This window comes from Rhinolophus sinicus, linkage group LG11 (assembly GCF_036562045.2).
Source record: "Rhinolophus sinicus isolate RSC01 linkage group LG11, ASM3656204v1, whole genome shotgun sequence".
In the NCBI taxonomy this organism is placed as follows: Eukaryota; Metazoa; Chordata; class Mammalia; order Chiroptera; family Rhinolophidae; genus Rhinolophus; species Rhinolophus sinicus.
This window is the reverse complement of record NC_133760.1, coordinates 18,819,982-18,892,070: the sequence shown is the minus strand read 5'-3', so window position 1 is coordinate 18,892,070 and position 72,089 is coordinate 18,819,982.

Genomic DNA, 72,089 nt, shown 5'->3' with positions numbered 1-72,089 from the left:
ACACTCTCCACTTCCTGATAGATTCTCACACTTTCCATCGGTCTTCCTGATATAAAAGAAAAATAAAGAAATCCCTACTTGTCTCTGTGTGCGAAAGTGGGGCCCACCACCAGACAGACAGGTGTAAATCTTGGGAGCCAGGTGGGCAAAGAGGAGGTGTGGCTTTGATGCTGTGGGGCAGGACCATGACAGCTGTCCTAGAGTCTGAAGCCATGACAGCTACTTCCTGATGTGAAGTCTTCCAGTCCTAGAGGAGGCAGCAGTTGCCTTACTGGTCAGCAAGGTGGTGCAGGGAGTCATTCCTAGAAGCTCAGCCTGGAATCCATTTTTCAGCTACAAAGATTCTGTGAGCGATGTGCAAACCCTTTCTGTGTAAATGACCCAGAGTTTGCAGTAAAAACTTAAGCAGGTAAAAGAGTGATAGGATCTAGGAGTGGCTAATAATCATTTTAACATTTGCTGAGTACTTGGTCTCTGCTGCGGACTGTTCTAAGTATTTTGCCTGTATTATTTCTCATTTACTTTCCCAGAGTCCCTGTGAGTGAGGGACTAGAGCTTTCCCTCACATACAGGTGAGGAAGCAGATGTCACGACCTTAGTCACTTTCCAAGGTCTTGTAAGTGTTTCTTTCTAGTTTTTTGTTTTGTTTTTGTTTTTTCTTTTCTGTGTGGCTACTACAAACTGTTAACTCACTCTTTTTTGACTCCCTGGTCTAGAAGATGAAAAAAGGCACCTGTGATGAAGAGGCATTCTGTGGCTCTTTATCTTGAATCCCAGAGAGATGAGAGGATAGAAATGTGGCTTATGCCATTAGCTCTATGTTTGGGGTTGAGATCTCACAAGAAGGGATCACACAGGGTTTCTTAGATTTGGGGAAGTGACTAAGCCACATAGTAGGCATCCAAAAACTGTTTGCTACAAGATGACATTTTCCTTGACGCCTGACTCTTGCTAGACGAACTTCCCTCAGCTTATATAAATAAGAGCTTGGTGCATAATAGACAATATTTGTAGACCGGACAAGCAATCTTGTGAAAGCACTTTCCCCCACTCCTCATGTTTTCTTCCATATAGGGTTGCTCTCCACCCCATCCTCATTCAGCCTGGGGGTGGGGGGCAAGCAGTGGGGCTTATCAGATGGGGAAACATAGGTAGAATTAACTGAGCATGTGGGGACCCAGCCTGGCTCTTTTTCCCCTGCGAGTGAGCTACCCCCAGGAGGCACACATTCTAATTTGCTCTCAAGGGTCTGCCCACTCCCCACTCCACCTATGGGGGTGGGGGCTGCGGTGGTCCAGAGCTGCCATTGTCTTTTGCTCACCACGGATATAACCCACAGTCTCCAACTGAGCTTTTAAAATAAATGTTTTGACTTCTCTCTGCCCACTCCTGTCATTTCCCAAATGGTGCAGAATTCAGGCAATCTCCTAGTTTTACTGGCAAGAACCACACCGAGGGGCAGGGAGAAATAAACTCCCCAAGGCATGAAATGAAATAGCGAAGGGTCGCATGGGGGCTCCCAGCTCCCAGTCTGGAGTGCAGGGGGCTTAGGCTGCAGCTCATGAGAAAAATGCTAACCGGAACAGGGTTTTGAGACTCTGGACCGCCTCCGTAGGCAAGGACCTCCCTGAAGAATCAAAGAAAAGGGCTGTCTTTACATGACTGTGGACGAGACCCAGGGGTTCCATTTTTAATCTCCGAGACTTCCCGGAGGGGCCAGGGAGAACTTCAAACTGCAGACCGGACCTCTGGATTTATAGGTTTCGAGTGGTTGTAGCCCCATCCCCTCCCGAGCGAGAAGGATGCTCCCTGGAAGCTGGAGCTGTGAAGATGGGGGAGGGGGTAGGAACAAGGAGGCGGGGTGGCAGCTGGGGACTGTGAGAAACAGGAAAAGTCGTTCGAGCTCCATTAAGGGCAAGCGGTTGTCTTTCCCAGCAACAAAAATTCTCCATGGGCCCCATAATTCATACCGCAGAGCTGAGCTTGAAATCGGCTCAGGGAAGCTGCCCTCAATATAACCACACGATGATGACGTGTGTGTGTGTGTGTGTGTGTGTGTGTGTGTGTGTGTGTGTGAAAGTGGAGAGGCAGAAAGAGACTTCTGGGGGAATCAAGAACCTCCATCAATGGCTCTCCATCTATCCCCAGATCGAGGGGGATCCTGCCAGTATCCAGTATTTGCGTCTCCTCCTGGTTTCATAAGTTCCCCTTAGTGTCTCAGAGGGCTGCCCACGGCTTTGTTTTCATTAGCGAAGCAATATGTAATAATAGTTGTTAAAATAATTGTATTTCTGTTTTTACATCTGTAAAGATTAAGTTAAACAGTATGAAGCCCATTAAACTATTTCATGACACGCTGCCGTAAATTGCCCTTCGTTCCCACTGCTACTATTATTCCAGAATAAACTTCAGAGATCGGGGCGGCTGCCACGAAAGGTTATTTATAGCGGCTCATTCATCAATAAAAAAACTTCAAAAGGAATCTGTTACTCTTCTATTGGGAAGCCAAAGAAAACTCACATAAAGACAGCCCTGTTAAGACACAAAGCGGAGGCGACTGCAGGACATTTAGTAAAAATCCTGATTTCTAACGAGTACCATGTCGGTAAAAGAGATTGCTGGCAACGTGAATCCATCTAAGGGACTCGGTTCCCATTGGATAGTTAAAATAAGCTGTTAAACAGTTGTATTTACGTTGGCTTCAAAGGGCCCGGGCCTCCTCTTTGGGTTTTAAAAGTGTAATAGGTTTGTGATCTTGACATAGCGAAGCAAGTCTTTTCATCTTCAATGAGCCCAGGGGACGAGCTCATCACTTTGCCTGCTGCTTATGGGTTGACCCACGGTGTTCTTAGCTTTTAGTGTGAAGCTGGATTGGGGAAGGAAGTAGGGCCTCTAGTGGTGGGAACACCATTTATGCAACACTTACTAGGTCCTTGGTACCATCCTGTAGAAGCAGGTATTATTGGCTCCATTTCGCAGATGAGAGAACTGAGGTTGAGGGATGTTCAGCCTGTATCCATGATGCTGAGCTGAAAACACGACCCATCTACCTGACCCCGTTTTTTGGTGACATCTTAGAATTGTAGTGATTCATTTGGTATCAGATCTTGAGGCGTGACTAGAGGCAGCCATTTGCATGTTCATGGACAAAACAACTGCCCTACACCTGGCTCGCCCATGAAGGCAAACCCCAGAATGTCAGTGGAATATGAAGACAATGGGAGCCCTGGCATTTCTTTGCATTTCTGTGCCTCAAGCCTGGGCAGGCTCCGGTAGGCACAATGCTGGGTGCCCAGGTATGCCATGGAGGTGAGTTTTAGACAGGAAACAGCCTCGAAGGACTCTGTGTTATGAAGACATTTGTACTTCTGGAGGTGGAGGCTGGGGCATCTGTTGGCAGTGACAACATAGTCATGAGTGGTTTACAATTATCGGGCAATTAGCATGTGCCGGGATCCCTGCCAAGTGAGAGCATTACAAGTCTCTGTCATTTATTTTTCCCAGTCCTGTGATGTAGGTGCTAACATCAGGCCCATTTTACAGTTGAGGGGATGGAGCTCAGGCAGTGAACTTACTGGGAGGTGGCAGGGCTGGGCCTGGAGCTCAGAACAGGGCTCTGGATACTGTGCTGGAGTGGAGTCTCCTCTCCTTTGTCTCTCTATCTCTTCAGGGCCATGACCATTGGTTGTGAAGCTTGTTCACTGTGCTGAACTGGCCAAGAGGCCAAGCTGAGGCAGAAAGCCAACCTCTCCTCTGCTTGCCATGCTGTGCGCCTTGGAGAAGAGGTGCCTTCTGGGTTCCAGGTGGCCTAGGAGCCAGCCCTATCTGGACTGGAGATCTGGCTTTGCTACTTGTTAGCAAGTTATTCAGCCTCTTGGAGCCTCAGATTTCTCATCCCTCAAATGGGGTAATAGCATCAAGGCAGTGGTGAGGATTAAATGGGGTGAGGTCATTTATGTGCAGTGACTGGCACCCCATAATAATCATCGTGGTGAGCACTGACTAAGCACTCCCTCTGGGCCAGACCAATGCCAACAGCCTTACATGCAGAAACTCATGCAATCCTTCCAACGACACTGAGACGGGAGCTATTACTATCCTCACTTTACAGATGAGCCCCATGGGTACACAGAGAGGTTAGGTAGCTTGCCCAACATCACGCAGCTCTAAGTGGTAGAGCTGAAAGACAAACCCAGCTAGTTGGGCTCCAGAGTCCATGCTCTTACCTCCATTCTCATCCATCTCCTTGCCAGGTTCTCAGTGAATATGGATGAAATGGGTGCTTCCCTTTAGATAGCACTGACGTGGCAAAGACAGGTGGTGCTTATTCTGGAATTGTGTTGGCTACCAATGCATTCTTTGCACCACTCTAGGCACACCCTCCACAAGGATTCTCAGAGTTAGGCTCCAGAGTGTTTTCCTGCAGTTGTGTAATACCTGATCTTGAGATAGAGCCTATGTGTGGCCTAGGAATCAGGAAGCTTGGTCCCACCACTGGCATCACTGCTGTGTATCTATCTGTACAGGTGACCCCCAGCAGGGCCCGTGCTCTCTGAATACAGTTTCCTCACAAGTATGAAAAGGGAGTTGACTTCAGTGATGGTTGAGGACTGTTCAGTCTGTCATTTGAGCTCAGAGGGGCCCCTGCTATATATGCCTGACCACGGAAACTCCTGCTGCAGTCCAGACTTTGATTCTTAAGAAACAGGTACTTTGCTTTTGTTCAGAGCCCAAGACAGGGGTCCCGTCTCAGGCACATAGAGCTGTACTCATATTACTTTCTTCTGGTGGGAGCCATTTTGGTTTCCCATAGAATGGCTGCAATGGGATTTTTGGAGGGTGTCTCCAATTTGGGTTAGGGACCAGAACAAAATGGAAATGCTGCCTTTTGCAATTTCCTTTAATGCAGTTATCAAGAAGAACAGGGAAATTGCAAAGATCAGAACCATTTAGCTAGAGTTTTCAGCTCCCAGCTTTCTGGCTTGACGGGTGTGTGTGTGTGGGGGAGGGTGCGGGGGTGGGGAGTGGGGAACCTGTGCTTGTTGGATGGAGGGAAAGATAATACCCATCCTGGTATGGCATCCCAACTAATTCAGTGGGATCCTTTCATTAGACCTGCTATTAGCATTGGACAAATTCAGCTACATTTTGGATTTGCCGACTATCTCACACTGTTTTTGAAATACTTGGGGTTTGATAAAACCGAAAAGATATTTGCCAAGCCCCTTTCTCCTTCATTTCTAAGCCCATGTGGATTTTAAGGGGAATTTAATCCATATGTTTCTGATTCGTTTGCTCTTAACTCATCAAAACCTTGTTTCAAAAAAGCTATTCGATGTCCAAGGAGCTTTCGGAGTTGGATTTTAAATCTTTTCAAGTCTTCCCTTCCTAGCTTTGAAATGAGATGTTGCCTTTTGCCAAGCATAAATGAGCTCCCAAACCCAAAGAATGTTCATGTTTGGTTCACAATTAGAGAACTGTGAATTTTCAGTGGGCTGTGAAATGGGCAAAACCTGCCTCTTTTGAAGACCTGTTAGGATCCCACGCCCCAATCCAGGACCAGTGCCCCACAACCTTTGCATCCAGGAGCCTTGCAATCGGCCCAGTGAGCAACCAGAATAATGGACCCCATTTACTTTACCACCTTGATTCTGCCCAGAGAAGGGTGGCCTGGAAGATATTGTGGGGATCGGTGTCCCACATTTTAGGGGAACACAACTTAGAGGGACTTCTAATTTTTTTGCAAAGTCTGAATTATTTTAAACTTTTTATGATGAAAAGTTTAAGACATATTCAAGAGTAGAGAACGCTCTCATGTACTACTTGCCAAGCTTCAGCAATTGTCAGCGCAGTACCGCTCTGGGTTTTGAAATGAATCCCGGACTTCATATCATTTCATTCTCTAATATTTCATAGATCTCTCTAAACTATAAGGAAAGACTCTTTAAAAATCCACAATGTCCTGATCACAAATTGACAGTAAATTCTTAAATGTCATATAATATCCTGTCAGTGATTCATTTCCCTCTATTTTCTCATAAATGTTTTTTTTTTTTTTTTTTAAATTGGGTTATTTGAATCAGCATCTAAACAAGGGCCACCCATATATTGCATTTGGTTGTTGTAGCTTTTAAGTTGCTTTTAATCCTTTGGTTACTCTCCTTTCTTTCTTTTGGCAATTTATTTGTTGAAGAAATAGGTCATTTATGATGTGGCATTGCCCATATTTTGGATTTTTCTGATTACATCCTTGCATGTAACAAGTTTCTCTTCCCTTAGGAAAAGATGAATTTTTAAGGTTTATGTATAAAAATGCTTTATAAAGTCAATCCTATTAGAACAATTTATTTTACATTTTGATAGGCTTAATATTTCCTTTTACCTACCCAGAAATATACCCTTTTGGCCCTGCATTTAACTCCATTGACTGAGTCTCTGTCTCTCTGTCTCTCTCTCTTTCTCTCTCTCTCTCTCTCACACACACTTTTTTTTTTTTTAATTTATTTGGACCCACAGTTATAAGACATCCAGTGTTGCAATGTTGCAGGGGCAGGAAGGACCCTGTTCCGTCATGTACTAAGACCTGACAGGAATGAAGGGCAGGAAAAAGCAGAGATATCCTGAAAATGAACATACAGCTAAAATAAACATGCTTTTCCATATTTCATTCTTAGGTGGTGCTCAGATGCGCATTACTTATCATTGAGTCACCCAGTGAGAAAGCTATTCTCTTTTCCATTCTCTTCCACACCATCTGATTACATGAAGGAGAGTCTCCGTCGGTGTTCACTTCTAGCACCTGCTCATCTTCTCCCGTAAGGAAGACAGATCAGGGCCTCAGCAATGGAGCCTTGGGCAGGTAACAATGTCCAGCTAGATTTGAACAACATTGCTTCCCTTTCATTGTACCAACTTTTAGTTATTCTATTATCAAGAGATACTGATTTTCCATTGCTGGCAATCCTATAAGCTTTAGTTTTGAAAGTTATTAAAACACAAATTGTGAGTCGACTTAAAGGAAAACATTCACTAAATAGTGGAACAGTGTTCTGTACCGTGGTGAGCCCCACACTCCGGGGAGGGGCTGATGTCTGCGGGAAGCAGTGCAGGGGCGGGGGTAGAGCTGGGGAGGCAGTGAGCACGCTTGGCTCTTGTTCCTTCTTCATCTTGGTAATCTAGCTAACAAGTGAGCGCAGGCAGAGTCATTTCACCTCTCTGCAATCTGTTTGTCTCACTGGGAGAGTGGGGAGGGTAATCACTGCCCTGAACCCCTGCCTCACCTCCCAGGGTTTCGGTTGAGGACCAAAAGATGAGGAATGTGAAAGTGCCTGTAAACAATAATTATTATGCATAATTTAATGTCTCCTCTAGCCACCATTTCTTCTCTCTTTTCCTCCCTCTTCTTCCATATAGTCTTGACACTCTCTTCTTCCTCTTCTTTTTATTAGTTTCAGGTGTACAAAACAATGTACTAGTTAGACATTTACACTCTCTTCTTGATCCCTCCACTCACTCAACATCTTTCCAGAACTATAAAAAGACGTAATGCAGGCAGTTGAGCACAAACTAAAAAGAAAACCACAAATCTTTGTTTGAGGTACCAGAAACAATGTCAGTGGGTAGCCCAGAGAATCCTCCATGAGTTACGTCTGTATCAGACTCCACCCCAGGCCACTGCGATTGGCCCAGCTTCAGACATGTGACCCCTGTGGGCCAATCAGAGTTCAGGGCATGGTTTTTCCGCTGGCGCCGGTAGGCAAATGCTCTCTCCGAGAAAGAATGGAGACGAGGTGCTTGCGACTGTGGTTCCAGCCTGTGGTGGGTGGATGGAGCTGACCTGAAAGTCACCCAGTGAGGTTTTCCCTTTTTTGGTTCACTTCCACACCATCTGATTATGACAAGGAGGAGAGTGTCAACTTGGTGGTTTCTTTTTTTCTTGGGAGACAAAAGAGCAGAAGATGGAGAGAGAGAGAGAGAGAGAGAGCATTTGAGTGTCTGACGCTCACTCTGCTCTTTGTATTTGATTAGACGAGCCAGTTTACTTAAGCTAGATTGTGTTGTACTTTTGTCTCCTTCAACCAAGAGTCTTGATGAACTGCATCTGTTAAAATATTTAAAAGCACACATTGGACAGTTTGGTGTCTAGAAAACAGAATGTTTGCAAACAGATATTAGACCAGTCTCACTGCTCTGTGATGGCTGACCTGAAGTACTTTGGGGAGAGAAGCTGTATTCCTAGTTCAAGTATGTGAACCTGAGGTTTCCTCAGCTTTGTCATTGCTAACAGTTGGCTTCCTGTGACAGATGGTTCCAGCTAGCACGTTGCATTTGGATAACCTTACTAAGTGCTTTTGTATTTACCATTTTTTTCCCCTCAGAGCATCCCTTTGATATAATCAAGAAGGATCCATTGATTAATTAATTTGACCGAGCAACATTTGCCGAGTACCTACCATGAATGGGGCACCCTGGGCGGATGGCAAAGATGTAAGTTGGAGTTTCCATATTCTTAAGAATCATTATCCATTTGATGAAGAAACTGAGGCACCGAGCAAGGTTAAGTGACTTACCCCAAGAGTCTTAGGACTTTCAGATGGAGCCAGAAGTAAGGCCATATCTTTCTACTTCCTAGTCCAAGTTTTCCCACTGTAGCCTGCTGCCCATTTGTCAGGGTTTGAAAAAAGCTCACTCTAAGGATATTTCTCTTAGTCTACTTTCTATCACTTAGCTGTGCCAGCTTGGGCAGGTCCCTCTGTATCTCCAAACTGTGAAATGAAGGGTTGTAGACAGAAGGCACAGACTTGCAGCCTGTGGCCTGGGGAATGCAAGCTTTGGCTGTTTTCTTTGGTTTAACAATATTTTAAAACACACTCATAGCAATCTGAGCAGCCTGGTGTCTACTGCCTTACAGATGGTTCATGTCAGCCACCTCTACTGTCTTCCTGGCCCCTGTAGACTTGAGTTTGCAATCCCTGGATCACAAAGTGACCTTTGAGATACTTTTTAGTCTTGACATTTCTATGACTATATCTTACTCTTTTTCAAAACATATAGGTACAACATAAAATTTTACTCGTGTGTGCATTTTTTGATCACCTCTCAGATTATTCTGTGGACTATTTCCAGCACCCCAGAAAGTTTCCTTGTGCCCTTTCCCAGCCAAAACTCCCCGCCCTAGAAGTAACCACTATTTTGACCTCTATTAGCATAGATTAGTTTTATCTCCTCTTGACTGTAATAGAAATGGAATCACACAGCGTGTGCTCTTTTGTGTCTGCCCTCCTTTCCTCAGCATTATGATGTGAGACTCATCCATGGGGTTGTGTGTAGCGGTGGTTTGTTCCTTTCTCATCACAGTGTCATATTCCCCCACATGAATAGACTATTCTGCAATCTGTTCATTCTGTAGACGCTTGGGATGTTTTTTGCAGTTCTTGACTATGAAGAGTAAAGCTGCTATGAGCGTTCTTGCACATGCTTTCTTGAAGAACATAAACCCCCATTTCCATGGGGTAGATAGTCAGAAAAGGAGTTGCTTACTATAGAGTGTACACGTTTTTAGCTTTGGTAGATCCTGCAAGACAGGAGCTCAGTGAGAAAGAGCTCTTGTCCCTCCATTCCTTCCTCTTTTCGGAGGGGCTGTGTTTACGCATGCTTCTTTCCCCTCCTTCCTCCACACATGGTAAACATCTGGCACATGGTAGGTATTCAGTTAATGCCGTTCATTTTTAGATCACGAATCCGGAACAAATCCTCCTTCCTATCACACCATCATCAGTCACCGCTGGCCTCCTTCTCACCATCACAGATGACGACGCTTGGGCACTGCTCATTATGTACCTCATCTCCTCTCATCTTCACAAAGCCCCGCAAGGCTGGCATCTGCATCCCCCACTTCACAGATGATGAAGCTGACGCTCAGTGGAGTGAGTCACTTTACACATGTGCACATGGTTCCTAAGTGGAGCTGGGCTACAGCTCTGCCCAAGACCTGTGTGCTCTGTCATTATCCTGTCCACCTCTGAGCACCTCCTCTGCCCTGGGCTCTCCCCAGTGACCCATTTCCCAGACAGCCCTCAGCAGCTCATCTGTTCCCCTGCCATTGTTTTCAGGGACAGCGGCATTCCTAAATAGTTCGCCTTCCCCGGGATGTCTCTAGGGCTGTCATCTGTTTATAAATGGCCCCTGGGCCTTTCCCTTTATTGGCCTCTATTGACAAATAAATGGCTGACTCACAGAGTAAAAATATACTTCTGGTTCAGAGTTGTGGAAAGTCATTAAAAGTTTGTTGTGTCTGCTCAGATGGTATAGCCACAGCCCTAGGACAAGGCAGCTGACTGGTCTGTAGGACAAATATAGATAAACTTTTCTTCTCCTGACTCAGTCGCTGCCTTCGGTCGTAGGTCATGGTGACAAGGCTGACGAGGTTTCAGGGGTTGTTTCGCTCTCATGTTTTGGCAAAGCAGCAGAGGGGCTGGATTTGGAATCGGGAGACTCAGGTTGGTACTACAGGTCTGTCATTTCCCAGCTGTGTGACCCTGGGCCAGTCACCCAACCTCGTTGAGCCTTTTCCTCTCCGTTGAAAATTGGGAATCATAAACCTTGCCTCCCAGCGTTGTTAGGAGGAATGAGCTACACAATTTCAAACAAGTAGACAGAGTGGCCATTTTGAGAGAGGAAAAGTTGGTTTGCTATGAGGTTGGACGGGAGGGCTGGGTCAGATCACAGAAGCCTGGGAAACCTGGTGAGGAGTTGGGACATTATGGTTTGGGGATGCCAAGTAGATGGCACATGTTCTGCTTCCAGGCTCTGTTTGAGGGACGGACTTTTGCAACTGTGGTGAGACAATATTTAACATTTCAGAAATGGCTATCCGAAAAGGCTGAAATGATATGTTTTGGCCCCGTCTCTAACCTTTGGAATGACGCCCAGCTTCCAATCGTCTCTGATGCTGTTTTGGGGGAGGAAACCTTATGTTGAAGAAAAGCACATTGCTTTCCTTCAATGTTCTATTCGCTCTTTCATTTCAGAGACCACAGACACTATATTGCATGCTCATCTTCACTGCCTCTGAGTGGGACATCCCCTGGACACGCAGGTGGTCAGAGCCTGGACAGTCTTTCCGAGAAGCCATAAAGAGGAAAATGTTTTTAGGAAATAATTACTCCTACCTCCAAAACATTCATGGGTCTTTGCAAGAAAATGTATTCCCGCAGTGATTTGAGAAATCTTCTCAGTAATGTCCTTTTATTGGAAGGGATCTTATCCGCCAGTGACCAGCTCGTGGAAAGCAGACATGTTCTGTGATTCACAGAATGAGCCTTGGCTTGATGACTCGGCTTTTAGAGAACATGTCACCACAGATCACATTTCAAGTTCTACTTAGAATCTTGGAATCTGAATCAGATGCAAAATACGGTTTATTTGTGGAATAAAACAAGATGAAACAAAACAACACAACAAAACACCCCCCCCCATATTATTTAAAAAGCAGTTAGTTGAATCCATTGACAAATCAACGCTAATGGGTCATTTATAAAAGTAATTACTTGCTTGCTTTTCTTTTCTCTTACCATTCTTTTTAAGATTAGTGTTCTATTTGACATGAATATATACAGTTTTGATTTGAACTACTAGATGACTCAAATTAGTGGCGAGTTGGCCTCATTAGGCCATTGGGTAATTTTGAATCACTATTTGACTGGGTCTCAGTTTCCCTATTTGCAACACAAAAGATTTGGATAAGTCATCCTTCTAGTGCTACTATTGGTAAGAAGATTAATGTCAAAAGGGACAGAGATTTATACTATGATTGCTTAGAAGAGCACTGTCCAATAGCATGTTCTGTGACGATGGAAATGTTCTAAAATACGACACATGGTCTCTCAGAGGGTAGTCACTGGCCACAGGTGGCACCAAGCACTTGCTATATAGTGAGAACAATTGAGGAACTAAATTTTAAATTTGATATAGTTTTAGTTCATTTAAATTTAAGTAACCATAAGTGGCTGGTGATTATGGTATCAGCAGTGTAGGCTTAGGGAAAAATTCTGCAAACTGGTGAACATGGCAGATTGTTTTCCCCCCGGGCGTCTGTTTTCTCATCAGAAAAAGACAAGTCTGGATCAAGTAGAGCTCCTTAAAATTTTCCACCAAAGTACAATATTACAGTCAGAGTCCAGTTAGAAAAATAAACCACACTCGATATTTCAAAGGAAAAGGAATTATGTGTTTACAAAGCCTTCAGAAAACCTGTGGGAGTGAAGTCAGGAGAGGCTGTATCCAGCTTTCAGGTTTGTCACTGTAAGTGTAATTCAAAGACTCAAGGAGTCAGACCTATGACCAATAGGTCAGAAAACTGTGGGAAACCACTGCCTTGCCATCCGGAGCTGGATGGCTGGCAAGGAAACACAGAGGTGGCTACAAGAACTTACACTTGCCAAAGCCCACACATCCTCTGTGGCTGCCAGAGAAACAAGAGTGGCTTCTGCCTTCCAAACCTTACACGAGAGTTTCTCATCGATGGAACGTATGCTGCCTATGGAAGTTTGAAAGCCAGGGGTCTGGGAGAAATGTAGTTCTCTGTCTTCTAGTCCTGGGATACATGAGGTGGAAATAAATGTTGATCGTCCCAAACAATATCCAGCCAATGCTTCTCACACATAGGAAGGTGAGGAAGCTCCTACCTCCACACACTCAGAGACCTGAGGGAGTGCAGGGTGGTGTGGTCCTGTCTCAAGGACATGATTGACAGCTGGTGTTTTGCTTGTTTAGCATCATTTTCCTGTCTTCTGACAATAGCACTGTCAGTCCATTTTATTTGGGAGGGGCTACTTACTGTCTGTGTCCAGAGTGGCCTGGAGATTCAGGTTGGCCAACCACATCCCCCCACTGCCACAGTGCTTGGGTCATGGACAGATATGGGACCCATATAAGTCAAAGTGACACAGTGGTCACAGACCATTGGGAAAGGAATGTCTCTGTTTGGCTGGGGAACTCATGGAGATAGAATGCAAGCCTTGTGCTCCGGCAGCCATCCTGCTTCCATGTGGGCAAGTCCTGCCTGAGAGTAGAGGGAATAGAGAGGAAAGCAGAGTTAAAAGACAGGGTTGTGGTCTGAATGTTGTGTACCCCCAAAATTCATATGTTGAAATCCTGACCCCCAATGTGGAGTGGGACTTTTAGGAGGTGGGACCTTTGGGAGGTGATTACAGCATGAGGACAGAGCCCCTATGAATGGGATTAGTGATGAAAGAAAGCCCAGAGAAATCCCTGGCCCCTTCCAACCTGTGAGGACACAATGAAAAGGTGGCCGTCTGTAACCTGGAAGGGTCCTGCCAGAACCGGCTCAATTATTTTTCATAAAAGTAATTAGAAAGCAAAATAGCACATATGTTATCAACTCTGATAATATTTGGTGCACTTCTTTACTTAAATTAGACTCAAAGCACTTAGAGAGGGCATCTGGAATGTTCTTTTTGTTCTCTCCAGAGTGAAGAGAATGCAAATATTTACCATGTCTTATTGTTAGCAGAGAGAGAAACTGCATCCAGGAGAATAATAATAAAATAAACTCCTCCAAAGGTTTACAAAGTACTAGCAGCTGAGTTTCAAAAAAATGTTTTTGGTAGTTTACTTTATTTAAAGAACTATCCCCCACCCCCAAAGAAAAATTTACACGTATTTGTAAAAACTTCAGGCATCACAGATGTATAGCAGATTTTACTTTTAAAATTTTTTCCTCAACTCTCTGGGATGTTCAACTGTGATTTTATACTAATTATTTTTGTCTACTTATATTTTATGTAAACATGTGACATACAGTTATTTTTTTTTAAATTCAAATAACATTCAAGTGACCATGCAGGGTTTTCAGTTCCCACTTTCAAGAGAGCCACACTTAGATACTGTGGAACACATTTGCATGTCCATCCAGCGTCTATTGTTTTTATTTCCTTTTGGTAAAAAGTGGGAATGAACCCTACTTCCGGTTTTATGACTTTTCTTTCACTTAATGCTGGACTTTGGGCATTCCCCATGCTTATCCACATTGCTCTTTTACTCTCGAATGTCTGGATGTTTTTCTGTTGGATTGTAGTTTATTTAACCAGTCCCTTATTTGAGAAAGTTTGGGTTTTTTTCTAATGATTTGCTATGACAAATGGTGCTACAGTGAAAAATCCTTGTACAATTATTTTGGCACATTTATGAGCATGTTTCTCGGGATAAATTTGTTGAAGAAGAATTTTAAGTCAAAAGATAGGTACTTCAAAAAAAAATAATTTACTAAATGTAACCATGAGATCTTTCCCAAGTTGCTTCCACCAGTTGGCGCCCCCAAATGGATTTCTGTATTCTATAGCCTGTCTACCATCCTAGGCTTTTATAGGAACTTAGCCTCATAGTTAGTACTTTTAAAACAGGATTCTGGGCTGTGTGTAGTTAACTTTAGCTGCTATTGTCATTATTAAACAAATACAGCAGCCCTTTTACTATGTGCTGCTAGTTCAGAGCTTGCTGTAAGATATGTTACATAAAATACCTCCTTCAGCGTCTCTGGATTGCACCATTCATCTCAAGCTTTTACCCAGAGTGCAATGCTGATGTGGCTCAGCCTGGCCAAATCTTCCCATGCTAGCAGTATAACCAAAGGGCTCCACGATACCTCTGATTTGCATGGCCACTGAATCTCAGTCATCGCTTTTCCTGTTTAACGATTGGGACAAACGCAGTCTCTTTTTAAAATAATGGAACAATAAGACCGTTGAGAAGCACCTTCTTCTCCTGGACAGTGAGGCGAGTGTGTGGTGGGATTTACGAGGATGCTTCACTTTCTTCTCTGATGTTCTAGAATGTCTCAATTTTCCAAATTCTGTGATCAGCAGAAACGAAAGCTATGAGAAACACAGAGGGAAAGAAATGTTTCAAAGGATGGGTGCAATGGTGTGCATGGAGCGGATGTTTAAAAAGTCCTGTCTCACTTTCTTTTCTCTACTCTTTTTAAATGCTTGACACTTTCCCCACCAACTCCCAAAGGTGTCACCGTGTGCACATCCGTGGTCCCCCACCAGGGAGGGGTGGACATGTCCCTGTGGCACCGATGGCTGGGATCATCCTCAGGATTCGAAACCTCCCTTTCTTTCTCTGTCCTTCCCCTTTTCCTCATTTCCTTCCTTTCTTTCATACCTTCCCTTTCTCCCACTCTCTCCTTACCCCTCTCTGTTTTCTGTCGCCCTCCTTCCATGCCTCTCTCTCCACCCTCACTTTTTGGACCCTTACTGGGTACCTGCGGACAATCCCTGGACACACGGTGGAACAAGACAGAACAGGCCCCCGCGTGGAGCTGTGAGTGTGAGAAGAGTCATTGAGCAGTGTGACTGTGTTTGGCCAGTGTTGTGATGGAGAAGTGTGGGCCCCACAGGAGTATGAAACAGGCCAGGTCTTGGTTTATAAAGTGCCCGGCATACATAGGGCTTTAGATAGCAGCATCCACATCATTTCAGAAATTTTCTGTGACAAGCAAGTTCCAGCAACTGGGCTGTTTGCTTTTTCCTCATGACCACAGGTCCACCAGCGTTCTGGGTTTTGGTGCATGTCTTTCTGCCTTGTTACTGTGGGCCCACATCCTAGCCTGTTTCTCCATCTTTCCCAGGTGTAGGGCTCTGTTTGACTTCCCTTAGTCCTTCTAGGCTCTGAACTCCTGTCCCTGAATCCTGCATCACAGAGGACGCTGTGAGATGCCTCCAAACGTCATTGCCTCTTGCGGCTGTCCTCGCACTCTTGGGTTGGGACCCTGCCTACCTGCTTGAGCGCATGGTTCCTGACTACCACCTGCCACCTAGCACATGCTCTCAGACTCAGCAGCTGCACCTGCATCACCAAATATCTAGTGACTGGAGGTTGTTCCACCCCAACAGATCTTCCGAGGGGCTCTATGTGTTCTATTTTATCAACAGCTTCCAGCCCCAACAAACTCAGTCCTTTCCTCCTCCCACCATGTTAGTGTTATGGCCGACATTTATGTTACTTTTTCCCGACCCATGCCAACCAGGTGAGTGGAGAAACTGACTCACAGAGAATTTGGATTATTGAAAACCATACCACGTTCCCAATACATCTTGCCAACAGCCGTTTGGAGCTCAGACACCCTAAAAGCCATTTTAGGCAGCCAGCTTCCATCAAGCCTAGAATATACATGGAGTCAAAAGAGAAAACCTCCTCCCATCTCAAATGATTTGACGTTGATCTGAAACCCAGGATGTGGGCATTGAGTTCATGCTGAGCAAAACTCTCCCTTTCTCCTAGAAAGGAGACTCAGCATCACAGTTGCTCTTTGTAGAAAGGGCCATTCTTGGTTTCCTTCTGTCACCAGCAAATACTAAAATGATGAAATGCTATGGTTTAGATCAAGGTTGTTTGGGAACTGGAGTCATGGACAGAAAGCAGACTGTTGGGGTGTCAGCACTTGGGTCTAGGCTAGTGGGTGGAAGGGCCTAGCATTTTTAGTGGTGAGCAGTAATTGGGCTGTAGCCTCAGGCTATTTATAGTTGTCAGCCATCACAGGGAAATTGGTGCCATGGCTGGCCTGCTTTGCATGCTGGGTATAACGAAATGGGCATCTGAGAATGGAAACGTGGGGAGAAACAACGGGACACACGCTGAAACATGGATTGAAGGTGAAGTGCCAGATGAAGACCCCAGAGTCTCCCTGCAACATAGTGATTCTAACTTGGGAAGTTAGTAAATTGTAAGCCACGGGTGGGTTGGTTAACAAGAAGCTGACTGCATGTATAAATGAATGTAATAGATTAGCTGGTTAATGCTTGCTTTCTACATGAGACATAAGTTCCGTGAGCACAGGGACTCGAGTTCCTGGAGGGGAATGGAGTAGAGAGGCTCCCCAAAGAGAAGTCTGAGTCTCGTCTGCCCCACCCCTGCTGCACACACGGTGCTTGTCATTCATCCCCCCTCCCGTCTTGCCTTGCAGCAGCTCTTGGCTCATTGCCCTAGTAATGCTGTGTCTATTCTCAGACCACGACTCCCTAGAACAGCGCTGTCCAGGAGAACTTTCTGTACCATGGAATGTTCTAGAACCATGCTGTCCCCGTTGGTTGCCCACATGCGGCTGTTAGAACACTTGACATGTGGCTGGTGTGACTTGAGGAACTGCATTTTTAATTTCATCTAGTTTTAACGACTTAAATTTAAATCGCTGCACGTGGCTGGTGGGTTCTGTATGGGACAGTGGCACCTGAGACGGTAAGCCCTGCCTTGTTCATCATCTTTTCCCCCCCACACCACGGTGAGTACCTGGTAAACAATAAACCTGCACTAAGTGATGATGTTGTTTTATTTCTCTCTTTCCTCCTATTTGTTGGGTCCTAGAGATCCAAGAGGTAAGTGGAAGTCTCTGTCTCCTCAGCATATCAGCATTACATTCAGGAGGATTTTGATTGGCTAGGTCTATTTTGTACAGTGCCAGTTTCACACCTAAAAAGCAAACAATTTTTCAAAATAATCGAATATCCACTGATTGCTCATTTTTTCCTAATTTCCATATCTTTATCAATCTATATCACCTATCATTGATATCTACCTATCCACTCACATACTGTTATCATCTATCTATGCAGCCACTTCTATTTGTCTCTCTCTCATCTGTCTATCCACCTATCTTAGTCTATCCTATCTGTCTGCCTATCTATCTACTGATCTATATCCATCCATCCATCCATCCATCCATCCATCCATCCATCCATCCATCCATCCAAGTCAGGATGCAAGCAAGGTCCACACATTGCATGTGACCTCAGGGCCTCCATTCTTCATCACTTATTTTTCTCATCACCTGGTCAGTGACATGACCAGAATCGGAACTTCCTCTCAGTCCAATGCTCCTTCCTCCCACCTATGCTGGCTCACCTAGGGAGGGACGACTCCCTCAGCCCCAAGGACCCTCCTGGCCAGCTCCCCGGGCTGACTGCTATCATGTCTGCCCTCCTATCTCTCCATCGGTTGCTGAGGACGCGCTTGCTGAGAATTGAGCCTAGAGCTGGCAGCTGCACAATCTGATATGACACTGTCTCAGGGAGATTTCAGCACGTCGTCATCCTTACAATCCTGGCGCCAATCATTCAGCCCAGCCCGCTGCCAAACGGAGCTGTCAGGCCCCACAACAGAGTTTCACATGCTTGGACACAGCCAGGCCATGTCTAGACAATGCTGAGCACCCAGGAAAACACCCCAGGTCTGGTCAGACTGGATTCAGTCTGCCCTCCCGGAGGCCGGGAGCCCAGCTCGCACTGACAATCCTGGATGCAGCTTTCAGGGTTCATGGCAGTCCTTTGAGACTGGAAGACTGGGGGTGGTGCTGTCACAGCTGGGAAATAGATTTCCACTGAGAGCATTTGGGTGTTTTCTGAAAAATTGAAACTATTTTTCCTTTTGATTTCTTCATTTTTCCAACCTTCCTTCGAAATCCTACCCATTCCTTAACATCTGTTTCATTAAAACCAAAACAGTTCAAGAAAATAATATTTATTGGATGCATATAATGCCTCCTTTTTATCCTCACAATGACCTTAGAGGGTTCCTTATCATTCCTGTTTCACACCGATTAAGAAGGGAGCCCAGAGAGGTTAAGTCACTTGTCAAAGGTCACAGAGCAGGGCTAGGTTTTGAGCCTACGTCTTTTGATTCCTACTCTTGGAAAGAACTGGTTGTCCAACAGACCTATTTTCTTCTTTGATGGCAAGGCCCTATGGCACCCAGGGGTGGGGTGAGGACAGAACCAGGCAGAACTCCCAAGGATGCTATGGGACCAGGCCCAGCCCATGAGCCAGGCCAGTAGTGGTCTCCCTGCTTTTTCTCTCTCTATCTAGACTGAACTGCAGGTGCAGTAAGAGCTGCATCTTCTCAGGCTGCTCCCCTATGCGTCTCAACCCAGGTGAATAAAAGCTGATGGCCACTTGCCCAATAGGCCCTTGGCCAAGTCTGAAGCCCAGTCAAGGCTCCTAAGACACACATGCCATCCCCACTTTACAGATAGGGAAACTGAGGTTCAGAGAGCCAAGGAACTTATCTGAGGCCCCACAACTGTGGGATTCAAGTGCTAGAGCTGGGATTCAAAGCCAGGTGTTTGAGGATGTGCTCATACCCATTAAAGGAGCAGCTCTCAGCCTTGACTCAAGCACGTTAGATCATTTGCAGAGCATCAGGGAAATATGGGGCCCCTCTGGACCCCCAGAAACGCAATCAATTTGTCTGGGCTGGGCTCAAACAGGCCATTTCACAGAGGAAGGAAGCACCATCCTAAGAAATGAAGTCATGAGCCTGAGGTCGTGGCAGAGGAAGGACAAAGATCCGGGTCTCTCAGACTGGCCTGATGTCATAGGCATTAGACACGTAGACTCTAGAGTGTAACACAGGCACAGCCACTTTGGAAAACAGTGTGACGGTCTCATAAAGTTAAATATGCAATTACGCAATCCAGCCATTTCACTCCTGGTATTTACCCAAGGGGAATGAAGACTTATATGCACACAAAGACTTGTATTCAAATGTTCAAGGTAGGTTCATTCCTAACAGCCCACCCTGGCAAAAGCCCAAATGCCTAACCATGGTGGAATGGATAAACAAACTGGGTGCATCCACGCAATGGAATAGCACTCAGTGTTGATGCATGCAACGCAAAGGAGCTTCCACAAAAATACTATATATATATATATATAGTCACGAGGAGTGGAGTACAGCATTAGGAATAGAGACAGTGGAAATGTAACGGCTGTATGCGCTGTCAGAGGGGTAGTAGATTGGGGGAGGGAGGTTATCACTGTGTGAGGGATATAAATGATAAATGTCCAACTATTACATTGTTTTGTACACCTGAAACTAATAAGAAAAAATACTACATTGAGTGAACGGAGTGGGACACAAGAGTACATACGGTGTGATGATTTATACGAGATTCTAGGAAAAGAAAACTAGAACGACTGCCAAGGAGGAGGAGGGTGGGGATGGATGGCAAAGGGGGCAGCTAAGGCGCCCTGGATTGATGGAAATGCCCTGTAACTCAATCGTTATGGCAGTAACCAGACTGTCTACATGTCAAAATGTATCAAGCTGTACACATAAGATTGTGTGCCTTTTATTATATCTCCCAAAAGCCATTTAAGAAATGGGCTTTGGCGGCAGACAGATTTGTGTGTGAGTGGAGGTTTCCCTCCCTTAGTAAGCAACCTCGGGCTTGCTTTGCCCCTCTGGAGAATGGGGATGCGATGGGTGTGGCGGGGACTAACTGAGATGATTCACAGGAAATGCTGAGTGTGTGGAGTCTGGGGCACCTGGCGTAAGTCTTCTGTGATTGTAGCCTCTCCACAATGGGGAGTGCTGTCCTGGCCTCCCTAGGGATCTGAGAAGAGTCAGCGATGGGGCAGGAAAATCTTAGTTCCCAGGCTGCCCTGGAAGCCTGAGACAGAGTCCTGGTGTGGGCGGTGACCCCAGAGAAGCCCACCTGTGTCCCAGGCCAGCCTCAGAAGTCTCTTTTGATCTTGCTGTCTCCTCTGGGGGCTTGAGTCAAAACACCTAATCACTGCCATCCTGGCAGCTCCCCTGCTGTGTGTCTGTCCACTTTGGGTCGGAATCCTGAGTGTTTAGCCTCTTTTAAGGGTGTGGGCCCCCTACTCCCCACATCTGCAGCTCACTTCTGTGGAGGTTGTACTGCTGGGGGGGCGGGGCTGAGATGGAGCCCCATCCGAGGTCCCTGGGCATAGGTTCTTCCCTGGGCCCAGAGTCCTCCTGCCAGGTGATTTCAATTTGCCGTGACCTTGTGCAAAGCATCAATTCATATGAATAATATGTACCTCTGGTTACATTTTAATTACTGACTCTGGTCCAAGAGAAATACCAAGCATTTTGTGAAGGCCTGGTGCAGGCTATTTTCCGTACTCACCCCACGCCCTCCCAACGCCAATGTGTCCACTGCCTCTGGTCCTGTACAGACGCTGTACAATGTACTGAGCGAAAGCGTTGTTGAGCATGTCTGTAAAGCTTCCCAGGGTAGGTGAGCGTGCAATGTGGACAGTGAGCTACTAGCAGGTGTGTAGGAGGGCAGACGCTATGCGCACTTGTTCATTTGACCCTCACCACTGGCCAGGATGGGGTCCCCCAGGAACTGACTCTGTGATGAGGATTTATCTGGCAGATGTTCTGGTTATCCACCGCTGCGTAACAAATGACCCCAAAACTTAGTGGCTCCAAACAGTAATCTTTTCTTTGGTGTATGAATCTGTGATTTGGGCAGAGCTCCCAAGGACTGCTTGTCTCTGCTTCATTTTATCAGAGGCCTTATCTGGACGAATGGAATGGGTGGAGCTGGCATCTCTTTTTACACAGGCCCTCCACTGGGTCACTCCAGCATGGTGGCCTCAAGGAAGCTGGATTCCTTGAGGAAGCAGCTCAGGGCTCCAGGTCAGGTGTTCTGAGAGCCCATGGGGGACGCTAGGAGGCCTTTTGTGTCCTCATTTCAGAAATCACCTACATCACCTCCTGGTAACTGGCCACCTAGGACCAACCCTGATTCAATGAGGGCTACACAAGGCAGGGCCACTGGGGGCCATCTTCAGGCCCCTACTATGTGCCAGGCACTGGGCTAGGTGTGGGGATATAGCTGTGAATAAGCTAGAAGAGGGCCAATACTAAATATAAAAAGATACACTGTATCAAGTGGCAAAAAGTGCCACCAAGGCAAATATAGCTGGTTAGGGCATATGGGGCGATGGGTGAGAGGGGGCAGTGATATCACACGGGGGGATATGGGCAGCCTCTCAGAAGAAAGCATTTGAAAGGTCTGAAGGACATGTGAAAATAGGGTGTTTGGGGAAGAACTTCCTGGCAGAGAGAATGGAATAGCGCGTGCAAATGCCCTAAGGCAGGCGTTGTTGTTTGCAAACAGCAAGATGGTCAGTGTGGCTACAGCAGAGTGGGCTAGGGTAGGATGGGGGAATGGAGGTTGGGGTGGTGGGTGGGTAGAGTCAAGGTCTGTGGATCTTGCAAAGACTATTAATTCACAGTGAAGAGGGAAGTCACGGGAGGCTTTTGAGCAGAGGAACAATATCTGACCCGGGTTTTAAAAGAATCACTCCAGCTTATGTGTGGACAAGAGAGCAGAGGGGGCTCAGGTGGAGGCACGGAGAACAGGTAACTACCGTGTTTCCCGGAAAATAAGACCTAACCGGAAAATCTGCACTAGCATGATTTTTCAGGATGACATCCCCTGAACATAAGCCCCAAAGCGTCTTTTGGAGCAAAAATTAATATAAGACCCGGTCTTATTTTCAGGGCAACACGGTACTTCTTCATTTTCCAGGTGAGGAAGCTGGTGCAAAGACTTAAAGAGATCGATGTCCCCACTACTGTTTGCTCTGCCTGTAACACCCAGACCTTTCTCTGGCTGGTCAGGCTCCCACTCATCCATCAGCTCCTGAGTGAATCTCTATGTGGCTTGTATGATTCGACTCGCTATCTCGCTCACCTTTCTCCACTGAGTGCTGAGCTCAGCGCTGGCCCATCAGAGTTCAGGGAAGACAGCTCTGAGCAGATGACAGAGTTGGGGGCTCAAAGGCCCAGGACCCAGTAGCTTGAGCCATCCACAGCCCTTCCAACTTCCAACGTGGGAGGTGAAGTAAAGATACAGGTGAGAAATAACCCAGGAGCTGGTGAGGAGGGGTGATGCAAACACTGAGAATTAACCAAGATTGTCCAGGTGTGCAGATTAAATGGTGACCCTCTCCCCTGGGAGGCACTGCAGAGGTGGAAGTGGGAGCCTGCATTCCTTTCCTCTTCTGGAGAGCGGCACCTACCCCGAAGCCAGCACCCAGGCTCCGGGGGTCGTGTCTCTCACACAGGAAGTGCCGTTATTCCAGATGGCACTGGGGGACAAGTCACCCCATGGAAGTGAGGAGGGGCGTGAAGACACCAGAGCAACATGCTTTTAATCTCCAAGTAGCTTGTCTATCTCGTATGAGGCCCTCCATGTAATTGGCAGTCAGCCCCATTTGGTGGGGCCTGGTAAGGCTAAGCACAGATATAGGCCACTGGGTTATGGCATCTCTTTAATCTTTCAAGAGCCTGGCGTAAACTTTGCTCTTACAGATTTGAAAATACCTCTCCAATAAAGATTAGGGACTCACATAATTGATAGATCAGCAACAGATTGAGAGTCAAGGTCTTTACCTCGGAATGAGAAACACATAATACATGGACTTTAACATTTTCATTTTTGTTAGGAGGTGTTTTACATGCGGGAGATCATTGAGTTGTGTTTTCTATGCTTGAAGGAGGGGGATGGAGAAGGCCGACTGTGGGTCAGAGCTGGATTTGACCTCTCACCTCTCCACCAAATAGTACAAAGTGGATCATGTTTTCCTTAATAGGTACTGAGAGCACTAGGCTTTGCCTTCTCTCTCTTCCTACATATATCGGCCTTCAGCTGTGTTCTGTGAAACACGCATGTATGGAAGTTTAAAGTGAAGAGAGAAGTGGGAAGAGGGGGAAGAGGGGAACAGGAAGCCTGGTGGCTCTGGGCATTCTGGGATCTACCCAGCATTTGCAGCTCAAGGTAAATCAGGGCGGTGCTGCACAATCCTCTACCTCTTCTTCAATCGGGGCTTCCCGAGGATTTGTGGGGTCTCACTCATGAGGTTACAGGATCCTGGGGGAGGGATAAGCCTACCTTATATGTGAGGGTGCCTCGGAAGAATATTGAATTATGGGCTGAGACTGAGCAGTGGGTATTTCTCTCCTCTCTAAACATTTACCAGCTGACCTACGAGTAAGGCCATTTCCAGGAAGTCTGGCCTTACAAGGAAGTGGTTTTCATCCCCTAAGATGAGAAACCCTGGCATTTAACCTGAACGACTTTGGGTAGCTTTTTCTCTTTTTTTTTTTTTTCCTCTCTGTCTTTTGGAAGAGAAAAGCCATTGATCGGATAAACACAGATGTGTTTAATGTTTTAAGTCAGTTCGCAGTGTCCGAGTCTGTGGAGTCAACTAAATATCTCTGGGCAAAAATGAGCCCAGAGATTGTCCATTACAGTTGTAACCAGGAGGCTGCTGATGAGAGAGTTTTACCCTTCAAATGATGGGGTTCGGTGGCACGTGCCATTTGCTGGATGTTTCCTCATGATCCTTTCACATCAACGAGGGTGCAGAGTGGTGGATTCTAAGTTCTGTAGTGAAAACCCGGGGACTGTCCCCATCACCAGCGCCAAACTACAGTTAGCTACCTCGTTCTATGTTAGTAACTAGGCTTCTTTCTAGCACTTCGCATCTCAGTCCTGTATATGCAAGAGTATAAAGACCTGTAATGTGACAGATGTGTTAGGTTGCACTTTCCAAGATGGCTGCATCAGTCAGTCGCAGCTCTTACTCTTCTCCCGAGACATGGACTTCCTCCCTCCTCCTGCATCTGCCCAGGCCTGTGATTGAGGAGTGAGCCATGCTGTGTGACAGCTGCGGTAAAGTCAGGAAAGGTGATGCAGCATCCACCTGGACCTCTGTGGATGCTCATTTGTGGAACCCAGTCGCATACTGTGAGGAAGCATGAAATGGCCACAGGTAGGTGTTCTCATCCCAGCCCCTTTAAAGGTCCCGGCCCCCATCAGCCATCAGCCAGCCGGTGGGAGGACTTTCAGATGACTTCAGCCACTGCCTTGAGGAGTCCTTGGTGGCTGTCACTATTTTCAGCCACTGCATTTTAGAGTGGTTTATTGTGTAGCAATAGATAACTGGAACACTGATATGTAAACTCTCTGTGTGGAGAGCTTTAGCCCTTAGTTAGCTTGATTTTATTTTCTTTTATTTTAATTACTAGTCATTTTGTAGGATTGTTATTTTGGTTTTATGGTGTACTTAAAACTATTAAAGAAAAGTTTTTGTTTTCTTTTTTAAATCAAGGGTGAAATTTACAAAACATAAAATCAATCATTTTGAAGCACACAAGGCAGTGGCATTTAGTAGTTTCACAATGTTGTGCAACCACTACCTCTATCAAATTCCAAAATATTTTCATCACCCCCAAAGGAAACACTGTATCCATTAAGCAGTTGTTTCACATTCCCTCCTCTTCCACTCCTGGCAAACAGCAAGCTGTATTCTGTCTCAATTGGCTCCTCTATTCTGGACATTTCATACAAATGGAATCATACACACGAGGTCTGACAATTAAGTTCACGAACTTGTTGCAACAATGTTGCTGACCTTTTTTGATATCAGAGGGATTATTCATTATGAATTTGCACCAACTGGACAAACAGTTAACCAAGTTTACTATTTGGAAGTGCTGAAAAGGCTGCATGAAAAAGTTAGATGACCTGAACGTTTCGCCAACAATTCATGGCTCTTGCATCACGACAATGCACCAGCTCACACAGCACTGTCTGTGAGGGAGTTTTTAGCCAGGAAACAAATAACTGCATTGGAACATCCTCCCTATTCACCTGATCTGGCCCCCAATGACTTCTTTCTTTCCTCGTAGGTAAAGGAAATATTAAAAGGAAAACATTTTGATGACATTCAGGACATCAGAGGTAATACGACAACAGCTCTGATGGCCATGCCAGAAAAAGAGTTCCAAAATTGCTTTGAAGGATGGACTAGGCACTGGCATCAGTGTGTAGCTTCCCAAGGGGAGTACTTCGAAGGTGACTGTAATGATATTTAGCAATGAGGTATGTAGCACTTTTTCTAGGATGAGTTCACGAACTTAATTATTGGACCTTGTATGTGGTCTTTTGTGTCTGGCTTCTTTCACGCAGCATGATGTTTTTAGGTTTCATTCATATTGTAGTGTGTGTCAGTACTTCATTCCTTTTTATGGATGAGTAATATTCCATTGCAAGGATAGCTCACATTTGATTTATCCATCATCTGTTTCTGGACATTTGAGTTGTTTCCACTTTTTGGCTGTTGTGAGTATTCATGTGCTAATATTTGTTTGAATCCTTATTTTTAATTCTTTTGGGTATATACTTGGGAATGAAATTGCTGTGAAGACAAGGTTTGTTTAAATACCAATACTGTGTTTTTCAATGCCATCAAATGCATACAATAGTTAGAGGTTGAGAATCTCTTGCACTAAGTCATCTGAAGCTTTGAGAAGTGATACAATACTAGGTAAAACACAATATCTAAAACCTATTATTATGAATCTGAAGAGGCAAAATACTCACCCCAGAAAAAAATGTTGGAGAGTGGCAGTTTGCTACTTCTTGTTATTTAGATTTATAGTTGATTAAGATGGTTCAATGACATTTTGAAAAAAAAAATTACCCATGGTAGGTCAAACTTTGTAAAATTGCCATTTTTGTAGGTCAAAACAATCAAATATTGGCAAGTTCCTGTGGTTCCACCTAATATAAATTAGGGGTGGATTCAGCCGCATATCATAGGATCTTGGCCCACTGCTTGACCAAACGAGATCAAGCCATGTAGCCTGATTTTTCTCGTATGATGAGAATTCTGAGGATGGACAGTCCAGCATATTGTAGTTGCTGAAGGAACTGGTTAAGAATTGAGTCTCCTTTTGGCTTACTGCCCTCCTGTCCTTAGCACATGCATTAAGCCTGCATTTCAGACATGGAAGAGGTGATAAGAGAAAGGGAAAGAGGTGTGTGCCAAAATTTTATTAAAGAAAAAAAAACACACAAAAAAACCAACCCACCATGCACACACATAATAGCTTTCCCAGAAACTAGCTCTGTGGACAGACATCTGTTCGAATCTCTCTCACCATTAAAGGGTCATTTGGCCACCTCTAACTGCAAGGGATGCTGGGTATTTTAAATTTTAACACGTTTTATTTTGGAATAATTTTAGATTTACAGAAAAGTTGCAGAGATACTACAGAGCATTCCTTTTACCCTTTACCCAGTTTCCCCTTATGTTACTATTTTCTAAAACTACGGCACATTTTCAAAAGAAAGAAATCAACATTGGTACATCACTGTTAAACTCCAGATGTGATCTGGATTTCACCAGTTTGCACAATATAGTCCTTTTTCTGCCCCAGGATCCCATATTGCAGTTAGTCTTCATACTCCTTACCCTCTGCTGGCTGTGACAATTTCTCAGACTTCCCGTGTTGTTCATGACCTTGACAGTTTCTAAGAGGACTGGTTGGATGTTTTGTAGAACTGCAACTTAGGTTTGTCTGTCACCTTGGATTTTTCTATGATTAGACTAGAGTTATGTATTTGGGGGGAAAGCACCACAGAGATGAAATGCCCTTCCCATCACATGATATCGGGGCAGGGGGCATCATATCCACACGTCTTGTCACTGGTAATGTTGACCTTGATCACGTGGTTAATGCAGTGTCTGCCACATTTCTCCACTGTAAAGTTCTTGTTCTCTATTGGTTGGAAGGCACAGCTGATACTCAAAAGCGGGATTAAGCTCCACTTCGTGGAGGGGAGAGCATCTACATACATTATTTAGAATTCTTTTGTGAGGAAGAATGATGGCTACATAATTACCCTGGATAAAATTGGGGTCCTATGGATAGGGAAGTAGGGGAGCATGCATACTACGCCCTCAAATGTAAATGAGGATACCAATATTTGCCTTACCTATGCTGATGAGAAAATTTTTATATTTAATGTTGGTACTTCCAGAAGCTTGGAATGATGATTGAGGTTCTTATCAGAGGTGGGCAACCTGTGACAGGTGAGTTTATTAATTCAAGACTAATGTACTAGAGACTGGGATAGACCCTGAGGACACAATGGTGAAGAAGATCATGGCAGACACAGCTACTGTCACGGAGTATCCTCTTTCCCCTTTCCTTTAGTGTTAGAATCCCAGTGTTTCAGCTGCCCAGCTAAGGACTACATTTCCCAGCTTCCAATGCGTGGTCATGTGACTAACTTCTGGCCAATGGAATACAAATGGTGTGTCCAATGTCTGAAGTAAGCCATGGAACAGGTCTCTGGGATGGAAAAGTGGGAAGAAGAAATTGGGTGCTGGTTCTTACTCTTTATTTAAGTAGAAGCTTTCAGTTCGGTGGTTTCCTGGATCACAGCTGCGTCATCAGTTATTGCATGAAAGATACTCTGGATACCCTTAAATTCTGTACCCATGATGACTCAGATGACAGTGAATCCCAACCAACCTTTTATTGTCTGTGTTGACTTGAGCAAGCCACATCACAAAGAAATTCATTTCTCGATGCCTCGCATGCAGATGATTAGGAAAATACAAAGCCTCCTGTATGAAAGATACTCTGTATGGTGCCTGGCAGGTAGTGTCTCAGTAAATATTTGGTTCTATTTTTGTTATCATTGTGATTATTACTGCAATGTTTGTAGGATTTTTTAAAAAGCATTTGTAATTGGGTCAGAGTTCATAGTCTTCCTCTACTGTTTTTTTCTTTTTGGTCTGTTCGTTCAATTACGGTCCTTGCAGGACTAGTCTTAAATGTATGAAATGATTTCCAAATTTGGGACACACAAACCAATTCAGGGCACAGGAATTAGTCTGCATTCCGGATCAATTAGGGAAATAGTTTGCAGTAACTACGGCATTTTGAAACACATCAAATAAGAAGGAGAAATCACTGTTGTATGTCACCGTCAGAAAGAAAAAGGAAGGCATTTCTGTCTGATTTCAAGATTGGCTCACTCTCAAGAGTCCCTGATGGAGACACAAGAAAATAGCAGGCCTGTGTCAAAACCACAGTGAACTTTTCACTGACTCAAAGACCTCCCACCCAATCCCAGGGGACTGGGTAATTCAATGGAGATTAAAGGCTCACTAAGTCCTGGTAACCAGAGAAACGCAAGTTCTATTAGGTTACCATTTCCATTTTTCTGTCAAGTAAAAGGCAGAGTTTTCCTAGAGGAGACAGAATATTTGCTCTCAGCCAGAAGACCCCCAAACACCAGAACGCTTTAACAGGAGATTACAAAAGGGAAAAAAGTGTAACTGCATAGCTTTGCCGGGCTTGGATGTTAATGCCAGCCCCACACTATGAGCTAAAGCCCCTGGCATTTAAGTCGATGAAAAATGAATAATGCACTTAGTTAAATATTTCCTCCCACCATGAAAGTCTTCGGTCACCCTAATTTCTTGTTCTACTTGACATTTTCACTTCTTTTTCTGACCAGATATCCATAATAAAATCTGGCACTCTGAGACAAGTGCTTTCTATGCGAGCCTTCTCCAAAGTTCCATTAGAAGCCTTTGAAACTCAACACTCCCTTTTTATCCCATATTACTTCCTCCCCTGGAACCGTTCAATCTCTACTCAGCAATCCCATTAGACTTCTAACTTCCATTTTTAAAAAGCTGATAAAAATGTATAGATGTTTGAACCCCATCCAGGGAAGTTGACTTCCAAGCTGTGCAACGATGGGGAGAGAGTGGCAGGGGAAGAATGGGAGATTGAGTTATGGGCCTGGTGGGGCTGCTGCGTAGTGGCTTTGTCCCATCCCTGATTGCTCTCCCAAGCCTTCTGGGTAGTTGGTGGTCCATTTTTTTTGGCACAGGCATGGCCTTTGCAGCACAATCTGGGGGATTGTGGGATCACTGTACTGATTTTTCTGTGGCTTGCAGTGGCCTTATTCATCTTTCTGGTAAGTGGCTGAATGTTGTGGAAGAAGGGAGTGATGGATAGTAAATGGTAGGAGTAATCACGTGGAAATACAATAAGGTGCTTTATCATGTAGCAAAGGTCAACGTACTTGTGCATTTCCCTTTCTTTTCGCAAGAGGGAAGTGGCCAGCTTTGCTGGAGGTTGGGAGGGGCAGAGGAGTCTTCCCCAGAAAGAGAGAGTGAGGGGAAAGTACACAGGAAGACCTCTAGCTACCCTGGGAGAAAAGGGACATTTTGTTTTTTTGCAGGGAGGCTGTGGTGGGCAACAGCAGGGAGGAGAGGACTTGGCCACCCTCAGATGTGGTCCCTGTTTCTACACCGCTACTCTCTGAAAACATTTTCGGGTCCTTGCACACTGGTTCCTGCATAGGTTTGCCCAATGGGGAGCCCTGGCCAAGACCAGAGAGTGGGAGGGGGTTGGGGTGAGGAAGAGGCTCTCTCCATCTTACTTCCCTCCATCTGAGTCTCTTCCATGCTTCCAGCCTCTTCTTCCATAGTCTTGCTCCCACTGGCCGACACGACCAAGGTTCTAGCTCTGACTGGATGCCCTGCCTTACAGGTGGTCACCACGGGCTGCTCTTCATGTCTATGTTACTCACAGTCCCCTCTGTGGCTTCTCGGCTCTTCTCAGTTGTGTAACCAACTCCTCTATTCAGTTCCCTCAGGAGGAAGTACCTACAGTGGGTTTGTTTTCCTGACAGAGGAGAGAGGTGGGGGATCTGGGTAGGCGAGGCGGCTGATGCTAGAACCTGCCAGGACCCTGGGTTTCTGGAGCAGCTGCCCAGTGGAGGAATGGGTCTTTCAGCAAGACTGATGCAATAGGACCGGCGACATGGACCCTGCCTGTGGCCCCCTTGTGGGGGTGACTGTGCATTGTGAAGAGGGCCCTCTTCCTTGTAACCTGTGTCCCTAGGTGGAGAGGCTCTCATCACCCCTTCCTACCATGGCCTCTGCAAGGAGTCTCAACCACTTAGCACCCAGGGCTGCTCCAGGTTCACTGAGAAACAGCAATGGCTTCACCTTGGCCCAAAGCTCTCTGAGCCGACGCCCAGGAGGCAATAGGTTACGCAAAGAGATTCACTTTCAGGTACCCTGAGCAATTTAGCCATAGCCCCTGCACTAATGGGGACATTTGGGAGTGATGGTTCACTGCAAAGACTCACTGCCTTGGCATTTGTGTGGGATAGAAGAGGCAGAAAATCTGTGCAGCCTCTGGGCTGCTTCTGTTCAGCCCCATAGTTCACCGTTATTCAGCCAGCATTACAGGGCACTGCTGGATATCAGTCGTGCATGATACAAAGATTTAATATTACTATCAATAAGCATTTTTATAACAACAACTGATATTTATTGAGTTTCTCCTCTGTGCGGGTTCTCAGCAAATGTTGTATTGACATTTGTCACGGATTATTCTCCTATCTTACAGATGTGCAAACTGAGGCTTTGACTGGCTCAGAAACTGGGCTCGGTGCACAAAAAATAGCAGCTTCCTTGTGTTTGATGCCTGGTGTCTAGACATATATACTCTAAGCCCTTTCTATTATATATTCAGATTCAGTCAATCCTGAGATTGGCACTAGGAAGGATGTGCCAGTACTATAATCATTTTACAAATGAAGAAATGTGATTAAGTGACTTCACTTCCCAAGGCCACCTGCTACTAAGATCCAAGAGTAAACTTGCATTCAGACTGGACCTCTGCTCGTACTCCAGGAGTCTACGGGTTCAGCCCTATCTTGATCTGGGTCTCCCCGAAGCAGAGCCTGAGCCATGGACGTGTGCAGAAAGGATGTTGGGAGAGAGACAGGGAAGCAAGAAAGGCAGTAAAGGATTCGTTCATGAGTGGTTTATCACTGTGGGCAACTGAGGCCCTTCCCAGTGGGCATGCTGGCGAGACCAGGTAGAGCACAGAGGGTGGACCTGGAGGTCAGAGGCAGACAGTCCCACACATGCCAATGGCTGCCTGCACTTCTTGGACTGTCTAAGGACATTCTTTGCCCATGCATAGGATTGGCCAAAGGGCCACGGAGCCAATGCCTTCAGGAGCTGCTCCCAGTCAATGGGGGACAGGAGTTGTGAGTACATGCCCAAGTTTCCCGGCCTCTTGGTGGGACAATCCTAAGTTGTACTCCACCTGGAAACGATCCTTTAACTGTTGAGGACACCTCTGCTCCCAGTTAAAATCTGGCATGTCCCTGACAGTTGCCTTTCTTGTCCTTCCAGCAGGAGTGGGCAGTGCCAACGGGTCAGAGTGAACGTTCCCAGCTGAGGTTCCAGAGGGCCACGCTCTGTCCGCTGGCTTCTCAGACTTGGCCCAGACAGCAGGGATTGGGGAGGAAAGGACAGGCTCATCTCCTCTCGCCACTGGAAGTTCCTGGACAGGGACTCAGCATGCTCGACCTCAGGGACTTTAATCGGAGGTATTGGCAGCTCTAGACAGTGCCGCTCACTCAGCAAGCTGCCCAGTACTGAGCACCGTGCTCCTCTGGGCTTCAGTCTTTGATGACAGGTGACACGTGAGTGTGATGGATGGCAAGTCTGTCTGCTGACAAGCATGGCCAGGGGCCCATGGGAACAGAGTGACTACTAGACCCTGGGGAAAGCGTGCTCAGTCATCTAGCCCTACCTGAGTACCTGTCTCAAGTCAGCATGGGGCCAGGTGTTGGGGTACAGAAAAGCGAGAGGTGTGGCTCTGGGCCTCAGGGAAGGGACTGCCTGGGGAAAGCATCATTTATGGAAGAATAGAGCCTACAGAGATCATTCGATCAGCCTTCTGCCGTGTTCAGAAGAGAGTAATCTCAGCAATGCTCACTGAGTGTAAACCTTGTGCCAGGTACTGTGTTAAGTACATTTACAAATATTAATTCATTGAATTTTAGCAGCAACTCCATGAGCTAGGTGCTACCATTCTCCCCATCTGAGGCATAAAGAAACTGAGACACACAGAGGTTAAATAACTTCTTAAAGGTCTTACACTGCTGGTTAGTTACAAAGCAAAGACTTGAACTCAGGTGATTTGGCTTAGAAATTCAAATGTGAAACCGCTAGGCCACCTAGCCTCATCTTTATTCTTAATCTGGCAAAATGCAATAAAGAAAAGTAACTACAATAGCCAATATTCATGGAGTGTTTGTTAAGTGCCAGGCACTATGATAAATGCACTCTGTGGATTTCCCATGCAGGAAATCCCTACAGCAACCCATGTAACTGGCAATGTTAGTATCTCCATTTTACAGATAAGGGAAGTAAAGCTCAGAGAGGTTAAGTGACTGCCCTAAGGTCACTCAGCTAAGAAGCAGTGGTGTTGGCATTTGAACCTAGGCAATCAGGCTCAGAGCTCACCTTTTTTGGGGGAGTGTTGACCAGGGCAGTGTTTTCTAATGTGGAATGAAAGGGACAAACTACAGGATCTCTAACACCCCCCCCCCTTTTTTTCTTTAAAATTGAATGTCGTCTCAAAGCTTTCAGGCAATCCCTGTGTCTCATTCATCCAAGGCCTAAGAGTTAACAGAGCATGCATTCGGTGACCAGTGCTGACCCGGGGCAGAAGAACAGCTCATGACTGATCATTTGGGACACACCAGTCTTCCTCAGGATGGAAACACAGAGTATTTTTCAAGATGCCTCCAAAATTAGCTCATTCCTCACAAGTGTGCCCTATGGAATAATCCCTGAGAGATGTTTCCAAAAAATCCAAAAAATTCAAAATGCTCCTTCTCTGAGAGGCTCAGAGAAGACATTAAAAAGGGTATAAAACTCCAGTGTGATATTCATATATTTGGGGATCTAATGTACAGCATAGTGGTTACAGCTGACAATACTGTACCATATACTTGACTATGGCTGAGAGTCGATCTTAAATACTCTCACCACAAAAGAGAAATGGTAAGTCTGTGATGGAATGGAGGTGTTAGCTAATGCTAGGGTGGTAATCACGTTGTAGTATATAAATGTATCACATCCGTGGACACAATGTGATGTGTAAATTCTATCTCAATAAATCTGGGGAAAACTGAGGCATACCTCTCAAATTAAAAAAAAAGAAGGCATTTCTCAAATTGATGTGACTATAGAATCCCCTTTTCACATTCTTTGAAACTAGTATGTGGCAGATGATACCTTGCAAAATGCTGATGTGTATTCATTTATCATTCTTCCATTTATTCAACAAATATCTATTGATTTCTTGACGTATATCAAGCCCTCTCCCGGGCATTCGATATTTGATGTTGAACTACACAGACAGACTCCCTACCTTCATGGAGACCGACCATGTAGTCAGGCATGGCAGGGTGGGGGACTCAGACATACATAGAAATGATCACTGAATACACGCATTTGCAGCTGGTGATCTCCAAAGCAGAGGCTAAATTTGAAGCACGGCTAGTGAAGGCTCCCATTTACTGAGTCCTCATGTATGAGTAGGGACTCTTAATATGCCCATTTCCATTAGTCAAAACGGAGTTCCTGTGCTTTATACACATTACCTACTACCAGAAGCCAGACACCAGTGGGGCAATCTTGGGGGTGCATTTCAGACAGGAGAAGGTTTGCTTGGTGAGAATTGGTACTGACCTTCTACAAGATTACATGATAAAGCAGATGGCATGGCAGCCAGGAAGACAAAGGAAGGTCAGTGAGGAATGCCGGTTGCTGCAGTCCCCGAGAAATAGCCTTAGATAAAGTGTTTCATAGCTGTCAGGACGACCTTACTCATGTTACCAGATGTTTTAGGGTAAAAACTGTACTTCATGTCTCTCTCTCTCTCTCTCTCTCTCTCTCTCTCTCTCTCTCTCTCTCTCTCTCTCTCTCTCTCTCTCTCTCAGGCGGGGCCCACAAGACAGGGTCGGCACAGTTGACCTGTGAGTGGGCTCAGTGTGTGGGTGTAGGGACCAGAGCTTCACTAGGACGCTTCATGGTAAGGCGGTCCCTGTATGGCTACACGTGACCTGGGACAAGAGGGGGCAGGAAGGGGCTGCGTAAGGAAGCCAGAGCTAGCTGCAGGCTCTGGGATAGTGTGCGTCTCTCTGTGGGCGTCTGTAGTGCTAGGACTTAGGACCTGGATGACTTTCAGTTTCTATGGTCCTCTGCTCTCTACTGCTAGTATCTTTTCTTTGCTTCATGGTTTCTGCTTCCTCATGGCGTTGGCTTTCCAGAAACCTCAGAATTTCTAACATGCAAATCTAAACCATACAATTCCACACTAAGGAAACACAATCCACACTTGCACACTTCGTGGTCCAGGGAAAGATGCCTTAGCTCGGCATCCTTCCCTACTGCCCCTTCGTGGGGCAGCGCCCTCTGCTGTTGCCTCATGTGGGGGTATAGCTCAGTCCACCTTCCTGAAAGAGGGCTTCTGATTGGTCCAGCCCATCGACCTGTGTCGAGTTGCATCATTGGCCACTGAGAAACCAATGGATTTGTTGCTCTTGATCTGAGTGCCGGCCACACACCAATCAGATGTGGTACGGAAGGCGGATGCCCAGTGCTGCCCGTAGGGGGCCCAGGTGCTCCAGGTCGCTAGTGATGCTGACCCAGCACCCTCTTCCTAGGTTTGCTCTTCTTATGTATTGCTGTTTTATGAGTTATTTGTTGCCTTAAAAGAATTTACGATTCCAGATGATTCTACCAGTAAATCCACAATAGAGAGCATTATGAGGAGAAATAGGTAAAGCATCAAATGTTCACTAGTTGGAGAGTTTTAAATACACCCTTTTAGACCGATAGCTCAAGCAGACAAAAATATCACATATATGGAAGTTTTGAATAACGTAATAATTAAGTTTGCTTTAGTAGACACGTATAGAACTTCATGCTCAACAAACTGGGGGTCCACAGTTTTTGGTAATACTTTTATCCTTGCTCTTAACATATTCTCCTTCCCCCCCATCTTCCTGAACCCCATTTTGTTCCTTTTTTAGACATGTCCGCAATGTACTGTATGATTTTAAAGTTGCTTGGCACTAAGCAAGAAAAAGAATAGAGCATTGAATGGCATTTGCAAATTACTTTCAGCTTGTGGTTTTGAAAAGAAGGGTTATGTAAAGTATTGATAGCTAAACTGCTTTCTAAGGGGCGGGTTTGAAAAAATGGCAGATCAAAAGCTTCTTGAAAATGTGTGTGGGTATGTGCTGGGAGTCTGTTCTATCCAAAGGAAATCTCTGGCAGGTATTAATTTGAGGGAGAAAAAAGGGAAGTTTTTTAAGGCAAGTCGTTACTAGGAGGAAAAAAAGGGAAAAGGGAGAAAAATTAAAGCATGTTTTAATTGTGACTCGGAAACTTTATAAACACAATTTACACATGTATCACTTATAATCACGGTGCTGGCCAGAGCAATAATTATGATAAATCCTTTGTCAACCCTGCTTAGAAGTCCTTATGAGGTAGTCGGAAATTAGTTCACATTCTAGACACTAGTTCAATAAAAATCCGATCCAACCCAGCCTCTGTGCATATGGAATTCCACACGGCCTGTAATCAGATGTTCACCAAATCACACTTTTTCATTGCCAAATGCCTTGGCAGGTTAGCATAAACAAGTCTTGAATTCATTAAGTTGCATTTTTCAGTCTTGTAATTAGCTAAAAGTTGTACATTTCAAGAACAGCATGTCAAGAGCTCAATTTCAAGGTATAATGATATGGCATAGAAACCAAAGTCATTGCCTTTTGTTGAAAATGTTGGTTGATGGCTCTTTGCTTAACTGATCTGGGATTGGCTTTGGTAAGTGACCTTGGAGATAGGTAAAAAGGGGTTGGCAAGGAAGCATTCTAAACACATGGTCATTATGATGAAAAAGTCACCCTACTCCAATCTCTATCTTTTCAAATACCATCTGAGCTTTGGATGTTAGAAATGCGATCCGCCAACACACTCCCTACTGAGCAAGTTTTCTTTTTGAATATTCCATTTCTTTCCCCTCAGTGATTCCACATCAGCAAACAGCCACACACCAGGTCTTATCATGATAATGTTGAAATACAAACACGTCACTCAATAGATGTTTCATACTCAGTGCATTCATGGTAAAGACAACAACATTCTGATAACATTCCAGCTCATTTGATTAAACTTATGGTTAACTAGCTTTGGACCAGGTAGAGAAGACTCAGGGTAGAGACAGGAAAAGGAGATTTTAAAATGTCAGACCTTAAAGACCACCAAATCCAATTCTCGCCTGTGTTAAAGTGAAAACTGAGACATGAAGGGGAAGAAACTCACACAAGTGTACTTGGTTAATTAGCAGTAGAGGGGGAAGTTGAAGAGAATAACCCTGTCTTTCTTTCCGAGGACATCCTTCACTTTTCTGAGACAATTCACATTCCTGATGTCATTTCAGACTCCAAGGAGCCCTGTGAATTAGGGAGCTGGGTACCACGCCCCCAACTTACTGCTGAAAACACTGAGGAGCAAGGAGTATGTGAGTCTGCATAAGTTCACGTAATCCGTTACTGCTCGCTAGGATGACAATCTAACTTTCCTGAAGTTCAGATCATACCCTTCTGACCAGATCAGAGGATCCTGGGGTTTTCATAAAGAATGAGAGAGAGTATCGTAAGGCAGTGGCTTTCAAACATTTTCAACACGTCCACAATAAGAAATCATTTTACTCGGTTATCTGGGGTGGTAGAGAATGCTAACGCCCCCATTCTCCCTTTCTTCCTTTTAGTAACAGAACCTCATGAATTTTAGTGGGTACCTAAGTGCTCAGCTAGAAGACTACATTTCCCATCAGCCTCTCCTAGCAAGTAGGTGTGACCCTGAGACTAAGTTCTGGCCAATAGAATATGAGAGGAAGCATGTGCAAAGATCTGGTCACACCCTTAGAAAAGGAAAGTGCTTGCCTTTCACTTCCTCTTCATCGCCCTCCTACGGCTGTGTGCAGCCCTGAGGGTGTGAGCCAGCCCAGGCCATGCTGATGGGGGTAACACTCAGGGCAGACAAACAAGATAGAAAGAATCTGGGTGTCTAGATTACCCCACAGAGCAGAGCCATCCATTAACCCTGGCCACCTGCCCACCTCTGGACTGGTGCAGGAGAGGGAAATAAAATGTCATCTTGTTGAGCCGTCATATTTTGGGTCTCTTTATTACAGCAGCATAGCATATTCCCTGACTAATATACCCAGGGTATATAGTCAGACACACCCATGTATGCACACGAAACACATGCACATACACAACACACAAACATTTCAAAAACAATGCCTCTTCTTATCATGTAAAATCTATTCTATTCTATTCTATTCTATTCTATTCTATTCTATTCTATTCTATTCTATTCTATTCTATTCTATATTCTATTCTAGTCTGTTCTACATTTTTAAAAGATGGTTATCACCCATTACCCTGACTTTGTGCCCCACTAGTGTGTTATGACCTGTAGCACTAGAGCACCTGGAAAAAATCCACAACTTTTGCTGAGTGACGTAGGGACAAAGCACTTTGAGAAAAGAGGCAGAAGGAAGCAACCTACCCTAGCAGACAGGACAAATGCGGGGAAAATGCCAAATAGCACCAGCGCATGACGACAGGGGGCGCAGGTCGTCACCAGGGATGTGTTGAGGGTGGTTGGAATAGTGGGGAAATGGAAGCTGGGTGCATCTCGGCTGGGATGGCTCCTTGGAAGTAAGTTCCTAATAGAAGAGGTACTGAGCTGAAACCCAGAAGTATTAACACAGCCCAGAGATTTCAGGTGTGCACCTCTCCAGTTGCAAAGCCAGTCTGGCATATTTTATATGCTCAAGCTCAAGTGTGCAGAGGAGGAGGTACCTGGGAATAAGGATCCCCTCCTCCTCTGGGCAATCTGTTCAGACCACCCTTTGTTTGTTTTCCATCTTCTAGCAGTATTTTTATCTTCCTCGGGTCTGCTCCTGTCCGCTGCCCCCCACCTTTTTGCTAACATTACAGGCAGCAGGTCACATGGAAAAGAAAGAATGTGTCCTTTGGGCTTACATACTGGCTGTATGACTCTGGAGAAGTTATACCTATAAACTCTCTATCCTCAGTTTGCTTGCCTATAAAATGGGTGCAGCAGCACCTATCCAGCAAAGATTGAATTCCAACGATAACAGTCAGGTGGCTGGTATTTTTTGAGCAAACACTGTGTAGCAAGTACTAAAACAGGCACTGGGTTCAGAGAGGGTAAAAGAGATGATGTAATAAGGTGGTTTTGGATTGTGATGTGATCTATTCCATGTGTGTCAGTTATAATTATTATTAGATTGTTGGCTCCTTGAAGATTTGGGAGTAACTTGCAAAATATCAGATAATATTAACACAAGGGGCAGAAATATAAACACTTTTGCAATAAGAAATGGTCTAAGTTATGTCAAGAATTCAGTGACTGCAAGCAATTCTCATTGATTATTCTTTTTTATTATTAATATTTAATTCAAAATGAAACACACCACAACTTCTGATATTATCACATGATGTTGAAAGGATATAGGGTAAAAACATGAAATATAAAAAAATAAGCTCCCACTATTTGCCAAAATAGCAGAATAATCAAACATAAGACGTGCAAGATTTTTCAGAAAGTGGGTGAAGTAGTTTTCACCAAGGAGAAGACCACAACATGTTAGGGGAAGAAAGCAATCAAAACTCTGAGGATTTTGAAATGGGTTTTGGAACCCCAAAATTTGCATTTGAGACTCAGCTTGGCTAGAGCCAGGACAAGTCGCCAGGCGCTCCCAACCTGTTTCCTCATTGGTAAACGAGATTTTCCTGACGGCCTGTCTGCTTCACAGGCTGGCTGTGAATAACGGTAATTTCTATTAAAAACATCTTGGCAGCGAGTCATTCTCCAGGAATGGAGCTCTGTGCGGTGGGAAAGCAGATTGAACAGGTACTGTCTCTGTTTATAGGGTTTCCTGCGAAGAGGGCCCCCAGTTTTCCCTGATCAATCTCACCTCAAGTGGCTTTGCTTTCTGAGGAGAGTGGACTCACATCCTGGCAGCTCAAGACATCTATTTCCCCATCCCAGAATGAGGTCAAAGAAAGCTGAGATGGACCCTTGCTGAGGGACCTTTGCCCCGGAAGAGGATTTCTTAGCAAGGGCACCGTCCCTGTTGAGTGAGCACCCCTGCACACCAGACACTGCCACCTGCACAATCTCATCTGATGCCCTCAGCAACGCCTTGAGGTGGGTGCCCTTGGCATTCCTTTCACAGGTGAGGAGGCTGACGCGTGAAGTGAGGTAGCTTCTCCGGGGTTGTGGAACTGAGACCTGAATCCAGCTGTGCACCACTGCAGGCTCACCTGGCAGCTTCTTCCTGTCCCACCTCTTGGCTCAGGTGAGATTCAGCTGAGCAGGCAGGTAGCTCCCCAGCTTCTGTCTTTGTCAGGGGAGAGGGTCACCCCCCCTTCTTTAAGGAGAGTGGTCTTTGCTAGGCACTTGGTTTAGAAATTTCTTTCTCTTCCCCACTCTCTCTTTAAGAAGAAGACATGTGAGTGCGCAGAAATTCCAGGCAGACAGGGGCCTTGAGTTCATTTGTTCAGGCCTCTCAGTGTGCAAACCAAAGCATCCAGAAACATCATCCAAGACGCATTGTGGGCCGGTAGCAACGGTGGAGGGAGCGTTTTTCACCTGTGGAGCTGATGAGAGACAAAACTTTCATTGAGGTCATGGCAGCCTCAGAGGGGAAATTTCAATTTCAGCAAGAAAACACATTCATTCCTACCTGTTTGGGTTGATGGACTTATCCACTGAAACCCTTTCGAAAAAAAAATATATTTTTAAAAAATGACGTTTAGTTTATTTAGAGTTAAAATAAACCTCGGTAAATATTTTTGTTCTCTCTTTTTACCCTGCCACAAATAAAATATAATGAGCTGGACGTTTAGATAATCCTCTGATTTTTCTCAGTAGACATTTTAGATAAAAGACAAAGACTTTCTTATTTTGGGGTTCATAAAACATTCTACATTTATGGCTTCATTTTTCTGAAATCCAGATCAAAGCCTGGCTGTGAAATTTTACTGTCCCACTGCTCACGAGTCTGTTGACTTAGTGCATACTTCAAAAATCCCTTCTTCCCTCCAGACCCTCTGACCACCTCCTTTTTTTTTTTTTTTAAGGATATTTGCATTTGATACTATTCAGAACCTTGGAAATGTAGATTGACAGAGTGAGATGGGGGAGAGCTGAAACAACATTTTCCTGGGTTATAATTAAAAGAATTAACCATATTCATGGCAAGGCCCTCCCCCAAAGCCCCTACTCCCCCACGAAGCATGACGCTCTCGTGTTAAATGCAAGTAAAGTCATTCATTCATGGCCTGTGATCTCTGTTCCCCAACCCCGTTCACTAGATGCCTTTATGATCTTTGTTTATATTAATCCCCAAAGAACTAAGCTTCATTTCATTTTATTTGGGAGAGAAACCCAGCAGAGAAAAGTTCAGGAGACCCAAATGTTTCCATAATTGCTTTGAGTTCTGAATGTATTTCAGGCTGACAGCTAAGATAAAAAGCCCCTTGCGGTCTGCTGTTCGGCATCATTTTTCAGTGCCCTGTGTGGGAAATTGAGCAGGGTCTGTAACGGGGTCGGTTCGGGGAGGTGGAGTTTTGCAGACTGCCGTGAAAGGGGCCCCGACTGTCTCCTTAAATCATCCTTGCATTTCAAGCTTCGGCATCGATCTCTCCTTGGATGAGCAACGTGGTGTTGGAAATAAATTGGGAGAGAAGCCAGTAGGAGGGGAGGGCGGCGGCCTCTTGTTTACGTCTCACGTTGTGTTTCTGAAATTGCTCTCATTTTCTTTTTCCACCCACTTGGATAATTCCTGCTTTCAGTGGTGACGGAAATGAACATGGGCCAGAATACTACAAGCTATTCCCATGGTGACTGCAGCCGAGACCACAGGCTTGCCTTGGATGTGTCATGAGAAAAGCCAGGGTCTTGCACCATTTCCCTGGCTACACAGATTCCTGGGGAGTTTGGAGAAATGGGGTCCTTCCTTGCTCCATAACAGGATGGACATGGCCAGATCTGCTCTTTGGCTGATCGCGACTTCTTACCTCTCTTTTCCCCATCTGCGTAATGGGCCCATTTTGTCTTGTTCCCTTCTTGTAGTTCTAAAAATCTCTGCAAATATTTTCAATAAGGCTGTGAAATACTTGGAGAATGGAGATCCATAGAACAAGAATCGTCCTGCAGAGGCCTTTTTTGTAGGAACTCAAAGGCTGTGTGATCAGGCATCTGCACTTCTCTGGCTCTCTTGGAAGCCATTCCCAGATGAAGTTTAGTTTGAGGGGGAAATTTCAAGAAGCACTTAGTTTGAACAGTGGTTCTCAAACTTTGTGGTCCAAGAACCCCTTTACAATATTAAAAACTACCGGAAGCCCCACAGAGTTTGGTCTGTGTGGGTTATGTGTATTAATATTCACTGTATTAGAATTTAAAACTGCGAAACATTTAGAATTTTTTTCATTTATTTAAAAATAATAATACACCCATAACCTAAATAAGTCATTTTTTAAATGAAACATAACAGTATGTCCCCCCACCAAAATTAGTGAGAAGAGTAGCATTGTTTTACATTTTTGCAAATTTCTTTACTGTCTGGCACCATAGAAGACAGCTCAACTTTTATTTCTGTTTTGGACTTCAATCTGTTGTAATACGTTTTGATTGATGTATCATATCTGAAGAAAATCAACCATACACAGATGCATAGTTAGAGGAGGGAGGACTATTTTTGATAAGGTTTTCCAGACAATTGTAGCTTTTCTTGTTTGACACACAACACTAAAATTCAACAAGTAGCAGTTTCTTAAAAGCTAGCTGCAATGTGGAGTCTGAAATCATATCAATGAACTTTTCATTCTCTGTTACATTAAAACCCATTGACTATCTGACACTATAAGTGGATAGGTTTTCTGTGGATGATTTTATAATATCATGTGCTGGTCACTTGGCAAATATTGGCTCAAACATTCCAAATGTTGCCGCGTTCGATGATACAATATTTTAAAACTTACATTCATGAATATCATCACCTATATGATTAGCAAAGTCTTTAAGAATTGGGCAGCTGCCAAGCTTGCAGTGGTGAATACAAAACAAGATGCTTGCTCAGCTCACATGTCAGAAAACTGCACAAGTGCTTTTCCTGGAGTCCACCATCGTACTTCAGTCCAGAGCAGAAGTGTTTGATGCTATTTTCTACTTCATCACCTAGAGTATTAAAAAGATGTCCTTGAGAGCTGAGATTTCCTAAAATTAATAGTTTTTACTCTTCACCCCAGACATTCTTATATGAAACTGGCTTTTGAAGTTTTGAAGGTGAGTTCATGGTGGGGAAGAATACACCAACTAGAGTTCAGTGGGTGTCATTGCTCTGATTCAACTTAAGGCCCCAGCAGTTTTACTTCCTGCTGCAATGGAATCATCAGTGCAAAGATCGATGCTGTAAAAAGGGCCAACCATGTCTTAGTATTATCATGAATATCGTTTTGATCTCTGACCCCTTGAGTGCGTCAGTGGGTCACCTTTGAGAAACACTGTCTAGAGTGTAATTCACTTGGATGCTTTTTACAAACATGCTTGCCTTCCCAGTTTACAGACACGTAGTAGGCATTGCATGACTTTGAGTGGGTATGGTGCCAAGCACGAGATTCATTCTATTCCATAAGATTCACTGAGCACCTACTATGGGTCAGACACTATTTTAGGCACTTGGGAAACAGGTAAACAAAACAGACAATTGGAGACAGAAGATGTGGTTCTTTTTCTCAGCAACTGGGGATTCCTAGGAAGGAAAGCCATGGCGTAACAGAGCTGGCATTTTCTGAGCTCTTCCTTTGTGCCGTGTACTGTGCTGGTCCTCTTTACTTACTTATTAATATGTCCCTTCTTTCGCCTTTCCACCTGACCATTTAGTACACATGCACATTGAGCACCTACTATGTGCAGGCATAGTCTGAGATGCTGCAATCAACCAGACAGCCCCATCTCTGTCTTGGGTGCTTCCAGCCTAGCAAAGGAGCTGGGCATCCATCACATAATCACCCCTCTCACTGTAAGGGCATGAGCTGTGATTAGATACATGTGAGAAAATGAAGAGAAATTGTGAGACTTCCCAAGGGGAGGTTACTGAGCGCAGAGAAGGCATTCCTGAGAAAGCTGCATTTACATTGAGAAGCGAAGGGTGTGGAGTTGGCCAGGTGAAGAACATTCTAGACTAAGATCGGAAGCAGCCTGGGGGTGGCTGAGGAGAGAGGATGGGCAGCAGGCAGGGGACAGCCCACTCTGTACCTTGTAGGCAGTGGTGTGTGTTTCTTCTCGCCTAGGAAGGATGAAGAGCCATTGGAAGGCTCTGCATGGAGACCTCATCCCATCAGTAGCCACCTTGCTGCTTAGTAGAGAACAACAGATTGGGGTGGAGAGGAGGCGGTAGGTTGGGGGAAAGAGTACGTGCTGGAAAATGGGTTAGAACAATATGGTTGTTGTTTGATCCAGGGGGTGGGGGGTGGTTTCGGCCAGGGTGGTGGCAGCCAAAGAAGACAGAGGCAACATTTTATTCAGAGAGCCATGTGGTGCTATCATACCATCTTGTCACTGTCTGAGGGAAGCTTTCTTATATCCATTTTGTACAAACAGCAAGGTCACATGCAGGGAGTTTTGGTGATTTGCCTAAGGGCTCCCAGGTGACACCTGGTGAATCTTGAACTAGGCCTTGATAGCCACCTCTTCCTGTGCACCATGAGGTACTGTTCTAGGCGGTTTCATCCCCAGGTACGGGTGCTATTTTCAAAATCCCCATTTTACAGATGAGAAGCCAAGACCCAGAGGGAAGGAAAGGAACTTTCCCTGAACATCTAAATTGGATTTGTGCTTTGTTCGTGGTGAGTGTGCAACCATGTTCATGAACGGAATGGTGGAATCCATATTGTTCTTATTTCCAGCCAAGGGTACAACTCCCGGGGTTCTAAATACCTTGTTCTCAAGGTCTTTAAGGCAGGGATAGACCTGGCACATTTGTTGTTTTCTCATCTCTGTGTGAATGCTGGTTAGCATTGAACCTGCCCTGTCTACGCTGCATGCGGTGTCTGCTAGCTGCAAGCCATGCAGAAGATACTGTCCAGAAATCCTGCTGTGGTCTGATCCACCAGAAAGGGAAGCCACTTTTCCTACTGCGGAGAGTTGCAGGATAGATCTGAAGAACTATTTAGACAGCAGCCTCCACAGACATGATTCCTAGAAAAGGGTCAATTCCTTACTTGACTTCCTAAAGACCTTGTTTGGAAATGTGATTTTATTAATTCGTTTGCACATATTTATTGAGCCTCTACCATGTTTTCAGCACTATGATTTATGCCAGAGAAGTTTAAGACCCTGGTCCTTGGGCACTCTTGAATCTACTGTGAATTTATTTAATCAAAGTGTCTTTGCCATTAGGGTTTCCATAGATTAAACAAGAAAGCCAGAGAACTGACTCATTATCATGAATATTGCACCCTGAATCTGCTTTCTATCAAGTCTATCTGTGTTTCCTAATCTACACAAATATGTATGTTAATACTTTTTATTTTTTTTCCAGAGGATGTTTGTGAACTTTCGAGAGGGGGAAAAAAAGAACTTGGAAAAATGAATAGCAATTTCAGGAATTTCCAGAGTAAATGAGGCTTTGAGCAGAGCCTATGATCAGGGTGCATAATTCATTAAAAACAAATCACTCTGCAAAATTGGGTAAACCAACATCCTAAGACTGTCTCTGTGTGCCATGTGGTGGCCATTTAATCAAGGGCCGTTGCTAATGAAGCTCTTTATATAAATTTGAGAGTAAACAGATTTGGACAACTTTATTTGCTGGGAAAGCAGCAGCAAGTATCTTGCCCAAATCACACAGGCCTTTAAAATGTGGTCTGGAGAAAATAATCCTTCTAAAGATGTGTGTTTTGTGTGTATGTGCACGCACGTGCACACGTGCATTCGTGTGTCCGTGTCATCATGTAGAATTATTTTGCATTATTACAAAGATATGGTGACACAAACTCGACATTTTAAATGACTGATCTATTTCAAATAGGGGACAAACGAAGAAAACAAGAACAATCTTAGTTGTCATGCCTTGAGCTGATCTACAGGCAGATGAAACAGTGAGCACTTTTCTAGTATATGACTTGTGCCTTGTCACCTTCACAGCAACCAGGTAAGGTACCGACTGAGGCCAAGGAAAGTGAAGGCATTTCCACTTTACACATGTTATGCAACTTGTTAGTAGCAAACTGAGGATGTAAACTCAGGTGTTTGAGTCCAAAGTATGTCTCTTCATCACTGCACTTTATTCGCCGATCTGGAAGATGCTTTGGAAGAAAATGAAACTGAGAATACATCCTTCTTCTACCAATTTGAATGTAAAAATCTCAGGTGATTAAAGAAAGAGTAGTTTGGGATTCAGATATTCTAGATTGGATGTTGACAATGCTCATAGCCACCTCCAAATTGCCACCGCATTTCCCCGAAAATAAGACCTACCCGGACCGTCAGCTCTAATGCGTCTTTTGGAACAAAAATTAATATAAGACCCAGTCTTATTTTACTATAATATAAGACCATGTATAATATAATATAATATAATATAATATAATATAATATAATATAATATATAATATAATACCGGGTCTTATAGTAATATTTTTGCTCCAAAAGACGCATTAGAGCTGATGATCTAGCTAGGTCTTATTTTCGGGGAAACACGGTAGACCTTCATTTTGACCTTTGTTAGATAGGCATGGTATTTAAAATTTCTTGTTTTTTATTTTTTAAGTCTGTTTTGTTGTACTTAAAAATTATCCTAATGGGAGACCATCAACTTAAATTCAGAATTCTGACTCAGAATATTCTGGTTAACATAGTTCTGGATTGTTAGCATAGTTAGGAAAGAACAAAAACCACCATCGCTTTATCTACACAGCAGTTCTCCTCTGGCATGGCCAGGGTACTGTAATGATTCCATGACGGATGTGGACATGTTACCTATTTAGACATTTAAAATACTATATTATCGTGAGCCCTGTGAAAAGCCATAAGAACAACACCAACTAGATTTCACCATTAAGTAGGTTTCTAAGCCTACAGATTAGCCATATGGAATTTGAGACGTCAACCTGAGCCAAATGTTTTCAGAGGCAAAGAGAAGGATTTGTGTAAGTTGATGGTCATGTACAGTTCAGGACAGGCTCTTGGAAAAGTTTTTCCAAGTTGTTTTGCAACCTGGGATCTTGTTATTCCTTTGTTGATTTAGCTGTTTTTATTGGATTTTGAAAGTGGTCATTTTTTGGCAGCCTCTCTTCCTTCTCCCATTATGGAGGCCAACCTCGAATACTAAGGTGTCTTCTCTAAAGGAGAGATCTGTGCGAGGCTTGGGGAGAAACTGTTCTTAAGGGTGAGCCCTGTCAACTCAGTATTTTCTCCCTGAGGTCTGGATTCCTACAGAAACCTTTGACTCTTTTCTCATGCATTTCTACCTTATTTACTTGGGGGAAAAGTACAGAACACATGAATATTTTAAACTGTTTCCAGAACGATTACACTCGCTGGCGGGCGATCTATTCATGTTTCTACCACATGGAACGCCATCTGGTCCCCTGCCATGGCCTTTTTGGGGGAAATCAGGAAGGGACCTCATGGACCATATTCATTTTCAACACAGTGAATTTGACTGCAACAAAGAAAGGGCCAACAACCTTCTGACCTTCCATATTTGCCTCTTTATGTTTTTGAACCATATTGGAGTCTGCCTGGTCACATTTGTGTTCTCCAGTGCTTGTGGGCTGGTTGGTGTTGGCCCTGGTCAGAAAGAGAACAGAAAAATCCTCAGGGAAAGTACAGGATGTGACAGAAAACTGAGCTGGTGAATCAGGAGTGGGCTAGTCTCCACTGTGTCAAAAGTGCAAGAGTTCTAGAAGGTTGTGGTCAGGAAATGGGATTGCTGAGTCAGTGGAGAAGACCTTGCTCCGTGACTCAGGACCCACGAACAGACACACCTTGGGGCACAGATGTAGATGAAACCCCAGAGAAGTTTACAGTAGAGTTCATAGAAAAGAGAACTTGCAAGCTTGTTGAGTATTATGGTGTAGGAAACTGTCCCAAACCTCAGTGCATTTTAAGGGAAAAGATACCTTGAGATGCAGTCTCTTAGATGGGTTCCCTGGACAAGGGTATGTGTGAAAGGGGTTTATCAGGAACATTTTCAGGAAAGACAGGAGGAGGAACGTGGAGGTGGGAGTAAAAAGGAAGGAAGCCAGGCAAGGTTGAGGTTTCAAGCAAGGTCTCAGCCACTAGTGTTGGATGTGGGGCAGCCAGTGCACACACAACAGGTCAGGAGGTTGGAGGGCACATGGGGTGTGTGTCACGGCTGGCTCACACTGGATCAGAAGAGCAGAGTGTGTGCTGCCCAACTCCATTGATTTAGCTTGACGTCCGCCATGTGGGAGTACATCCAGCAGGTCTTCAATGTCGTTTCATTCAACGTTGTTTTGTTACTATAACGTTGATGAGATGCTGTAGGAACTTCACTTTTGTCTATGTTGATGATAAAACTGGTTTCAGTAGACATCATTTCACTTAAAATGGAAGAATCTATTGATGACCTTAAGTAAGAACTTACTGTATTTATACCATGGAAACTGGCAAATGCTATAAGGGAAGACTTTTTTTTTTTTTTTTTGAAAGCCTATTGTTAAACATTTACCAGTGTGGGTGGACCCCTGACACTGTCTGGTACAGACACTCACAGCAACATTTACTGAGTATTTCCGGTGTGCCAGGTACTGTTCTAAGCATTTTCATTTAATCCTCACAATGACCTCGCAGAGAGAATACCACTGCTCATCCATTTACGAATGAGACAGAGGCACCACCCAGAGGTCAGGTGATTTGTGCAGGATAAGTCAGACAGTTCAGTAGCAGAGCCCCAGTGGAGCTCCAGAGTCTGTGCTCTTAAATATACAATATTCAACAATGTGAAATCCACAGACTTGCATTGCCTAAAAAACATGGTCCCTAACAATAAGAAAGGAAACATGTACAGATCATTCATTGCAACATGACTTATCAATGTAAAATATTGGAAATTACGAAATGCCCACACCTAGGAGATCTAGTTGTATAAACTCTGGTACATCCACACAATGGAGTTCCAAAAAGGAAGGAAAAGTTTGGATATGAGCTAATGTGGAGAAATAGCCAGGATATAATGTTAAGGAAAAAAACAACAACTTAAGTGCAAAACAGAAGATACAACAGATTTTTTTGCAGCATATATGTATGCATGTGTATTTTTTATACACACATAGATTCACACACATGCACATGTATGTATGTATGTGTGTGTATATATTGATATATAAACTATTCCCCCCCAAAAGGAATATAGGAAGGATAAACCCAAAATAATTAAGGAGATTGATTACCTACAAGGAGTAGGAATGAGTGAAGAGATAGGGGAGGGAGTGAATTCCCCAAGCGTACATTGTTTGAATAGTTTTGGTTTTTGGAACTAAGTTAAAGTTAAGACTTTACCTATCTACAAGTTTAAATCCATAAGGCTGGGGAATGTCTGTGAGGTCAGATATGCATCTTAGCGTGGGCACCTCTTTGCAGTGGTGGTCTTTGGCACAGTGGATTTTCACATTTTATTTCCACAGGGGCTTGTGGCTTGTACTGGTCAGAAAGAAACCCTTTCCCAAAGTCTGGGGCAGACTCCTTGGCTGCTGAGGGCATGAGTGCTATGGTACAGTCGGCCATGAGCCCTCAGGATTGCCATGTGCAAAGAAAAAGTTCCCAACACTCAGAAATGGGGATGCTTGGAAACAACAGGAAATCATCCAGGAATGGCAGCATCAAGAGGTGACCCCCTCCAGGTGGCAGAGACAGTCTTAGGCGATCCCAGTAGCTATGTTCCTCTAGCAAAGAGCCTTGGCATGACCCCCAAAACATGGGTCAAGAGGCCAGGATGAGGGGCTCTAGGTAAAGACCTTGGGATGCAGATTTTGTTCACTCCTTTATTCAATCTGCATGTGTTGTCTCTCCTTCTGTGCCAGATCCTTTCTCGCGGGGCTGAACACTAGCTGGAGACAGAGCCAAGCAAGTCAGAAGATAAGAGAATGTGAAATTAGACTGAACTTCCCTTCCCACTCTGAGCAGCCCAACCAGGCTGTGGATTTCATGAGAACAGCCTCTCTCTTGAGGTTTGTGCTAGTTCCTTTTTCCAACTGAGCTGGGAATACCATCAGCCAGCTGTGCTGGTGTGGTGCAGGGTGTCTGCGTCTGTCCTGACAGCCACTGAAAAGCATGGAAGTCCATGGACACGAGGAGGACATCTTGGGAACCTGGAACCCTGTGGAACCACAATTCCATATTTAGGGAGAAGGACAGTATATGCTTGGTTTTCTGGCTCATTCTTGGGACTGGTTTTGATTTCACGTCCCTGGTCATGCAGGATAAGAGTTGCCTTTTCATCTAGTGTAGAGGAAAGAGCATTCATTAGCATAGACAAAAGCCCTACATTGTAGTCCTGATTTCTTCTCTTCCAAGCTGTGTGACCTTGGACAGGTCACTTCCCTTCTCTACCCCAAATGATAAAATGGAAGTATTACTATCCACCTGCATCTGGGGCTAGAACAGAATTTTTTTTTAGGAGCCCTTATTTACTTACCTCTCTGACAAACAGTAGCACTGGGAATCGAACCCAGGTTTGTCCATGTGAAGTCAGCAGCCTTTCCTCCCATCCTGCAGAAGTCCAGGAGGCAAGTGGTTACAGGTGCAGGCTCCCCTCCACTCTATCTTTTTACTGAGCAAGTGATTCAATCTCTGCCTCTCAGTCCTCTTATCTGTAAAAATGGGCTGGTAACAACCCTACATACATGGGAGGATAAAGATTAAATGTGGGATGAAGGATTAAGTGTGTTGAACTCTTACAACAGTGCAACGAATGTTAGCTATTATGGCCACGGTGCTTCCTCTTTACACACATACATGCTGAATTCTTTCCTCTGATCAGCCCAAGGTCTAGAGCAGGAACAGTAAATTCATGACACTCACTCCACCAGTCTCACCACCAACATCCTCGGCAGACATCACCAGTCACTTGCCACACTCTTCTCCGCTGTCTGGGTGGAGTCTCAGAAACGCTAGGTAGGCATGGCTAGTTGACGGCAGCTGACGTGAAATGGAACCTCACTGCCCTCCCCTTGTGAAGGTGTGCATGGACTTTTGATCCTCTGTAGGATGAGTTGCTTGTCATGGAAACTCAGGCCACCACTGCAATCTGGGAAATATTCGATCACCTTTAATGGGTTCAAAAGCAATTGCCTCCCTTAGAGGCTTCAAAGATGTGGGGAAAACTTTTCTTTCTTTTTTTTTGACATGAAAGATTGGGGATACAGTCAGATACTGTTCCTGTTTTCTGGGGTCAGGAGGAGACCTCTCGAGGAAAACTGAGAGTGTCAGCATACCACTGATGATATGATTTACTGATGGCCCCAAATGAATCCCCATTGTGCTGAGGAGGCTATGAGAGGCCAAGCCTGTAGCCCATGGTTACACAGCCGGTGAGTGGAGGAGCCAGCTGGGATGCACGGACGCATGCCCCAGTGCCCGCTGGCCTCCCTTACCCTAGCGGGGCAGCTGCAGCTCTTCCATCTCCCCCTTACAGTTGTTTAGAGGCCATAAACCCGCTAATCCTCGACCACGTGTCATTCCCTGCATGTTAATGGGCCTCACTTAGAGCTCAAGGCTGAGAGGGCTGGCTCTCCCCCTCCATGCACTTAGTGTCCAGATTCCTGATTTACTGGGAGAAGCCCAGTGCATCCCCTTCAGTGCCTCGATAACCTGAGCCGGCGGAAAAGGCGCTGGAGGCAAAGCGGGCCTCCTCAGAATGCATTTTTAGACAGAGGGAGAAGGGAAATCTCTTTTCCTCTTCTCCCGTGCAGCTCTCAGGAAAGAGTTGGTCCCTGCTCATCCATCACTCCAGCACCTGCAGCACCATTAACCTTTGCAGGATAAACCTGGAATTCTAAACCCAAGACATAGCTGACTGCTGGGCAGGTGGTGCTGATGGGAAAACGGTTCGGGCCTCTTTAAGTTAAGCCCGTGGCTTATCTTTGGGTCTTAACTTAAACTCCCACAGAATGTTCGGGATTGAAATCAGGTTTGCCCCCAAACAGAAGTCGGATTTACGATGGTCATGGCAGACACCGGAGAATCAAACTAAGTGGCCATGTCTGTGCATTGCGTTGTGTCTACATGCAAACACACATCGTCTGCTGTGTTAGGAGAGTGCTGTGATTAAGACGGCAGCGCTGGGCTCCGTCAGGCTTGGGTTCAAATCCCAGCTATGACGGGGGCCACTGACATCACTCTCTGAACCTTGGTTTCCTTATGTGAGAAGTGGACCGTTTCATGCCCCAAGTCACTCAATCATCCCAGTCAGAACCTTCTGAAAGTGAAAGTTTCCATCAGAGGCATTGGATGGGAATGGGGACCATCTCCAGCAAACCAGGGCTGTTTCAGGGATTAGCACCCAGAAAATGCTCCCTAAATGTCGTCTCTGGTGATGCACTTCTGCTCTCAATTCTGGGACCTTTTGGACACTAGCCATTTTCAAAGGCATCCAGGTGGTGTTCGCATGCACACACATGGAGCCCTACCCACGGCCCTCCAAGGCCGATGGCGCCCCAGGATGCCCGTGAACCAATTGTCTTCCTCCAGGCTTGTTCCTGCCGCTTTCCCCATCACCATCTTTGAAACCACCAGTCCTTTTCAGGAAAAGAGAAAAAAAACGCAGTCGTCTGACATTCCAAGAAACCCCACAAGGAGGAATGCAGAAAATCAAATGTGCTGGTCCCCATCCAGCGGGGACTCCAGGGAGATAAATGATTTCACATGCTAATGGCCGGCCTTTCACGCTGACATTTTCTTACAATGTACTTAAGTCCGGTTTGTTTTGCTTTCTGTCTCCACAACAATTACCAAGATTTATTTTTTATTGCTCCAGTTAACTCTGCCAGGACCACACTTCCTTTTTCTTTTTAAAGGAACAGCCATACTGAATGGAGGGGCCTAGGAACCAAGCATTTTCAGTCTCAAAAATGAAAATAAACAAGGCTGCACTCCTTTTCTGGAGAAGGGCAGTCGCTTTCCCCTGCACACGATACCAGAGGGGCTTCTGGCTCTTTTCCACTGGACAGATGGGCTCACCGAGCGACTCGGGGTGCAGTCCCCAAGTGAGGCAGCATTGTTAAAATTGTCCTTCCCAAGAGGCTCCTCGGAGCTCTCCCTGGAAGCTCCAATGGTACTTTGTTTTCGTCAACAGATCTTGTCCCGTCTCCCCTGCTAGAAACAAACGCCCTCAAGGCAGGGCTTTTCGCCCTTTTGTTCCATGTTGTGCGCTCAGTGCCTGCACATAGTAGGCACTCAATAAATATGTGTGGGCTGAGTAGCAGTTTCTTTACAGCTCGATTCCACATAGCTCCCCACCTCATCTTGATTCTCGCCATCTCGTGTTCTATTTGGCATTGACTGCTTGCTATTCCAGAAACACACAGCTCTCTCTCAAAGCCTCTGTGCTTTTCTACAGGTGAACGTCTTCTTTGCCTGGTGAACTCCTATTCATCCTTTAAAACTCATCTCCTTTGCAAAGGTTTCTCTAATTCTCTCCTCCCAGGCTGTTTGTCTCTCCCTCTGTCATGCATTTCCAAAGCACTTTGTTCTTCCTTTAGTTGGAGAACTTATCTGATTGTTTAGGTTATTTTTCTTCTTTTTAACACATCTCTTTCCCTGATGGCACTGTTAAAGTCTACCTTACTTTTTATTAGGTTGGTGCACAAGTAATTGCGGTTTTCGCAATTATTTTTTACCTTTGAAACCGCAGTTACTTGTGCACCAACCTAATAGTTTTCTGCACTATCTGTCAGACTCTCTGACACATAGTACATGATCAGAAACAGTGAATGAATGAATAAATTAATAAGGGCAGGGACCTTGTCTTATATGACTCTGGATCTTGATCATTAAGCCAGTGTCTGGCACATGGTAGGTGTTCAGGAAAATCTCTTGTCCATAGGACAGGGAATTTTATGTCTTTTGTTCACGGCTGTGGTCCCAGTACTCAGAGCACATCTGGCTCACAGTAGGAGCTCAGTAAATACTTGATGAGTAAATAAATAGTGGGGACCTGGTTCCATCAGTTCTCTCCCAACGGCCTGTGGAGGCTGGGGAGGGGCTGCTGGCTCCAGAAGGAGAGAGCCTCCAGCCGCTCTGAGGTCTCTCCCTCCAGCCTCACGTCTGCATGAATCAGAATGTGTTTGACATGGAGAGAGTGAGATGGTCAAAAGGGCATGAATCATCTCATTCCTTGGCTTTTCCCAGATGAGGTGGCTCAAAGTGCCTTCTGTTCAGGTGGGGCCCTGGGCTGGTTTTATAGACGTCTGTGGATGGAAGCAAGTCTGCAAAGTGAGGTCGGTGGGTCGCCGTCTTCCAGTCAGGAGTCCTGGCCTGGCAGCCCTCTGCAAAGAAGAGATCTCCGTCCTTTTTTGGCGAGGTGCCCGAGGCCTGCACGAGCCTCAGTCCCAGGCTGCATGGGGCTGGGCTGCCGGTTGGGACGGTGCCCTGCGGCTTCCTGAGTGTGGCCCTAAAGTTCCTGCTAGTGCCCATGGTCCAGGCAGAGGCACCGCCAGCATGACACAGGCCGGGGTATCCCTGCACACTTTCTAGGTGCACATGTCTGGCTGATGAGAGGAGAGCCGAGCAGAGCCCTTGGCGACTTCTCTGGAGAGGCCAGCCTGGGGAGTCCAGCTTCTTACTGGGAATACCTGCCTTTGGGACCATGGGTGGGCCACCATCCCGGCTTCCATAGTCAGCTGTGTGTCTTTCCACCAGTGAACTAGGAGGGTTTCCTCCAAACAGGGCTTTTGATCACTACAGGACAGGAACCAGGACGGGGAGCCAGGGCAGGGGGAGTTCAATTTCGAGGCCCCTGATCCAATGTGGCCACTCGTCTAGGATTGCCAGATTTAGAGAAAAAAAAACAAAAGCAAAACAAAAAACTAGGATGCCCCGTTCAAGTTGAGTGTCGGGTAAACGATGAATTCTTTTTCAGTATAAGTGTGTCCTGTGTAATATTTGGGCAGCAAGCATAGGCAACTTATACAGCATCTATGTGACCAGATGATATTTAGAGATTCTCATTACTAAAGACAAAGGAGGGGTGAGTTTTGGGGGACAGCTGTGGCTACTGCTACACCTACCTTAGGAGACTTTGCAGGGTTAGGGCTTGCCTCCCACTATCGATGCCGAAAAAATCCAGAGACCTGCTTTTCTAGTTTCCCTTGCAGGTGCTGAGAATGAAATGCAGCCACTCCTGATATTAAATCTGGAGCTAGAAGCTGATAGAAGCAGTCCCCCTGGGCATGGGGGTCTGCTTTGATGGCTGGCATAACCCTGACTGACCATCCCTCTGCCTGAACATAGTGAAGCTGGTGAACCCTATTATCTCTCCTTTGAGGCTCACATAGCATCTCCTCTCTGAAGCTCTCTGGCTTGGTGTCCTGGAGCTGTCCTAACAAAGCACCACAGACCAGGGGGCTGAAACAACAGAAACTTATTGTCTCACAGCTCTGGAGGCCAGAAGTCCCAAATCAAGGTGTCAGCAGGGTTGGTTCTTTCTGAGGTCATGAGAATCTATTGTGTTTCCTCAAAAATAAGACCTAGCCAGACAATCAGCTCTAATGCATCTTTTGGAGCAAAAATTAATATAAGACCCGGTCTTATTTTACTGTAGGACTGGGAATATAATAACATAATATAGTATAGTATAGTATAATATAATATAATATAATATAATATAATATAATATAATATAATACCGGGTCTTATATTAATTTTTGCTCCAAAAGACGCATTAGAGCTGATTGTCCGGCTAGGTCTTATTTTCGGGGCAACACGGTATTACAGGCCTGTCCCCCAGCTTCTGGTTGTTGCTGGCAGAAGCAGCAACCTTGGCTTATAGACATGTCACTCTGAACTCTGCCTTCATTGTCATATCATTTTCCCTCTATGCTTGTTTGTCTCTGTGTACCAATTCCCCCCTTTTATAAAGACACCCACCATATTGGATTAGGGCCCACCCTAATGACCTACAACACCCTTCTTGACATGTATTATACAACTCTCCCACCATCACAGCTGTCACTGGTGATGCCTTCTTCTGAATGTTTTGAGCATTTTCTCCATTCCTCTTTCTCTACTATTGCCATAAATGTGAACTCCACGGAAACAGGGAGCTTGGTCTCATTTGTACATTGCTGTGTCCCCAGCACCCCCAATATGCACATAATAGGGGGTCAATAAATGTTTGTTGAGTGAATAAAAGAGAGACCTGACTCCGTGTGTCCTCTGTTAGACTGTGCACCCTCCCAGGGCAGGAAGGCTGCGGCCTGTCAGGCCAGAACTGGCCTAAGGCAAACACTCAGTAAATGCTTGGGAAATGGAATCACTCTTTGGTCCAGCGTCGAAATTTCCTGTGACTCAGTAAATCACGTTAACGAATGAAGGAATAATGATCCCAGAGGAACAGACGTTTCAACTATGTAGATTATTCTGAGTTTTTAAAAAGTGTCTCTTCAAAGAAATCGGTCCCCGGGGGCTCTTGGCTCTCCATAAAGGCTGACTTTCCACTCTCTTAAGTAGCTCATTTTGGCTCTGAGACAAGATTCAGTTGGTGGGTTTTAATAAATAATGTTTTTTTGTGTTGCAAAAGTAAAATTTAGAAAATTTACAGAACTAGAAGGAATTAAGAAAAAGTAATTCATCAGCCACAGACAACCCAATTGTTAATATACCATTGTATTTCTTTCTGGTCTTTTTTCCTGTGTGTATTTTTATGTGATGATAAACAAATTTAAGTGCAATTGGGTTGCTGCTTCAAACAAAAATCCATCTTGAAAATATCCTCTGATTTCTAGACCATTAAAAAACCCCGGACGTGCTGGACGGGTGAGGGTGGCGATTCTGGAGGAGCTGAGAGCCTGGGTCTGGGGCTGGGGGGAGAAGGGAACAACTGGTCCCTGGCAAGGTTGTTCCCAGAATCCCAGGACTCGAACGCCCACGTGGATGGCACGATTGAGATGGATGCAAAGGGAGGACAAACTTACCACCATCAAACCATTTCCTGGCCTGGGCACCCAGTTCAACTGCAGCTTACACTTTTCCAATTACTGGCCCCTCAAGGAGCATGGGTGGGAAAGTGTGGCCGGTTCCCACCGAGAAGCCGGCTCCAAGTCGGCTGGGATCCGGGATGAACCATCGGTATTTTGGAGGGGAAATGATACATCCCAATGCTGAAAGCAGTGGGGCCGATTCAGGCTTTGTGGTGGCCGCTGATGTCATTTCAGAGAAAGAGCTAAAAAGCTGTTTTGTTTCTCAGACCGTGTCTCTGAAATTGTCTTCTTTAGAAAAAAAAAAAAAAAAAGAAAGAAAGAAACCTGATTTTATCCGAAAGCGGACGTTCCAAACCCCAAACCTCTAATCCAGGCTTGCTTGGAGGCCCCTGGCCCAGTCCAGTGCTGGCGCCGGGCGCGGGTTGCCGGCGGGGAAACGCGGAGGTCGCCCAGTTCAGTCCACCGCAGAGCTTGCCGGTGGCGGGGTGAGCAGTCCAACAAGACCCTCATTTGCTGCTGGCCTGGTGGGGGCCTGGCAGTGGGTAGAAGGTGGGGAGGCCAGAGAGAGGCCTGTCAGGAGGCATTAGTTGGGGGGCATGTGTCTTCCAGAAGGCAGCCATCGCTATCGCAGAGTGCCACAAGGGTGCCTTCCAAAATTCTATCTTCTGACTGTGGGGGAGACTCACCCTTGGCTGACACCCTGGGAACATTGCAAGTGCTGTCATCTGGGCTGGCACTCACAACCCGGATAAACAGGAGAGTGGGAGGGAAGTGATGCAAGGAGAGCCCCCGCCTGCGTGGCTGGCAGGGCACAAAGGGTTAACAACAGGCCTCTCAGCTAGGAAGCCCCCTCCTTGGACCCTCCTCTTGTCCGCTCAATCTGCTATGCAGAAAAGGACCAACAATTGCCTCTTTTAACACATTTCTGTTACCCTCAAGTCCCTGAATAGGGACATTGCTGTCTGATGGTTCGGTGGAATATGGCTGGCCACTAACTGCTAGGTTAAAATAATGCTGGGGTGCCAGTTATTGAGGCCCTACTGTGTGGCCAAGTTCAACGCTAGGGGCTTTCTATGTGCCATCTCAGTTAATCCTCACCTCAACTTGTGGGATGACCCATTTTACAGGTGGAGAAACTGAGGCTCAGAGAGGGGACAGTCAACCCGCTGGAAGCAGCAGAGCTGGGAATCAAGCCTAGAGCAGATGGACTAACCTTTGTTCCTGTACAGGCAGTGTGCCTTTACATAAAAGTGGGTTGAGTGTTTCCCCAAAAAGATATGTCGACATCCTGATCCTTGGTACTGGTGAGTGGGACTTTATTTGGAAAAGGGTTTTTTGTAGGTGTAATTAAAGATCTTAAGTTGAGATCAACCTGGATTTAAAGTCCAATGACAAGTGTCCTTACAAGGGACAGAAAAGGAGGTGACCTCGATATAGGGGAGAAGGCTACGTGAAGACAGAGGCAGAGACTGAGTAATGCAGCCCTAAGCCAAGGGACGGCAGGGATAGCCAGCAGCTGGGAACGAGATATGGAGTAGATGCTTTTCTGGAGCCTCCAGAGGGAACCAACCCTGCCGACACCTTGATTTTGGACTTCTGTGAGAAAATAATTTTCTGTTTTCTTTTCTTTTCTCTTTTCCTTACCTTCCTTTTCCTTTCTTTCCCTTCCCTTCCCTTCCCTTCCCTTCCCTTCCCTTCCCTTCCCTTCCCTTCCCTTCCCTTCCCTTCCCTTCCCTTCCTTTCCTTTTCGTTTCGCCACCAGGTTTGTGATAATTATTTTATAGTCGCCCTAGGAGACTCATACAACTCCCTTGAGGGCTGATGGACTCTCGATGTGTTATTGTTGTGCCTGGTCAAGCCTGAGGGACTCTGACACCAGGTTGGCCCCTGATGGTCAGGGAACCAGGTTAACACCTTCCCAGCATTCCCAAGCTCTTCCACGTGCACACGTCCTTCTTGGAGGGGAGAAGGTACCACTTCTGAGGTCCTGGGCAATGCCTGGGCACCTGTATGCGTGGGTCATCCCCTTTCTTCTGTCCATTTACAGCCCCAAGAGCCATGGTGCAGCCCAAGGCAGAAAAGATGCCATGCACCATTCGACAAATACTTAGAGTCTCCACAGTGGGCCAGGCCCTGATCCAGGCCCTGAGGATATGGCAGTGACCAAAATGAAGTCCCCACCCTTGAGGAAGTGACATAGAAAAGGGAGAGGCAGGCAAGGAGCACGCAAGGAATGAAGGAGCGAAGGAGAAGGAGGGGAGGGAAGGAACAGGAAGCAAATCATTCCAGGTGGCGATAAACCAAATGGCGTACAATGAAGCTGATGAAAAGCTGGGGTAGGTGGGGGCGTGTGGATGGAGACAGATGTGGGTGGAGCTGGGCACTGGGAGCGGCAAGGCAGGCATGACACTGATGCTTTATTAGCTATTTCATTTGTTTCGCACAGGAATGCTCAGAGGTCTGCTTTACGATTCTCATTTTACTGATGGAAACCCTGAGGCTCAGAGAAATTCAGTAGCTCCTTCAAGGCCATGGGCTGTGTGCCAGTTACCTCTAGCTGGGTAACAAGCCACACCCTCCCCAAACAGCAATATAATGCAACAACAATCATTTATTTTGTTCACACGTCTTAGGGTTGGCTGGACTCAGCTAGCAGTTCTCACTCAGGGTTGTCTTTCATGCAGTTGCCTTTCACTGGGGGCGGGTCTGGGCTGTCTGGAAGATTCTTCACTCACAAGTCTGGTGCCTGGGCTGAGAAGACAAAACAGCTGGAGGCTGGACCCGCTGGGCCTCTCTTCTCTCTTTTCTCTGTATCTCTCTCTCTCTCTCTCTCTCTCTCTCTCTCTCTCTCTCTCTCTCTCTCTCTTCCTTCCCCCTCCATCCCTGTTTCTGTCTACATGTTGGATGTAGGGTGACAATGTGTCAGTCAAAGGCTCCCAGAGCGAATGTCCAAAGAGAGACCTACAGAAGCTTCCTGGCCTTTCCTTATGTACCTCCCAGGTGACACAGGGCTGAGCCTGCCACGCTCTCTACTCAGGATTCAGCCACAAAGACGTGTATAAGAGGGTGGAGGTTAGACTCCCCCTCAATGGAACATCATCACAGGATGTGCCGACAGGTTTTGAGTCTTCCACTGACTTCATGGCCCGTCCCAGCTCCTCCCCGCTCTCCCATGCTGGCTCCTCCAGACCCTGTTCTTCCTCCTCTTGCTTCTCCTCCTCTGCTCTTTAGTCACTGGCGGGAATTTACGTCAAGCAGCTGCCCCGAGGGTGCCAGTGAGGATGTTCCTACCAGGGAGAAGGGCCAGCTGGTTTGGCTTCAGAGGCCACCGCTCCACACCCATGACTGCTTTTCCCCCCGCCAGTCCTCCCAGCCATGTGGACACAACAGCAACCCAAGGAGAGGATGGTTTGGGCAAATTCCCGTGATCCACGTTCTTCCTGAGACACAGCCACAGAGTTGTCAAACTTCCTGAAGCAATACTTGTTATAACTAAAGTGTATTTTGGGTGTTGGAAATGTAAACGTTGGTGCTTGACCAGGTGTAACCATGGACTTGTCCATAATGGATAAAATGCACAGTCTGTGGATTTCTACCACAGGTTTATATTTTTAACATTTACAACCAATAAATGTTGGCTCCAACAGCAACATAAGAAAAGGAAGACCATAAATCCTTCCTTTCAAGTAGTAAATTCAACGGACTCCCAAACCATAATGCTTGCTGCCATATTTTAATAGCAATTATATCTATTATACCTCAATAAGGCTCTTTAAAAAAAGAAAGAATCTGAACAAAGAAATATTGCCCTTTAGAGATTTTTCCTTTTCTAGCAGGAAGGGACATTAGAAATCAAGTCAAATGTAGGCATTAGAGGTTTCCAGCTGTGTTTCCTGGACTGTGAGGCAGACTGCGGTTTGCAGAGATGGTATCTCATGCCCAGCACTCTTCCACAATAGGACTTGCCTCTCTAGCCGCTGAGCATCAGGGTCTATGTCCCCTCCCCTTGAATCTGGTGGCCTTGTGACCACCAATACAATAGAGTGGAAGTAGTGTTGTGTGGCGGCTAAGGCCTGGTCATAATAGGCCATGCAGCTCTCTCCCCTCCCCCACTGCTGCCTGTTCTCTCGAAACTCTTGCTCTGGGAGAAACCAGTCACCAAATAAGAAGTCTGACTACCCTGAAACCATTATGCTGGAGAGGCCTCCTGTGGGCATTCTGGGCAATAGCTGCAGCTGAGGTCACAGCCAAGAGCCAGCATCAAGCACCCGCCATGCAAAGAGAAGACCTTGGCTGTCCAGCCCCATCAAGCCTTCAGCTGCCTGCAGCCCAAGACGACACCTGACAACACCCTCAGGACCGACCACAAGCGATAATTGTCCATCTGAGCCCTCCCTAAAGTCTTGACCCACAAAATCATGCACATAATCAAAGGGCTGTTCTTTTGTACCCCTGAGTTCTGGGGTCCTTTGTTGTGCAGCAATAGTAACTGGACTGGACGATGTCAGTGATAACTGGATAGCAGGAGAGGGCAGACTCAGGATCCGAATGGCTGTGCGTCTGGGACACTCACTCAAATCAGGATGAGTTTGGTTTGTCGACAGAATGGTCCTCAGATCTCGCCCACCATTTGCACCTGGGAGATCAGGACACAGAGGCAGGGACAGGAGAAAGCCAGGTTAGGACAGTTTATACGGCTAGTAAGTGAATATACACTTGAATCTTAACTCCGAGTCCGGGGCTCTAACCTCGGCACATCGTTGTGCTGTCCGGCCAGGTGGCGGCCCCTATGTCAGTTCCGCACTCTTTTAATGGACCCACTATCATCTTAATAATATAGACTTTAAAAAATTCCATTTGTCCGTGTTCCAAAAGCAAATCTGTTTATTAGAATAGTGTAATCAGGTCTGTATTTATGAACTTCCGATGTGAATTCACGCGATCTGCTTTGAATCTGGTAGATTAATCCCATGTGTTCCTGTGTGTGACTGTAATTTTGTTTTTAAAGCATTATCTAGAGAGGCATGTTGTTAAAAAAAAAAATCGTAAAAAGAACATAGCACTCTCACCCACATATATTCCCTTTCAGTTTCGACCTATCCAGTCCTGGCAGCACCTATAAGCATCTGCTGTGTTACTTTTTTCCTTCTTCCCCTTTCACGCCCGGGACCTCGGTAGACCAGTAAGCCACAATTGGGAATGCATTCCGAAACCATTAGTACAGGAAGCACGGTGAAATCCAAAGAGACCATAAGCCAGTGAGTTGGAAAACAATCTATGAAAGGCCTTTTCAGGCTGTGTCTTTCAGGAGGAGTTTGTTTTCAGATTAAAGCAGTTTATTCAGGTATTCACAAATACCCAGGCTCTCTGCACCAGCTGGAACGTGGAAACCCCTCAGTCATAACCAATTGCCGTGGAGGGGGCTGGCATGTTCTGACTGGGGAATACATGGATGAAAGAGGCGTAATTAGGTGACACGCCTTCACAGAAGATGAAAGGGCCAAAACATCCTCAAAAACGTAGGCAAAAATATACCCTGAAATCACTACTTTCTTTATTTTGGAACTACAGGTTCCAATCAAAGGCTAGGTGTCAATGGCATGGTATGTAGCAACGTCTTGGACTGGGTTTCTTTTTCTTTCTTTCTTTTTTTTTCTTCTTTCCTTGCTTGGGGAAGAAAAATGATGGAAATGTCATTCCTATATTTCCTTCACTCCTAGAAAATGGTGTAAATACCTCCCTTCTTAACCAGAGACTCTAGACTAAGCTGACACTTTGATGGACTTCCCCTCTGGTTGGGACAAGAGGACCAGGGGTTAATGGCATAAGTATTTGAACACCCCCTCCTTCCAAATTTTCTCTGTGTTTTCTGAGTGGCTCATTTGTTCTCTTGACTCCTTTGGTTAAAAAACTGTGCCTTTTCTCTACTTATAGAGCTAAGAAAGCACACAAAAGTCCATGGTCTTCTTGCAAGTTCCCTTTCCTTCAGACAATTCTTATTTCTAATTAAATTAAATACAGGCGATCGGCAGGATTTGATGGTGAGGGAGTTTTGTAGCTGGTGGATGGAGCATTGAACCCATTCTAACTTTCATTTTCAAGTGAGAAAATGGAGCCCAGTGAGGTTGGGTGACTTGCTCTGAGTAGTAGGACAGGAGCCAAAATAGAAATTTGGGGGAATTTGACCCCCAAATGAGTACCTCTCCTACTGTTCAAGCTATTCCTTTTCCAGTTCCCTTTATTTTTAATCCTTTAATGGACATACTCTGACTGTGTTCGTAGCACTCATTAACACATATTTAAATAATTATGGAAAAATCCGCATTTAATGCGTCCTTAAGCACTTTGACCTCTGGGTTTCTGCAGCTGGATGTGATGGAGCTTCAGCTATTTGGCGCGTTTTAATTAGTGCTCTAACTGCTTCTTTTGCCCCTGTGGTCTTGAAGCAACCCACACAGCACACCTGCCTCATTGAGCTCAGAGTCTCCAAAATGCTTACACAAACACTCAGCTTTTTCTTTTTCTTCTTTCCCTCACCCCCCTTCTCTTTCCTGGCTGAATTCAAGAGTACAGCATGAATGTGCTATTCAAAGGCCACTTTGACAACACCACCAAGTAAGGGTTCCTCTTGGTTGGCAGAATTTTTCCTTTTAGACCATGGCTGCAAAGAAGGGGATGGGAGGGTATTCACCAGCCAAGATGGTAGTCATAGCTTGAGGTACAAGACACACACACACACACACTCACACACACACACACAAGACATCTCTCTCTCTCTCTCTCTCTCTCTCTCTCTCTCTCTCTCATCTATCTATCATTAGCATCATCATCTATCTATCTACATGTATTCTACTTCAAGCTATACATCTCTATGTTTATCTCTGTGTTTATGTCTATATCTATATTTACATCTATGTCTATATCTATCTATGTCTACATTTATATCTATCATCTATCCATAAATGGAATCACACTGTTTTATAGTATGCATTTGCACAGTATATTATATTACACTCACTTTCCCTTGTCAATACATCTGAAGTTCATGACATAATGTTTCATCTTATGGATGGGCCATTAACTTTAAAACCGAATGTCTACCAATGGGCATACAGATATTTAGTTTATTTATTTGTTTAATTTATTGAATTTTGCTATTATTGACAGCATTTGATAGACATCTATCTCTAGCTACCTTTTCAATCTAGTCTGAATATTGACTTGGGACAAAGTCCCACAAGGGCCTGCACATTTTAAAATTTTGACAGGTATTGCCAGTAACTGCAGGGGCAACTTTGAATTTTCTGGAGAGCCTGGCATGTACCCACTGACCTCTGGCCCTATGGTTGAGGGCTGCCCCTGGGGTGTTAACTCCTCCACACTTCTGGGCAACTGGGGGGCTTCCCAGCTTTGCAGAAAGGCAAGCAGAGAGATATACAGAGGATGATGGCAAGAGCCAGGAACTGCCTACGACAAGGGTGCCAAGACCTGGTGGGCTAAGGGGGTGTCATGTAGGCATCGTAAGCATCTGCTGCAGCCTTCTCTTTGGTCGGGATAGTCCTTTATGACCCATCTCTCCTGTCTATTCTGCTTTATTTCCTGAGGTCCATCTATACTCAAGGCCACCATTAGTCTATGTAATGCTGTGCACTTTAGAAAAGACAACCCTTTTGGGAAGCTTTGCAGTGCATATACTGCTAGGCATGGGCAGGCTGGACTTCACCATCACGGGCCTCTTGAGCTTGGCGTCCTTGCATAGCACACAGCCTGAACAGCTCTACGGGGCCGCCCTGAATGTTCATTTCAGTCCAAGGAACTGCACAAGGGCCCCTGAACACACCAAATGCTTTCACATTTCTGTGTCTCTCTGTACTGTTCTTTCTGCCTACAATTCATTCATCACTCATTCATTCACTATATATTGAGTACCTACTATGTGCTGGTTACTATTGAAGGTGCCGGGGACATAGCATAGAACAAAGCACACGCAAAAACCTCTGTCTCTGTGAAACTTACACACTGGACGTGGAGACAGACCTCTAAAGAAATAAATAAGTATATAGTATGCTAGAGGGTGTTGTGTGCCACAGAGAAAAATAAAGTCAGATGGGGGGGTGGGGAGGTGGAGCGCACTGGGGGAGGAGAAGCACCATTGCATAAGGTCAGAGAAGGTAGCATTTGAGTAAAGACCATAAGGAAGTGAAACGTATGGATGAGTAGACGTGTGGGGATGTGTTCCAGGAAGAGGGAACAGCCAGAGAAAAGGCACTGAGACAGGGGAATAGCGAGGAGGCCACTCATTCAGGCTGGAGAGCAGTGAGTGAGGAGGAGGCAGGAAATGAGGTCAGAGAGGTAAGGAGGGACAGAGTGTGTGGGGTCTAGACAGGGCTTCCACTATTACTCGGAGCGAGATGGGAGGCAAGGGAGGGCTCCGAGCAGAGGCGGGATCTCATTCAAGTCCCATCTCAACAGGCACACCTTTCTCTTCGTTCCCTCTTCCCATGGATTCATCCCACCAAAATCAGTTTGGCCCTCGTCTCTGCAGAAGCCATTTCCAATCACCACCCATCCCTGCCCACCTGCTCCTCTGGTCACTCCCTCACTTGGCCCATCTTGGGAGTTTCCCCACTGTGTCCTCATGGGAATGCAGAAGACGACAGAGACCAGGTCTCTGTAGCGGCTTCAGGGACCTGCTCCTCTGGCCAGTAAAAGGACCTCAAGTGAGATCATTCCAGAATATCAATGGCATCACTTTTTGGATGAGGTGGAGACAAACATGCCTTTTTGATGACGGAGCATTGAAGGTCAGCGTGGCATGGAAGTAGAGGGTTTTCTTTTAAGCCTCAGTTTCCTTATCTGTAAAACAGGGAAATTGTCTCTCCCTCACCACGGCCGGCCAGGTAGAGGGGGTCATCAGCATTGTATGCACACTCGGCTTTACCAGAGTGAGGAGCCAGGTGGAGATGACCCAGGTTCCCATGTTTATGAAACAAGGCAGCTTCTGGCACAAACAGCAGGACTGATCTTGAAGTTATCTCCTTGATGCTGAAGGAGAGAAGGCGCAAAGAAGTACTTTACACGTGTTCCAGGAGAGGATGACGGGCAGGTTTTGAGGCTGGAGGTTTAAAAAATCATCTGACACAAAACCACTGTAAGATATCATGTCACACCCATTGGGATGGATATTATCAAAAGGGCTGGAAGTACCGTGTTTCCCCGAAAATAAGACTTCGCTGGACCATCAGCTCTAATGTGTCTTTTGGAGCAAACATTAATATAAGACCCAGTATTATATTATATTATATTATATTATAATATTATATTATATTATAGACCCAGTCTTATATTACAGTAAAATAAGACCGGGTCTTATATTCATTTTTGCTCCAAAAAACGTACTAGAACTGATGGTCCGGCTAGGTCTTATTTTCAGGGAAACACGGTTATAAGTGTGGGCGAGGACGTGGAGAACTTGGAACTCTTGCCTTGTGCTGGTGGGAATGTAAAATGATGCAGCCACTATAGAAAAGAGTCTGCAATTCTTCAAATAACTAAATATAATTATGGTATGATCCAACAAGTCCACTTCTGGGTATGTACCCCCAAAAATTGAAAGCTGGGATTCAGGCATTTATACACCTATGTTCACAGCAGCATTACTCACAATAGCCAAAGGGTGTAAACAATGCAAGTGTTCACTGATGAGTGAATGGATACACAAATTGTGGTCTGTCTAAACAACGGAATAGTATTCAGCCTTAAGAAGGAAAGAAATTCTGACACGTGCTACAGCATGTGTGAACCTCAAGGACAGTATTCTAAGTGAGATAAGGCAGTCACAAAAGGACAAATGCTGTATGATTCCACTCACAGAAGCCCCTAGAGGAGTCAAATTCATAGAGACAGAAAGTAGAATGGTGGTCACCAGGGGCTGGGAAGGGGATGAGGAGTTAGCGTTTAATGGGGACAGAGTTTCATTTTGGGGAGATGAGTAAGTTCTGGAGATGGGTGGGGTTGATGTTTGCATAATCGTGTGAATGTACTTAAAGCCACTGAACAGTAAACTTAAATATGGTTAAAATGGTAAAAATTGACGTGGTATGTTTTATGTGGTATGTTTTACCACAATTAAAAGAAAAGAAACCTGACAGCAGCTAGCACCCGTGGGGTGCTGCTCTTACCATTTGGGGGACTCACAGTGAGGTATTTTGGAGCCCCCCCCCCTTTGCAGAGGACCAGCGATGAAAGGAGACACATCAAGATGTCACCGGAGCTATGCCCCACGCACCCCTCCATCTGCAGGCCCAGGTGCTGTCTTCAGAAGCCAAAAGGTCACCCAGGGGACATGCTCCTCCCAGAGAGGCAGCCAATGAGTCAACTTGTCACCACTCAAAGACCGCTGGCAGAGATAAGAATGCAGAAGAGGTGTAACTTAAGTGTCATCTGAAAGCTACTAGGGGTTTAGCGACACTTCAAAGGTGTGACACAGGGAAGGGGCCCAGAGATAGGAACACAAACAATGTGGCTGGAGGAGGGATTACGACTTATCATATTCCACCCTTGGCGTGTGAAAGGGGCACAGGCGGGAACTCTCCGAGCAGACAGCGGGGTTTTACGGGAATGGTAACTATCTCCTGAAATATCCCAGAACGTCAAGGGAGCCCTGAGCAAGAAAGGGACACACTGATCCCCAGCAGGGGTGTGAAGCCCTGCTCCTGGGACGAACTGCTGTGGGAGCAGCAGGGCCCTAAACCTGAAGGCAGGAGGGAGGTGTCAGGCAGCCCCAGGTGGGAAACGCACGCAGTATGCCCGTGGGATTCCACTCCCATTTCAGGAAAAAAGAATAAAGGTGGACAATCAAAGTCCCCCAAGCCTTGGTTACTCTTTTTGCAAAAAATTCAAAAAACAAACAGAACAAAACAAAACAGGGCCCCAGGGTTGGGGGTCAGGGAGGGGATTCCTGGGGAGGGTGATGCTGAAGCCAGAAGCTGAGAGGAGGGGGAGGTGCCAACAAAGAACGCCTGTCACACTTTCTGTTCTTCTAGGGAGGTGGGTGTCAAGAAAGAGGGAGTAGCAGAGGCCAGAGGGGACAGGAAACTGGGTGCAGGAGGGATGGACACCCCTTCCCTGTGACAGAAGCACAGAGGGGAAAGGTTGATGGGAAGTGAGCCAGGGTGCATCACAAAGGGCCCTCGAGATTGCTTGGGTTTTATCTTGAGGACTGTGGGAAGCCCTTGTGTGGTTTTAAGAAGAGACTATGCGTTTTATAACTCAGGGTCATAGCTCAGGCTGAGCCATGGGGTGTGGATTGGGGAGGGAGGCCTGCTGGTTGCTGTTGGCATTCCTGGATGAAGTGATGCAGAGCAGGGAGTGGCCGTGAGGATGGAGACAGGTGGATGGAACTGGGAAAGGCTTAATGAATTCCTTAATGAGCTTTCCCTAAAGTGCCTTATCAGACTTTCTTTTTACTTTCTTTCTTTCTTTCCTTCCTTCTTTTTTTATTTTTTATTTTTGGCCAGCCTCTGCATTTTGTCTTAGAAAAGAGGGTGACAGAATTTGTACTGGGGAAGCAGGGTGTGTGAGCGGAGAGGGAGGCAATGATCAGAAAGAGAAAAAGCAAACATGTGGCTGGAGTCCCATCTCTTCTGCCAGAGTTGATACAGGTTGGAGTTTCAGAATATTTCATTCATCATATCACCTCCCTGTAGGATAGAAGATAATGGAGAGCAGAGATGAGGCATCACAAGACATCAGAGTCCAGAATCCACTTTGCTGCTGATGAAACGAGACCTTGGGCTGTGTGACCCTGATGTGGCCCACCCTCCCCCACCCCTGCCCTCCCTGGACACCCTTTTTGGTCACATTCATGATTGCAGAGCTCAGGCGCTCAGCCAGCATAGCCCAGCGGGTGCCAGGCAACCAACCAGATAAGCTGTCTGGTGCCACCCACCCTGCTTGATTAGGAGAGAAAGTGGACACCTTAACGCAGAAACATAGAGATAGAACAGTAGAACAGTAGGGTATTTGCAAAGTGGTCATGCGTTACCTTGGTTATTCTGATCAGCAGAGGTGTGGTGGCAGCTGCCCATCTGTGTGTGTAGCAGGTTCCAGGCACTCTTCTGGGGACTCAGCCATGTTAAGTGGTAGACAGGGCCTGACCTGGGACCTCAGATGAACCCCATCACCTGTCTGATCTCAGTGTTCTGTGCAGGCTGAGTGTGAGAGGCCCTTTCCATTGCGAAGGTCAAAGTCGCCTCTAACCCACTAAGTCTACAGCGATCGAGGGATCTAAGAAGACCTGTCCCAAGTCTGTAGGCAGGTGGAGCAAGGGCAGTCTCAGGAGTGAGGTGGGCGGTGCCTGGAGACACAGGTTCGGACTCAATGCCCGACACTCGCTGACCTCTCAGAGGAAAGAGAGCTTACCTTCTGGGGTCACACACTGGGCTCCAAATTCCACCTCTCTCTGCCCCACACCCCTGTGAGACCTCGGCAAGTGACTTCACCCCCTCCTGTGCCTCAGTTTCCCCACCTGCAAGTGAGAGGTAGTACCGTGGGCCCCCTCTTGTGGGTAGCTGTGGGACGTGAGCCCGCTGCCCAGGGACTGTGCAGCACAGAGTTGGCTCCAGAGCCACTGACTTGTGGTTTCCCCTGCACTGTGCAGCCTTTGGCGGAGTATTCTGGAATCGACAGACATGACAGTGTAGGATAAATTCTGAGATCCCGCATGGCCCAGGTCAAACTTCACTAGGCTGCTTGAAAACGCCTCTGCTGTAACTCAGCGAAACACTGAGTGGTTTAACCTTTCGGGTTCTTTAAATAAACTCTCTGTGCTCCCGCTGGGGTGTGCTCCTGAATGCCACTCTAGCCTGGATTGGAACCAAGGAAGAAAACGCTCACTGGGCGGTGACTGCTCCCGGAAGCCTGAGCGGCATTCACGCCATGCTGGCTGGGTGTCTCTTCTGTCTGGATGTGTAACCTTTTGCAAGGACACCTCCAGGGTCAGACGGGAGCGAGGGCCTTGCAAAGTCAGCCGCAAACATCCTCAGCTTGATGGAGACGTCACCTTTGGGTTACTTGGTTACCGGAACTTTTTGCTTCTTGCCAAAGACAGTCAAGTCAGGGCACATCTCCCTATTTCAAGAAAACTACAGTTTTACAGGAAAATCCCAACATGGCCTGTCATGGACCTAAACTAAGTCTCCCATCACTCCAGAGCATCTATGGATCGGTGAGGAGTGATTTGTGTTTAAAATGCACTCCCCCTGCCCCTGTGTGTAAGGACACCCCAGACCAATCAAACTGAAATAGCACAATTCTAAAGAGGAAGCTCACAGAATGCAGGCCAGTCCCAGGAACTCTGACTGTAGCCCCCCGATGGTTACTGGTCTGACGCTGAGTCAGGCCCTCCGAACCCCAGCTCATTCATCTCTAAAGTGGGATCAAATTATTTATCTACAGGGTGGTTGTAAGTATTAAATCAGATAACGGCTTCAAAAAGCAGGCGTGATGAATAAGTAATTACAATTTACTGGGAGCTTAGCACATAGGACGAACGACTGTAATGGCTTCTCATGTTATCATCTTTTTGTTTTCATCCAAAACATTAAAAACACTGTGAAATGATTATCATTATCCCCTCCTCATGGATGAAGAGTTTGGAGCACAGAAAAGTTAAGTAATGAGGCTCAGGCTGCCCAGCTAGACAGCTGTTTTCTTACTGGCCATACCAACGCTGCCTCTAGTGTTAGTTTTCCTTATCGTTATTATATTACTGCATTTTTTATCCCCTCCCTCCACCACACCCCTGCCATCTGACAGTCGAGCTTATTGATGACCAACCAATCCTTGTTCTGCTTTCTTTTCCTTCCTCATGTTTGTCACATGAATAATATGCATAAAGCTGACTTTCCCAGATGAACCTGCATTGATCTTTCAGGGCTGGGCCTCAAGCATTACTTCCTCTATGAAACCTTTCCTGGTCCCTCCCATCAAGGTCACTGCTCCCTCCCACTTGGTACCTGCCATCTGTTTTCCCCACTGTGTCTGGTAAAGGGTCACTAATTCTTTCTTCCCACTGAGGCTGCAGTCTCTTTCTCCACCTTGAACCTGGGCTTGGCTGTGTGACTTGCTTTGGCCACAGGAACATTAACAAACATGTCGCGAGTGCTTGTGCACTGAGGTTCCACTGCTTGTTGCTCTTGTGATCCTGAGAGCTCTGTGTGAGCAAGCCTGGGCCAGTCTCCTGGAGAGTAAGGAAGGGCTACAGGAGAGCTGAGACAGCCCAGCCAACAGCCTGGTTGCCAAGCAACATGGGAATGATATCATCCCACATTATCTAGCTCCCAGCTGACCACAGACATAAAAACGAGCCCAGCAGAAATCAGCTAGTCCATCCTAGACCAGAAGAACTTCACAGCATTGTGAACTAATTAAACGGTTGTTTAAAGCCACCAAGTTTTGGGGTGATTTGTTATGCAGCACTAGCCAACTGATACATGATGTATCTCCATTGCCTAGAGCAGTGCCAGGTGCTGACATAGGTGCTCAATGAGTGAATGAATTACAGTGTTCAATTAACAGTTGAATGAATGGATGGGGAGGACACGGAAGTGTGACTTGGAGGCAACTTTACCTAAATGAGTCCTGGGAATACTTCAGTGTCTTCTATTTTCCCATCTTTAGATGGAATCTCCCATCTTAAGTTGCTGTGAGGAACTCCACTAACTCCTGTCAGCCTGATTCATCTGACGAGCACTCAGCAGTGACTTCCCTTTGTTATGCAGAGCGATTAGAACTTGACACTTGGAGCTTACTTAGCTGCAGTAACAAATAAGCCCAGCGTCTCATTGGTTTACAACAACAAAGATGCTATTTGCCCATTCTACAAGTTCATCCTGAGTTGACAGTGGCTTTCTTTGCACCCCATGTTCACTCTGCTAAAGGAACAGCCTCCATCTGGGGCATCTCCTTGGTTGTGGTAGATGGAAAGAGAAGATAGTGAACAAAGATTTCCTCTGGCTTGCTTGCCCTTCTGTCTCTAGCATGTAGCATTATACCTAGCAGGTAGTAGGTGCTTGTTAAAAATAACTTGAATGACTGATGGAATGAATGATGGGGTAGGTCAGTCATGAAGCATATAATCTCATGGCACCTATGATTCTTTTATCAGAGGATTAATCATATTGTATTTTTAACATGTTTTATTTTGAAATAATTTTCAAAATAACTTACAGAAAAGTTTCAAAAATCACAAGAAAGTTTTTATTTACCCTTA